At 30.7% G+C, this 60,948-nt stretch overlaps 1 protein-coding gene across 7 annotated transcripts; it reads left to right on the top strand.

The window, feature by feature from the left end:
• The first annotated feature begins 2,206 nt into the window (after positions 1-2,206).
• LOC142320461 (uncharacterized) lies at positions 2,207-27,946 on the top strand. 7 transcript variants are annotated; one of them, XM_075358260.1, is made up of 8 exons: positions 2,207-2,340; positions 9,235-9,381; positions 15,398-15,526; positions 16,507-16,620; positions 20,248-20,376; positions 23,603-23,710; positions 25,385-25,436; positions 27,460-27,937. In XM_075358260.1, exons 2-8 carry the CDS (start codon positions 9,238-9,240, stop codon positions 27,504-27,506), a joined length of 723 nt encoding a protein of 240 aa, XP_075214375.1. In that variant the 5' UTR covers positions 2,207-2,340; positions 9,235-9,237; the 3' UTR covers positions 27,507-27,937. The 7 variants fall into 7 exon arrangements, 6 of the variants coding, with proteins under 6 accessions (XP_075214375.1, XP_075214369.1, XP_075214371.1 ...); XR_012755396.1 differs by lacking the exon at positions 27,460-27,937 and having other exon boundaries at positions 23,603-23,810; positions 25,385-25,496; XM_075358254.1 differs by having other exon boundaries at positions 25,385-27,935.
• Positions 27,947-60,948: the final 33,002 nt, after the last annotated feature.

Genomic DNA, 60,948 nt, shown 5'->3' with positions numbered 1-60,948 from the left:
TATACCTTCCTTTATTTTAGCATCACTTATACTAGGGAATTTGTTTTTTTAGAAATTGAAACCCCCTGCACCATTATAATCCATTACTTTAACAACATTTTTGAATAAACGTAGCTGAATCTGTAGTGGCAGAAGATAAACTTTTTCTGGTTTTACTAATGTCTGACTAACAACAACATTCTTTTCTCCTACAGTCAGTACCTCTCTCTTTGCCACTGCTTTTTTATGTAATGGTTTTTCCTATTCCTGCTCTCCCACTCACACAAAAAAGCAACAGAACTTAGTGTATCCAAGTTCCAGTTCAAATAAAAGCGCTATTACTTTCAGATTTCCATAAATATTTCTCATACTAAATCTTGCTGAATACAAGTTTCATATTTTCATAAGACTCCTTCGTGTAAACAGCGTATGCTAGTAGTATTGACAGGTATTTATTTCCAATGTGAAGTAGAACAGTTTTAAACTAAGCTTTGACAAGTCAGTAAAAAGTTGCCATTCATCAGGATGGTTGTATGTCCCAAAGTTTCTTTGTTCTCAAAGAACTGAGACTCGACAAGATTATACTTCATTTACACTCTTACATATCATCCTCTGAAGTATTATCTGAATGGTAATTACCGGAGGCTAAACAGGAAAAAAGAAGACTATTTCCTTGCTCAATTCCTGTCGTGTCATGGCTGCTTCAGGCCATACCTGTAGCGCAGCGAGTACGATTTGTGGTTTTATTGTGGCACCTTCAATGGTGTTGAAAACGTGATCTTCGTGTACGTCACGTAGCCGAATCCAAGGGCAAGCTATCTGGCGGTAATGGACCCGCTATACACAAACAACATAATTGAATGCGATTTTCAAGTTAGTGAGAAGCATCAGAGTGTGTAAGGTGACTGAGGAATAGAATGGTGGCCAGCCTGCTGGAGTGGTGGGCATCCATCTGCGTCAGTTAAATTTGGTTAACCACGTTCCAGAGGCTAAACAGAAAAAGAGAGAGAGGTAGCTAGTAGTGCCCACCGGGTTGGCCTAGTTTAATTCTTCATCACAAATCATCTGATTTTGTCGAGAGTTCTAAGGTTCAAATCATAGTAAGTAACTGCCTTTACTAGGAATTGAACCTTAGAACTCTCGACTTCAAAATCAGGTGCTGTGTTTAATCGGCCACTTTTTTACACGTCCATTTCAATTGAGGAAATGGAATTCTATTATTTGTTTTTCAAACTACAGATAAGTTTGTTATATTTTTAATAATTCAAAAATTTTTTTTCATGTTTCGTTCATTTTTTTACTCATTTTCAATTTTTTTATTGTTTAAATCTGGTTATGGTTTTTTTTTTATTACTTTTCATTTGCTGTATTAAACAAACAATAGAATTTTGTCCTAATTTTTATCCCTTAATATTAATATTATTTAATAATAAATCCGATTGCTTGATATGTTCATGCATCCTCGGGCGTTCAAATAACGCGCCAAGAGTAGTGTGTGGCGCGTGACTACAATGGGCCTGTTTCGTTGAAGTTAGGCATCCTCACTTGCCTGTCGCGAGACACAAGTTGCTGGGCCGGCTCCTTCAGCTGAGTCCGCCGGCCAGGGTGATTGAAGCCCGGCGCGCTGGAGCTGGAGCGGGAAGGTAACGTCCACGTCCAGGGGCTACCTCGGCGGTCCGGCCAAACCTGCTGCTCCGGCGGGGATGTTGGCATCCGCCGATATTAAATTAGGCATGTGGCAACAACACTAAAAAAAGACAGCTAATATCTTATAAAATATTTGAAGTATATTTTTATACAAAATTATATATAATTTTGCTTCGGTTTGTCGTTACAGAATTATGTATTTTTAAATTGATATCATCTCCGACCGTCATGGACAAAAATCTATACAGAAATTAAAAATAATTACTAGTTTAATTTATTAATGAAAATGATTTTTTGATGTTTAACTATTACGCTTTTGTGTTGCATTATTTTTATGTTTAACAAAAAGAACATTATTATTATTAAATGCTGACCTATTATTATTATTGTTTTTTTTATAAATTAATAAATCTCAATCGCTTCTAAGAATTTTCTGAAAATTTCAGTAAATTTTTACTTTTATTTTAAACTTGTTTAACTGTTACGTGAATGAAAAATTACGAATTAAGTCTGTTGTGCAAATCATATGTATTTATATATTTTTTCCAACATTATAACGAGATATCGTATGTATTGAAGTGTACAATTGCGTGTGTTGGCATTATTTATCAATAATTCTTGGCCTGTTAGTGTGAAAGTGTTGTAAAGAAAAGATTTATATCCTAATTTCAGTATTACTTATTTATTGGTTTTCATTTTTGTTTATCTGACTAAGTAAGTAATTTTATACCATTCTTATATAAATTAATAAAATTTAAGTTGAGTTTTTGTATTGATGGATTGGTGGTGTGGGCTTTAACTTGGTGATAAAAATTCATTTGAGTGTGTCGTAAAATGGTTTTTTTAAGCAAAAATTCATATATCGTGGGCATATTATTATCATTATTAGTTATTTTGGCACACGAAGTTTGTTCCACCCTAATGGTTTTTAACGTATACGCCATTACTGACATGGTGTAAATGAAGGTTAGCGAGCATATGTTAAGTTTCGTTAAATTATATTTATAAAATAAAAAATTGTTATATCAGGTGATTAGTTTTGATTATTTAAGTAGTAAATAATTGCAATAATTACTGAATTTACTACTTAAATACTCAAAATATTAACAGTAATGACTGAAACGTAAGGGGTGGAACAAACTGCAAAAGTGCCGTAATTTTCTTTCTATTTATTGGAAATTATAATACTTACTTTCTTATCCGTTATTCCCCGATACTAATAAATAAAAAAAAAAACAGTTGATAGTTGACCAGTTTTGTAATAGACTGTTTAAGCTTTCCATTATATTACAATTAATGGAAAACAGATCTGTTTCATGATAACTCCTAGCAAACGTCAATGGTTTTTAGTATGTCAAGTAGAACTCGCTAAAATAAACTGAGGCAGGTTGCAAAGAACTATTGTGTCCCTGAACCAACCGTGAAAACCATCTTCACAATTAATTACATACACCTGCATAATAATTTCGCAAAACTGTCGATTCTATCAAAAAGTCTCAAAAATTAACATTTCACAAAAACAAAAATTATAAGTAATTTATGAAACAAATAGAACACGATTATTGTACGAAAATATTAATGCTCCTTAACTTTAAGCTCTCAGAAATCGATAATTAACATTGAATTTTCATACGCATGACTGTTTTCATACCTTTAAGCAGATGAGTCCTTTCGTAAATATATCGGTTGCCTGTTTTTCAGATTGAATGCTTCCATCTTTCTCGATCTTTCTCACATAATGGCATCTAGTTTTCTTTATTGTAGAACATCGCTTTATTTTTAAGTTTAATGGCAATCTGATTATCTATTAAGAGAGTTTGCTTTGGATTGACATTAAGTGTAACAACTTTCTTTTAGATGTCAAGCCAAACCAACTATTTGGTTGCCTCTATTGTACAAATATATGCAGCTTTCGTAGAAGAGAATGATATAAATTTCTGCAATTTACTTTTCCACACAACTGATCTACCATTGGATTTAAGGAGAGTTTCGCCAGTCTTCCTTCAAATGACTGTCACCAACATAATTGGCATCACTGTACACCTCAATTTGCCCACTGGCTTTTTTTATTATATGTAATGCCATTTTCAGGAATAGATTAGAAATATCTGAAATTTCTTTTTACCAAATTAAAATGGGCCTTTATTGGTTGAATCTTTGCTCCAGATGCAATATTGAAGGCAAAGCTTAAGTCTGTTGTTTTGCCTGATGCTAAATAATTTAAGCTTCCAACAATTTCCCTATCATGTTCACCGTTGGATATTAGAGGAGAGGTTCCAGGTTCCCAACCAAGTTCAGTTGGAAAGATTAAGATTTGCAGTCACTAAACCCATTTTTTTTGTAGAATTATCTTTGCATGTACTGACTGGTCCATCTATAAATTTTTCAGTGCCTGCATTATGGCAACGTGAGAAATACAGTTAAATGCATTTCTCATGTCTAGGGTAATGAGAGCACAAATACCCCGCCGACTGCCTCTCATAATTCTCCTAGCCACCGCTAGCACAACAGTATTGAGAGCAGACGTTCCCCTGCAAAAGCCGTACTAGCTTGAAGAGAGCCCACTCCCTCCTATACTATTGTGGTGCTGGAGCATGTGCTCCAGTACACAACACAGCAGTGGCCATTCTGTGTATCATAACCAGTGGCCGGTAAGAGGAAGGAAGCGCGGGAATCACAAATGATTCTGTTTTCTCTTTCAGCTACTGCAGATTGTTGTGGCGTATAAGATACTGTCATAAGAGTGTTAACACTTACATTATAATTTTTCCAAGCCTGATACAACTGTATCACAGTGCTATTAGATGGCCATTCACTTGATTTATGATCCTTTAACTTGCACTTACAACAGATAGGTCCCACTTAACAGTTTTTAGAGATTGCCTAATTTTCCACAAGAAAAACATTTCTTACCATTGTGATTAGCATTAGCATGACTTCCTTTGTAGAATTAGATCTTGAAGCACACTTCTTGGGTTGAGAATCGACCTTGAGTTAAAGATGTATCGTTCATTTTAACCTCAATTCATAGTTTAAAAGTCGTTCCTGCAATTTTAGACCATGTCTTTTGGCAAGTCATGCCATGTGATGTAAATGGGGAAAAATTCTTGAGGCTATATTTGTAAAAGCTCTGCACATGTCATTATGATGTATTGTTTTGCCTAAGAATGTCATTGCATTTGAAGTTCATCATATTTGGCTAGTGGAATGTCAGATTTTGTTTTAGTTTCAACCTTACTTCGTGGGCAGTGATGCAACTAGCTTCCCTAAAAAAATTTCTGTCTAGAAAAAGAATAATTCTTTTCTTGGTCTCTACATTTGCTATGTTACATTAACAAGTATCTTCTGATAATAAGCACTTCTTGTCTCAGGCCTTACAAAGGTTACATTAACAACTTGAAAAAATTATCTTTGCTTAAACATGTCTGCACAATAATATGCCTTATAAGGTTTTTAATTTTGTTTTTTCCAACTTCAACAAATATTCCACAGATTGCCAACTAGACCAAATCTGTTTATAATTATATTTAAATTTAAGTGTTGGAAATACTTATCTTTCCAATTGTATATTAGAAAACCCACGTGGTCTATTCTCCATATCTAATTTGTTAATGACCAAAAACTGCCCACTACTTACTATGTCCAGTAAAACTCACTAAAATAAACTGAGATTGGTTACAAAAAACTATTTGAACACTCAACAAAATAACAAAAAACACAGACAGAATAAAAACATCATAACTAACTAATACACGTCTACTAAATAATATCGCAAATTATCGATTCTATTAAAAAGCCTCGGAAAATAAATAGAATCTCACAAAAATTAGAATTAAAAATAATATTTGAAAGTGATGTTTATAAAATGTATGAACACTGTACATAAATATTAATACTCCTTTATAATTAGTTCTTCATGGTTATTAACTTTTAATATGTAACATAAAATTTGTTGTTAGAAATGAAGATGAATTGAATAAATATGTTATCACTAAAGTGAGTGCTACCATTTCCTGATGAATGCTAAGAGACTTAGGGTCACGTGGCCTTAATTAAAGTTTAATTATTTATTTATTAAATTAAACATTTTTATAAAATTATGTATACATGATTTTAAATGTATGACATGGTGGTAAGCAAGGTAATAATGTAAGGTAAGGTCATAATGTCGAACCAAGATATGAATAAACAAAGATGTACACACCAATATAATGAATCTGTTTCACAAACATGATAATAATATTATAAATAAAGGTTCCATAAATATGTTTATTGATACTCATATCTAAACAAGCTTGTGTTGTTCATTTTTTTGAATTCTGTTAAATCTGATTAATTATCATTTAGTATTTACCCCATTTTTGGTAAAAGATTTTGAACCTTTATTAGTGTGGACATGTTAAAAAATACATTTATGCTAAAATCACGCTCATTTTTTAACAAATTGTAATCGGTTGAAACTGACCTGTCTGCTAATATTTTATTGTATTCTGTTACAAGGTTTTTATCTTAATTTATATGATTAAATCGTTTATAACATTAGTTATACCGCATCTAAGTTGCTTCCGCATAATTTTGCTGTTTTATTTTTAATTATTAAAATTCGATGTAACTTACATTGACGGCAGAAGTTATTAGTTGTGCTCTGTTAAGCATCAGGCATATGCATAAAACTGACATCAGGGGAATGAGACTTTATCTTTTTTCAAAAGTCATTTAAATGTAATATTTATTAAAAGTGTAATAGAGATGCACATTTATACTGGTTTGAGCCACATGCGGCTCACACATGCCTCCCAATGTTCTTCAGTTTGTGGCATGAGATCGGTGTAAGCCTTAGAGGGGCCACATGATTAATTTCAATATTATTTACAAAGTATTCTTGTATAAAAAAAAGTTATATTTATAACTCTTAAAGAGTTTCTTTAAGATATGTACCTATTTACATATCTTAACTGCTGTTATTACTTACATCATACTGTGTTATAAAAAACTATTTACAGAAAACATATTACATCATTTACATTTAACATTGTCAATTCTGTTCATCATTCTGTTATTTCATTATCAATTTTGTTCTAATAATTAAATACAGAACATTTTTACTCAAAATCATGAACAACAAAGTTTCTATTGAAAGTTTTATAAGAAAACAAAATCAGTCAACAGCTGAAGCAATCGAGACAAAAGAAGGCATCACACACATAACTTTTTGTCGTTGCCCTTTTGGTAGTTTTTTCTGAGGTTCCTCTGTCTTCTGTCAGCTTCCTCATTTTGTAGCACCACTGCACCTCTGTCTTGCTGTTGACTTCTTACCTTCAATGTTGATCAGTCTATGTACTGTTGTAGTCTCTTTTGTAAATTCATCTTGACTGACTTCAGTTTATGCATCATTGTCAAACGTCTGTAAAAAAAGGTAAAATCAATTCTTCCCTAAATATTAGGATTTTCATTGGAAGTTTTTGTTGTTTGATAACAAGGTTGTATGAAAACCATTGACAATTGAAGTTCCAAACAGTATTTCAAAAATGATTTTGATACCACTTTATTGAATGTAGATGGCTGGTATATGCTCATTTGGTCAGATAAATCAATAAATTCTTTTGCAGAGTTGTAGTCTGTTACCACCTTGGGTTTCATGATGTCCTTCCCTCTCTTCTGTTTTGTTACCATTTCGTCTCTGTGTTTTGTTGAAATCATCAACACATTTCCGTTATTCTTCTATTTCAATATATATATATATATTTTTTTTTTTTTTACCTGAATATTGGGCTGTAACTACTTCACCTTTTTTCAGTTTGGTTTCTGTTAATTATGTTGTATTTCCTTTTTGATTAGCCATTAATGTACCAAAAAGATTTGTATAAAAATCATGTAACTGAGAAGCCAACAATACATTTGTATACCAATTTTCACAATAGTGTTCATCCAGCTTCAAGTAATGGTCCAGCAAGCTCCAACACATATTTTTCTGGAACCCCTTTGCCAGAAATTGGTTCTTTTCCAGCATATATCATGAGATTCCATGTGTAGCCACAGACAAGACATAATTTGAAGTTTCACCCCGTGCTGGTGTCTTTCTTTTGGGAGAGTATTGATGAAAGACAAGCTGTCCCCTGAAAAGAATTATTTTTCATCGATTCACATCTCTTCGTGGAGGATTGATTGCATTTTGAAACTTTGGGAGAAGCTAGTCGATGAGTTGTTGAACTTTGTACAGTTTCTTCATTGTATGGTGCATTTCCATTATTTGAAGCGTGGAACATTCTCAGAAGAATCTCAAAAATGTTGGCTTAGAATCTCAGTAAGTTAGCTTACTAACCCGGTTAGAATACAACAGATTTACTATATACTCTGCATTTTACCAAGACCCCATCCACAAAATTTTCCACAAATCTTTCTGTTTCATTTATATCAGGTGTATTCCATTTTTTCAATCTAGAGCTTTATTATAATTATCGATTGCTCCTTTTCTCCTTCGAAATTCAATCTTTTGTTATGCATAATGATTTGTCTCATTACCTTAAGAAATTGAAAATGCATGATCGATGATAAGTGCATAATACACTTCTTGGGGATTGGCATCTGTACCTTTGCTATTATTTTTCATCATTAACTAATAGTGCAAAGGCATTGGAATAAAATATCATGTATATCAAAGTTATTAGATTAAGTTAGATTAGATTCATTATCTCCTTCATTGTTATCACTGTATAATGCATTGTTGTAAACATTGGAGCATTGTAGGTTCAAACAGTGTACACTCTCAGTTTGATCTGGAATAAAAGAAATTCGAATATCGCTGCTGCTACTTACGCCAGCCGAATTACTGACAGAATCAGACATTCATAATTCTATCATAACTTTCCTCTGAATCGCTCTACAAACCTCTAATTTTTTGTCTTGTCATTTACAACTGGTTTGTCAAATTCTGATCTATATTGAGAGTTTTCATGAGAATCTGTGCCAAAATCAGCATTATTACTATAAATCATTTAAAAATAAATCAAAACACGAAAACGTTGTGCTGGAAAATACTAGAATTAGGTTAGGAATAAAATAACTTTTTTAGGCTTTGAATATAAATTTGTTAATTTACCAATAAACAATTACAACTTTCTAGTTTGTAGAGAATTTACTTCTGACGAAATGAATGTGAAATAACATTTATTAAAATTAAACAGAAATTTAGTTTAATAAAAAACAAAACACACAAACTGAATCTGGAGCTAAATGAAAACAAATAGAAAACTTAGCAGTGGCAGAAAATAATTGTTAAAAAATATATTTAAAGAATAAAAATCACATACATTACCACAAATCAAAGAATCAGTGAGCCAAGGGCCATTTCACATGGCCTCTTAGAGAGATTAATTTGAGCCATGTATATGGCATCATCTGTTAATATCATTGGTTTGTTCTTGTGTTCTTAAGTTTTTCATTGAGAAAGCTTGCATCAGCATCAAACATAACCTCACTTAAGCCACCATAAAACATAGACAAACAAAAATCATTAAGGAATTATTAGAGAGCTGTTTATGACAGGTGTAAAAGAGTCAAAGGTATTTTTATTATGGTTATTTATTTTAATTTTGTTTTTCTTTACAGATAATGAATGTGCCTGTAAATAATACTTTTACTAATGAAGCTGTGCTTCTTAATAAAAATATTAAATTAGTGACTGAACAGGATAATGCGGCACAAATGATATGGCTTCTGTTACCAGTGACTGAAACTAACACATCGCATGAGCATGTAAGCTCTTTTCTTTTTTTTTTATTTCTCTTCTGCATATCTTCTTTCCTGGTTTTCCAACAGTTCTTCATTCTTTTCTTTATTTTTCCCTTCTTTTTTCTAGCTTTCTGTGAAATCTTTACTGGTTTTCTGAACATTGTTCTGTATTGAAAAAATATTTTCATTTACAACCACTGAACTGTGTTGATTTCCATTCTTTTTTTCGTTAAATGTGGTTGAAAATCTGTTTTGTGAGACTGAAAAAATATTTGGCCCTCTTTTTTCTGATGAAATTGACCTTTTCTCGGTTTCATTGTATATGTAAATGTTTTTGTTACTTTGGTTCTAGAATCTTTCTCAAGTTTTTACTGTATTTTTCTATTTGATTTATTTTATCTGATTTCAAACTGAAGATGCGTCTGATGATGCAAACAGGTCCTCCGGTTTGATTAATGTATTTTAGTGTCTGATTTTGGCACCGAGATGTTCTTGTTGAAAATATCCTTTGTTGGTAGGCTAATTTTATTTTTCTCTTTCTTGCTTGATTGGCTTTTTTATCCAAATCAATAATTTGGATTATTTCTCCCATATATTTAAATTTGTTAACTTGATTGATTTTCCATATTTCGTTTTTAGGGACTCTAGAGAATCTTGGTTGGTCATGAATTCTGCATTTTTCAAAGAAATTTTTAACCTTATTTCCCTTGCAAATTATTTTAGTTGGTTTACTTGTTCTGCTGCCTTTTCAAGGTTCTGTAAGAAAATTGTAATATTTTCAGCAAAGGCTAAGCAGTTATTACAATTCCTTTCAGTTTCAGACTCAATTTTATTTAGTGGTGTGTTCCAACTTTTTTCATCTTATTTTCCCAATTTTAGTTCTAACTTTGTGATTGGAAGAGTCTGTTCAGTAATGTTAATTGCGTTGGGATCCACACCAAATTCTTCTAGGAACTTTGAATAAGGAAGTTCTGTAGATTGAGTTGTATACCTTTTTGAATCTACGAAGACAATTACTTAGTTTTATGGCTTGTAATTTTTCCCTTATTGTTTAAAGGTTCAAGATTTGCTCTACACATGATCTTACTTTTCTGAATCCTTCTTCATATTCTCCCAGTTGTTAAGTCTATATTAATTCAATTATATTTCGAAGTGCATTTCAAAGGATTTTATTTGTCACAGGTAAGAAGGAAATTCATTTGTTGTTGTTTACTTACGTTTCATCTTCTTATTTGTGTAGTTTATGTATTAATGCATTTTTCCAGTCTTGTGAGATTTTGTTCAGTTTTCTATATCTCTTCTAGCAAGTTCTTCAGTTTTCTCTTGTTTTTTTCATGATTCTTCCTGTAATTCTGCTGCAGTTAAGTTATCATCTGCTTCCTTATAATTTAATTTCTGGGTGATTTTGTCTATTTTCATTTAATTATGTATTTTGGGTTTTTCAGTTCATGTTGCTAGATTTTGGAATTGAAATATTACCTCAGGTTCTTGGTAGTTTAGTAATTTTTCAAAGTACTTGCTGGAAATTTGCAGTTGTCTTTGTTGTTATGGCCTAATTTTCTCTTTTTACCCTAAAGCAAAGGCTGGGTGATTGATATTTGGTAAGTGTGGTAAATTTTAATGTACTTATTTATTTAATTGAAATAGGCAGGCATGAAACCCATGAATACAATATCATATTAAAAAAAAAACATAAGTACTTAACAAAATTATCATTCATAAGTTAGAATAGCTCTTGATAAAGTATTAACTGTACTGTAAGTGTACTTTACATAGTAAAGGTATCTAGTAATAGATGATATATGAGATTTGATTGAACCAAGAAAATATTGAAAATTATGCCTAAGCAGTCTAGTCATTATTATATGTAAGTCAAAACTGAAATAATTTAGGATAGTCAAAATAACTACTAAAAATTTTATTAGCAAATATTAATCTGTCCTTGTCATAGGTGATTCAATTCTTGGTATTTTTAACAAATTAAAAATATTAATAAAGTTAATGATCGGTAAAGTGCATAGAATCACAGATTTTATAGGCTGCATATCTAAGAAAAATTCTCTGTGGTATTTCTAGTAATTTTAATTGCAAGTCGGCAAAAGGTCACTAGACAACAGAGCCATAATTTAGTACTACAGTATATAAAATGCATAACCAAAAAAATTCTCCCGGGTTAATATTTCTAAAATTTGTAGAGAATCTCTTAATTAAATTTACAATTTTTAGTGTCTTACAGTATAATCTTCGTATTGACTGAAGGATAACTTTGTATCAAAACCTACACCTAAGTCTTTAATAGAAGATAGCTTTTGTATTATTCAGTTACACAGTTATATCAACATTTGCAAACCTTCTAAATTGAGTATGAAATCAATTTTTTTTAAGTTGGAAGAAATAATATATAAGTTAATTTTTATACAAAGTTCAAGTCAACGAAGTAATTGAATATCAGCTAGATTTATAATAATAGGCTTAAACAATTTCATATCTGCAAAAAAAAAAAAAAAAAAATATGAGTGTGTGTAATGAAACTGATGTCATTTATAAATACTATGAAAATTGTAGAACCTAAATGTATGCCTTGTCTTAGGAAAAGAAGAGCATTTCAAGAATGATTGAAGAGCTTAGTTAAAAACTGTATAAAAAAGGCAGAGCATTTCTTCACTAAAAGAGGATGAATATATTCTGGGCCTGTCAAAGAATTATTAGATCAAATGGCCCCTTTCAACATCATTCTCAGTTAATGTTTAACTGCAGCAGTTAAATGTAATTTTAGTTAAGGAAAAATCATTGCTAGTATTCACTCCCAAATTTTTTTAGCAAAAACGTACAATACCAGTGCCCTTATTAGCATACTCATTTCAAAAAGCATACAAGGTAGATAGATCTATTGTTGTCATTATTATTAGCAAATTAAAAAAAATCTTTGGAATCATCAGATAAAGATTCCTAAACTTTAAAAATATAAATTTTCTATGTTTGAAAGTTTCTTAATAATTTTAATTAAGATTTAGCCCAAAACTAGTATTATTTAAACATACAGTGTTTCTTACGAGACAACCTATCTTTAGTTTCAATGATTATTTTTTTGGGGGGAAAACACATCATTGTAATCATGGAAACAATTTGAATAAGTTGACGATATTTTGAAAATAAAGTATTTAATATTAAGCTTTTAATTGAGTTTGGAAAGGTTTGAAAAGATCATTCAAAAACTACAGTCGCAGCTAGTAGTTGAGCATGTATCCTGTTTGTTGCTATTATGACCAGCGACATGCAGGCATGGTTAATATTGTCTTTCACACAGTTTTATCAGATACTTTATACTTTGTTAATATTATGAAGTATAATTTTTGCATTATTATTATACTGTTGGTGTTGTTATTTTCATTTATTTTTGCAACTATTCGCAATATTTCTATCAAAGACTTATCTGTATAAAAAGAACAACAGATTACATAAAGGTATTAAAAAATCATATCAGTTAACATTATACATTTATTTTAACTATGAAACTTAAAAAGTGTAAAAGCAGTTGCAAGCAACCATTTTTTCTGGAAACCACTACTGGATTTCAGCTTTCCTCCAGTTGTTGGTAGTAACTTTATTTACCGCAAACGGGTGATAAGTTGCGTTTCCATTCTTATTACACTTCCTTCTTGTAAATAATTAAAAAATTCATTTGTAAACCAATGTTTAAAACTGTCCCTATTCATTTCTGAATGATAATCTAAGAACAGGCTTTCAATTTACTGCTGTAAACCTTACGTTGTTTAAGAATCCTGTTTTAGCTGAACCTGCATGACATACTATTAGACTGCCTTTCTGATGAGCATTTTAGTTTTAATGTGTAATTTTCTTTGAATCTTTCCATATGCATTTATGAAAATGATTTTCATTAAGCCATGTCTTATCTATGTAAAATATATGATCATCAAATATATTTGATCATCACATGACACTTTTAATTTGTGAAATATATTTAAAATTCAATTCTTTTTAATGCAATATCTGGTTTTTCGATCAAGAAATGTTGACCATCTTCAGTTTTTTTTTTTAATAACAAAAACCAATTTTTTTCACAATACGGCGAACGGTCGTAGACGATAGATTTACATCCAGTTTTCCCGTACTTCCTCTTTGAAGTTCTTAATGGTAGGGATTTCATTCTGAATGGTAGGGGTAGTACTGGTATAAGATTGTGTGTGCACAATGCATGACTGTTGAAATATTCCAGTAACAGATTTGCATTCCGTGTCCTATTTTCCTTGGCATTTCAAACTGAATGCAACTGTCATTACAATAGCACTCCTACATATCCTTTGTAGTGACCTTCATCTAATGTTCATGTTTCGGTGATGGGTTCATGAACTTTATCAAAGTAAATTGCACTACGGAATTCAAAGTCTTATAGCTTTTGAAAAAATGTTTATTTATTGCAGATTGCTTTTTTCAAACCACTCTTAATTGTACAGCCTTGTTGACCAGTAAACAAAGGTGTCTCCATCTCATTCATATTACACTTAAGATAGTTACAGAGAAATTACAAAAAAATCTTTAACTTATTACCCAATAAAAAAATGCTTAACTTACTATTCTAAACTGTCTTTGACATAGGGCGATACTGTTAAATAAACTTGCTAAGAAACCAGCACGAACTGAACATATCAAAATAAAATATTCGTATGATTTATTAGATATCATAGCTAAGGGCTTAATGAACCCATCAGACTGAAGACTGGCATTGCAATTGATTTTTACTAATATACAATGACATAATATTAATATACTGTAATCAATATTGAGACTGTACTGCCTACTGAGAATGCTTCTTCAGCCCTTCACATATTTCCAATTTCCACAATTTTAAATCTATTATTATGATCCTCACCATAAAACAGGAATGTTTATTAATCCAACTCAACAAATAAAAATTCTACAAAATTAATGCCTGATATTAATGGAAATTTATTTTTTTTACACCTAATGTTAACCGAAATGTGATGTTTTTACCTGAAAACAACCTGTATGCTTAAATAGTAGTAGTTTTGGGCTAAATCTTAATTACAATTATTGAGAAACAATTGTTTAATCTAATTTTAAAAATAGAAGCTTTTTATTATTGGTTTGGATTTTATAGCAATTTAAAGTTCATGTTTTCAAAAAAAACTGCAAGAAATTCACCTTTCACACCCCTAATTTTCAAACGAATGACTAACTAAAATCGGCTGAATCCAGTTAGTGCAAAAATAATTGGAGTTTCTGATACCTTCATTTTTATTGTGTGATTTTTTTTTTAAACTAAGATGCAATAGTTTAAACACAAGCGCCATCTTTCATAGTGACCACTGTAATACATAGCTGCAACTCTTCAGCAAAGATTTTTATATCATGATCAATATAAAATTCTGGTGAGGCACGACATGTTTCATACGCTATAAAATTCCATTTCCATATTCAACACACAAGCTTTAAGCTTATGTGACAACAAAAAATAAATAGATATTTAGGGTCAAACTATCATTCATTAAATGTTGAATCTTACAGAATTTATATTTTTATAATCTGGTATGTATTCATTAGATATAAGATTAGAATTTAAAATCTTAGGTAACATTATCTTTAAAGGTAAATTATATTTGTCACAGAAATTTCACCATAAAAACAATATTAACACTAATGTTTGTAAGATTATAAAAACCGAATCGGTAGAATTACTGCAACAGTTGAAAAAATTATTTGATTGTAAAAGATTACAATATGTAGAAAAAATCTGTAAGGTGAGTGCATTTTTAACGTTTGAATTTGGATGATTAAATTTGGCCTAACAAACATTTTCTAGGTTTTCTTATACAAAGCCTGGGCCATTAAAGTCACCAAATAATAATAATAATAATTTGACTGTGGCTATATAGTTAATGTGCATGTGTGTGTGGAGGGGGGAAGTGAATTAGAGGTATAGTTTATTTTTATTTTATGAATTATACAAAAAATCATAAACATTTACTTTGTAGCATTCATTTTTTGTTCTGTGTTGCAGCAAGTAGATTTAGTACAACTGAAACAGGAACCGGTTGATACGATTAATGGTGATATTCCAAAAGATCCTTTAGCAATTGAAGAGACAAACTCAGTTAAATCAAAAACTGTAAAAGTTGAAAATGAAGTGGTAAGGGTGTTAGATTTTGCATACATTGGAACACCAATTATCTAGATGAACCTTTGCAAGGCCAGATCTGGATAACTGGAAAAGATAATTTAAAAAATTTAATAAATATATATATATAGTAAAATTAAAAATAAATTTTTAACATATGTACAATGTAAGAAAAAATTAATATGGTACAGTAATGTGGTGCAAAAAATGCAATGTGTAGAAATTTGCTTTTGTAATTACTTAAGGAAAGTCCTATATATATATATATATATATATATATATATATATATATATAGTATACTATAGCATATATAGTTTATCTATATATAGTTTTTTCTATATGAATTGCCAAAAAGGCAGTAAAAAAACCCCCATAAAATAAAGATAGAAAAAAGAATTCTTGTTGAAACAAAGATTTGAGTGTACAAGACTACACATTTATTTACATGTCATACATATCCTCATGTCATTGAGCCATGGTGGGGTAGCTTTATTGTTCACACTAGTTGAACAAATTGCAGTTATGTAAGAGACTAATATATATATATATATATATATATATATATTATGACCTATATATATATATATACAGGTCCATAACCTTCATAATATAATAACCTTTGATAACATCTGGATCCATTGTCTTCTTTCTTTCCATACTACTTCTACACAATCCAATTTGTGTTTAGTTGTCAAACCTAAAACATCTCGTTTATCTTGCCGCTTCAACAACATTTTTTCCACCTTATCACACTCTGCATGAATTTCATTGTTGTTTAATTTCTTTTGCAATTTATGTTTTGGAATACTATGCCTGTATTTTCTTACATTACCCGTAAGTCCGTATTTCATTCGCTCAAAGCCAAAGCAAGTTCAGAGGCAATAATAATAATCAGAATAAAAACAGTAACCTTTCTCTGACAGGTTATATTTATTAAATATTAGTTTGTTTTCACAGTTTATAAGGGTTTTTCTTTATCTTATTTTTAAAGGAATCTGAGAAAGTTTTACCGCAGCTTAATCTTAACATGAAAACCGATGAACTTGAAATAAATTATTTACACACTGTGAAGACAGAAGAAGAGGTAGAATTTTATCCAGATCATGTAATAAGTATTTATTATTATTGGATATTGTAACAAATATGATTGATTTGTCTCCTGTTAATTTTATTACTGTATTTCCTTGTTAATTAATGTATTTTTTTCATTTCTGTGAGTTCTGTTTTAAAAAGATTGTTTTTAATTTTATTTATTTCTATTTAATTAATACGGACGTATTAAGTTGTGTGTAAATGATAAATTGTTAATGCGTGAGGGCAAAAGTGTTGTTTTTAAACTTCAGTGATGTCTAAAATGTGTGTATTTTAACTTGTTGATAGAGTTCTCATTTTAATAAGCTCTGGGTAATCGGTTGTTAATTGAAATCATTTGTCATATTTGAATATTTATTAGGTTAGTAATTAAACCTTACCCGATACAGATTAAACAGTCATGACATATAATTTTATTAATGAAATAAAAATAAAATAAAATTTAATTCTGTATTTACATTAGGAAAATTAACACATTTTCATATTATTACAAAAGATATTTGAAGTTATTACCCTGCAGAAATGCTAAAGTAATCATACTGACAGTCATCTGATGCAAAATGTTATCAATGACTTCACTTTTTTTGTGAACGTTCACCTTCAGTTATTGTTAGTGCAATTTTAAAAATACGGTAGTGTAGAGGGTTTTATATTTGTACAGCATTATAACGTTATAAAAAATGTTCATTTAAAGGTTTTTTTAATTTCTGTATAAAAAACCCATGATCCTCTCTAACTTGGTTGCCTAAATAGGGATTAAGCACATGTTAGGTCTCGTATAAAATACCAAGCTGTCTAACCAGAATCTAGACCCTTCAGGGCTCAGATAAACCCAGGTGAATCTTAGCCTACCCCATGGCTGCAGATGTCGCTTCACTAGCCATTCCCAATTTACCTGGACTGGCACCCTGGACACCGCAAAGTTTGCTTAGGTTGCCATCCACTCAGACGGCTCCACCTTCTAGTCCTTCGCATTGTATGTTATCCTCATGGTTGTGAGAATAATACTGATAAATAATAATTATATTATTCTGGCTTTACAGAAACCTGAAAAAGAAACTAAATTACAAAATAAAGAATAATAAAAACTGTGGTAACTAAAGTACTCATACCTTTGATGACAAAAAATTCATAACATTTCTTTGCAATGGTAGCAGAAATATAGTAATGAAGTAAAAGGATTAATCTATATTTTCCTTAATGAATATCTTTAATCCACAACTTCACCCACCCTGGGAGCTACGGACTCTGTTGAAGGATTAAAACCTTCTCTGGGATAACACGAGTTTATCCTGCAAATTCGAAAATAATTGGTCATTTGGTTCTTGCATGATGCGTTTACAAACAAACAGACTATATATATATATATATATATATATATATATATATATATATATATACATTTCCAAATAATTATGATCTGGAGAGTGTACCTGATTCATGCAAAAGTTAGCTTTTAACCTACTAAAAAATACCCTGTTCGAATTTTGAAAATTTGACAATTGTTTGCAGAGATGTTACAAGAGCACCATTTGCACCTCCCAAAACAACGCCCTAGGGGCATCCCGATTGTTACCCGTTGATGTTAATGATTGGTCTAGTTTCCCATGAGGTGCACGTATATCTCACCACTCTAGCCTCATACGCAGTCTCCACAGGAAGCCTTATGTTAAACAGAAATCTTTTAAATTATTTAATATTACTCGTACTTGTAATATTATTCAATTGACTGATACGCATCATCAGCTCAAACAGTGATACAGACTCACAGTTCATTTATTCAATTCATTAAAGTTTATGCTTCAACTGGCAAATCTCCACTACTACATACATATATTTTTTTCTACATCAGAAAGATATCAAAAAACCTCAATATGCTGAGAAACACGGGTAAAAATATGGTTGCGATTGATAGAGTAGTTTTTCTGTTTATCCCTAACAAACAAAAGTGCTCTTCCTCTTTGTATAACAGTATTGATATAGATAGGAAGTGCTATCAACAAGTACTGCTTTGTTGAGGTGAATTAATTTGAAGTTCTTCCAAAAATCTTTTAATTTGAAAGTTGTTTAAAAAAAATTACAGATTGCTTGCATGATTATATAAATGTAAATGTAAATATATAAATAAAAAATATGAGTGGAAATCTCATACACAACCAAACAGCTGTTTTTAATGTGAATTGATTTTTTTAACAACTTTATGTTTTCATGCAGAACAAACATATTTTGCTGCTTTTGTAAAATTAGATGCTAATATTTTTATAATTAAACTATTAAAATCCCCCAATATCTTCATCGTTCGCATACCATCTAATTCATAAACTATATACAATGGTGACTTCACTTGTCATAAAGTACTTGTGTAGCTATTTATAATTATTATTGCTTTACATCTATTCTCAAACTTGAATATTTTCTGGATCTATGGAAAATAGCTGAAACCAACAGAACTAGGTAAATCACCTAATATAACATCATATCGGCCAATTAGCATGCGAGTTGTGTGGTGGTAACAGGCCCACTAGACACAAACAACATAGTGCTTGCTAGAGTAGTGAAGTAGACTATCATCATGAAGGCGATCATCTGTCCAGCTGGGTGGTTGTTTTTTTTTTCATGTTGCTGGATTTTGGAATCGAAATCTTTCCTCGAGTTCAAGGTAGTTTAATAATCTTTTGAAGTACTTCTATAATTTTTCAATTTTCTTTGGTGTTAAGGCCTAATTTTTTTCATTTTTATCCTCAAGCAAAGGGGTGGGTAATTTGTATTTTGAATCGTTGGATAAAGATTTCTCAACGAAACAGTATAATTAAAAAATAAATCTTTGTGACTAACAATATTACATATACTTTGTTCTTAAATAATTCTTAATTATAAGTAGATCTATATTGTTTTTGAATCTTTGGAAGTTTTTATTATTAATAATTGTGATAATAAGTTATCAGCTGTGATAACCACTTTGAAAATTAAGTTTTTTTATAAATATTTTTGGTACATGATAATCAACAATATTGTTAATACATAACTGCAATTCCTTAAAAAAATTTGTTTATCTGTGGTTAATATCTAATCCCTTTCAGGCATGGCATTTCTTTTATGCTATAAAATTCAGTTTCCATGTTCCATGTACAAACTTCAAGGTTACTAATATAAAAGAATAAGTATTATTTACAATCAAACTCTCATTTAGTGAATGTTACAAAATTAATATTTTTATTTCTGGTAAGATTTTATGAGGTATAAAATTAGAATTCAAAATCTTAGATAACGTTATCTCTAAGGTAAATGATATTTATCCTGATAAAAAAATTTCAGCATAAGCAATATTAACATTAATGCGAGTAAGATTAGAAAAAACAAAATCATGAGAATTTACCTCAAGAGTTTTAACAATTATTTGATTGTAAAAGATTACAATTTTTAAAGAATATGTAAGGTGAGTAGCAGTATTTTTTGATAACACGTAGCAAAACCTGGCATCTTAAAGTCACCTAATAATAATAGTAATAATGTAACTGTGGCTGCACTATTTATGTAAGTGTTAAGCGATTTAAAGATGCGATTTATTTTTATTTCATAAATTATACAAAGTCATAAACATATTTACTTTCAAGCATTCATATTTTGCTTTTTGTTACAGCAAGTAAATTTACTGCAGCTGGAAGAAGAACTGCTTGATGTTAGTAACGGTGATATTGACAAAGATCCTTTAGCGATTGAAGAGACTGACTTAGTTAAATCAGAAAATTTAAAAGTTGAAAATAAAGCGGTAAGAGTGTGAGATTTTGCGTACAGTGGAACACCAATTATCCAGATAGACCTGGCAAAGCCAAATGTGGATAATTGAAAAGAATAATTTTAAAAAGTTTTATCTTATAAACTGCACTTATAATTTTATATTTAATGGGTAAGACATAAGCAAAAAAAAAAATTAAATGGAAAAAGTAAACATATTTAAGATGAAATTTGAAAATGAAAATACAATGTTCAACGTAAGAAAAAAGATATATAGTAATATGATACAAAAAATAAGTATAAAAATTTAGTTTTATAATTAGTTCTACAAAGGCCAGTTATATATTTTTGCTAAAAAAGTATATATAAGTATATAATTGCAAAAAAGGCAGTTAAAAAATCCAGTATAAAAAATATTGATAAAAATAAGTGGTATTGAAGCAAGGATTTGTTTGAATACTAATTAATTTTTTTAAATAATGTACTAGTTTTTTTTTAAGTTCTTTGTCTGGATTTTAAGCAGTCCAGTTATCATCTGGAAAATTGGTGTCCCAGTGTATTATCTTTTCATTACTATTATTATTATCTAGTTTGTAAATTTTGGATTACATCCGATCCATTTCTAAACTCATATGTAGTATTGTTTCTGATTATTACCTTTTAGGAGAGCATGTGAACTTAACCATCATGGCTCTACTTCCTTCTCTTTTTAAAACCTCTTCATCTGTTCACTATATGTTTCTTCTTCCTCTCCTCAGTTCATCTTCTTTCTATTGTTTGTCGTTTTTGCTCTTGTTCAATTTTCCTATTTCTAATTTCATCCATAAATTTTCTTCTGTGCTTGATTTTTCTTCTGAGATTTGCAGTCGTTCCAGGTTGTCTTGTGTTTCTTTCATCCAAATGGACTTTAATTTACTTGGCTTGATGATGTTGAAAATTTTCTTAGAGAGTTTATCATATTCAGTCATCCTGCTTAAGTGTCATATGTGTTTTTGTTAAATGAATTGCAGAAAAGTCAGTTGAAAAACCCAGTAAAATAAAGATCAATAAAAAATTTCTTATTGAACCAAAGATTTATTTCAATAGTGTTCAAATTTTTCAAATAATGTATTGCTTTTTTTTAAGTTGCCTAGTCTGGATTCAATTAATCACCAACATACTTACCACTGTGCCAAATAACCTCAAATAACAAAAAAATAATCACCAAACATAATAACAGAACCCTAAAAACCTAATATGAAAATTTGACTTTCATGGGATGCTGCATTGTCAGTCTGTACAAAATCCTATAACAGAGCTAATCAAAACTAAGGAAGGCAAACTTAAGGGTAAATTTATAATTATAGTCATAACATTAATACTAAGATTATTTAACCTGTTTTTGTATTATTTAAGTTGTTACAAAATAGTGTTAACAACATAACAGATATAACAGTATTTTTTTACTCCAATTTATACCATATTGTAACAAGACCGGTATAGTGAGGCTGAGTAAAGGATTGCTACCGATTATAAAAGTAATGTTAAGTACAACTGCAGGAATCCAGAAAGGGACAAAAAGGTCGTAAGACAAAAACTTTTTGTAAAGTATGGTCGTTTAACAATTATCCTTTGTTATACTGCCTGTTAACATGCAGTGAACACCTGTTTTATGGTGAGAAGAGGCCAGGTTTGGAATTCATGGGAACAAAAGCCTTGAACGAACAAAAGTTTTCACACTATGAGTTGGGTCCAGTTTGGTAGGTAAAGAGGCTAGAAGTATAAATAGCTCAGTAAGACCGGCTAAAAGAGAGTTCTATTAGAACCAGTCTGCAAGGTGTTACGACGTCAGTCCCACAAGGGCAGTTCAGCAAGGAGAGGCTGTGAGTTGTGTGAGTTCGGTGGAGTTTTGCAAACCAGTCCAGCGAATGAGAGTCACAGGTGTGTCTGCGAGATGGGAGTGCAAGACGTCAGTCCAGCAAGGAGAGTCTTGAATCCAGTTCGATAAGACTAAGATGATGCCACGAGTAATTCCAGTAAACAAGAAATACTATCGGTGAGTTATAGTAAAACTATAAGTGTATAAGTGGAAGAAATAATGCGATAAACTTTAGGTAGATAGCAAGGGTATTTGCAAGTGAAATTTATAAGATCGTTTGTTAATATAAGACAAAGTGTTTAAAAAGGGTTAAAACTAGCAGTTTCTTTTGTTAATGAGTTGATTCTAGTTTTGTTTTTTCTACCTGGAATAAATTCCGAATGATTTTTTGAAATCTGTCCTATGTATATAATCTGTATTTACTATTGACACTTATGACTATTTGATGTGTAATATTTTGATTGTTATTCTTTGTTGATTACATTATTTATTTGGATTTGTTATTGACACGTACTATTATCATTTACTACTATTATCCTGATTATTATTGTGGTTGTAATTACTATATTAATAATTGTGTTCACTATTTGTTTTATTATTGTCACTTATTATTATTAATTTGTCTGGTTATAATTATGACATTTTAAACCAGTAAGTTGTAATTATATAAACATTCTAAATTGTCCACCTCTCAATATTCTGATCGAGCCACGAATCATGTGACAATATACTAAGCATAAAGGTGTACAACAATATAAATATTATTTATTTACATCATCTTCATATTCTTGTATCTTTTTCACATTACTAAATCTAGAATGTTGAATCTTAATGATGAGTATGGGCAGTCATTTGTTATAGTATTATTATGTTTAATTATTTTTATTCTTTTTCTAAGATAATAAATTTAAATTTTAATTCATCTCAGTCTTTAACAATATTTTTTTTGTTTATAAGAATTAATGAATTTTAGTAATTTGCTGTATGAATTGAAGAGAATTGTACTTGCCACCGCTTTTCTTTTGTAAAACAGAGCATTGAACATAGTGATATTTAAAAGTTGGCAGAACTACTTTTATATCAACCATTATTGTCTTTTCTTTCGAGTGGGAATGCGCTCAGCATTTGATCCATCCTATCAACTCTGTCCATAAATATATAATCATTGACAACGTTTGGAAGCATTACCTTCTTTCCTTTCCTTACTACTTCTATGCATTCTAATTTGTGTTTAGTTGTCTAACACAAGACATCTCATTTATCTTGACGCTTCACCGACATCATTTATGACACACTGAATTCAATTTCATTATTTAATTTTAAAGTAGGTTTATGTTGTTTTTGAAGCTTATGGAACTTTGTAATTGTGATAAAAGCATTTATGTTTTGCTTTTTGTTACAGCAAGAAGATTTACTACAACTGGAAGAGGAACTACTTGATATTAGTAATGGTGACATCGAAAAAGATATTTTAGCAATTGAAGAGACCAATTTAGTTGATAATGAAGTGGTAAGGGTATATTAGATTTTTCATACAGTGAAACACCAATTATACAGATGAATCTTTGCTAGGCCAAATCTGGATGATTGAAAAGGATAATTTAAAAAAGGTTTATAATATATACTGTACATATCATTCTAATGTTAAATGGGTAAGACACTAAGTAAAAAAATTAAAGTTAAAAAGTAAATGTATTTTAGTAAAATTAAGAAGAAATTTGGAACGTATGTACAATAAAAGAAAAAGAGATATAGTAATATGGTACAAAAAGTACATTATGTAGAAATTTGCTTGTATAATTAGTTTTACAGAAGTCTGTGTAAAAAGCTACCACATTTATTATTCAATAGCTATCAGTTCCATCATATTTCTGTTTGCCATTATCGGAGGGAACCTTTTTAAAATTATTTTCAAATGTTTTTGAAACATTTGAAATAACATTTTTGATTTTGAAACATTTGAAATGTAAAATTTACATTTTGAAAGGGGTGGAACTCGTCCTCTCCACTATACCTATTTCAATTCAAAAATCTTAAATGGCAATAGTAACATTTAATTACATTAATCGACAAACCGAAAAAAATAATGAATTTTGGTGAAAAGAAAATTAAAATCCACCCTCCCATTCGCTCAGTAGGTGTGAAAACCATTTAGGTTGTACTTTATTAAAATCCAGTCCAACAAACTAACTATAAAGTTATTGATATTACTTCTTAAACCATTTGGAATAATCATAATCTGTAGATTAAAACTTTGAAAATTATTTTTCAAATTACAAACACAAAATTTTGCTCTTAAGTATTCTCAAAATTTTTAGGAGTTGAAAACTTATTTTTTTTAAATGAAACAATGTAGGTTGTGATACCTCATTGGAAGCCCCTTTGCATGACAAGTAATTTTGTACAAATAAAATAAAAATTGGTTCACTGGTATTTATATTATGATTAAAAATGTGTTTTTTTTTTATGTTATGTTGAGATACAGTGTTACTGACCCAAAGCATTAGGTCTGAAGTCATCCATTCTTGTTAAAAATATGGGTTTTAGGTTTCTCCATTATTGATAAAACATACCAGTAATCACAGCATTAAAACAAAAGTTAAACATAAAAAAACCAATAATAAGGTACCTTATCTTTGCTAGTAACATGCTAAACAATCTATTACCAGATAAACTTAATAAATAATTAAAACTAATTCATAAATGAATAATAGTTAATCAAAAAATAATGTTTTAATTATTCTTTATTTAATTATATATATATATATATATTGCCTACAGCAATTTTTTGTTTTAAATTGTACAAATCTCAAACTTTTCTTTGTTACAACTTGTAATAAAATCCCAAACAAAAAAGTCCAAAAGACTGATGATATGTGGGAGATCTAGTTGGATATGCAGTTGGACCTCTCATCTGATCCAACATACAGGGAAGCCTTGTTCAAAAACATGGTAACATCTCAATAAAAATGTGTGAAGCACTATCTTGTTGGAAACTGTATCCTGCAGGAATCTGAGGAACTACAAAGTTTTCAAGCAGTTGAGGTACGTTTGCCTTCAAACAGTGGGCTCCATGAAAAAACAGACTGATGGTGCCATTTTTATTCCGTCATAATCGGACATTGATTTTTGATTTTTCTCTTTCATTTGCGATTGTAATTATTAGTTATTTTTAATTTTACAGGTTACTATCGATAAAGGAAACATCAAGGGAAGTACCAACATATCCAATGAATGTAAGTGTGCATATGGTGATGTAACGACAGAAGAAAATTTAGTGCAGAATTTAAGTAGTGAAAACATGTTATTTTTCCAGAAGGGAAAGAATTTGGTTTGTGAATATTGCGATGAAGGATTCCGATGTAAATGTTATTTAAAGAGACACATTAACTTTCATTGTAAAAACAAAAAAAATAATAGTAATTTTTGTGAAAAGTCTCTTATTCATGATAACGATTTAAAAACCCACCTTATGCATAATGAAGAGAAAAATTATATTTGTAACTTTTGTCAGAAATCTTTTAATCGGAGTTCTGCTTTAAAATTGCATTTAAATGTTCATACCAAGGAAAAAAATTATATTTGTAATTTTTGTCAAAAGTCATTTAATCATAAAAACAGTTTAAGGACACATATTAGTAGAACTCATGCAAAAGAGAATTATGTTTGTACTTTTTGCCAGAAAACCTTTTATCGGAGATCTACTTTAAGATCACATTTAAATACTCATACCAAGGAAAAAAATTATATTTGTAACTTTTGTCAAAAGTCATTTAATCGTAAAGACACTTTAGACGCGCATATTAATATTCATACAAAAGAGAAAAATTATGTTTGTACCTTTTGTCAGAAGATTTTTAATCAAAGTTCTGCTTTAAAATTACATTTAAATATTCATACCAAGGAAAAAAATTATATTTGTAACTTTTGTCAAAAATCCTTTCATAATAAAAACAGATACAAGGTTCATATTAATACTCATACAAGAGAGAAAAATTATGTTTGTACCTTTTGTCAGAAGACTTTTAATGAAAGTTATACTTTAAAATTACATTTAAATATTCATACCAAGGAAAAAAATTATATTTGTAACTTTTGTCAAAAGTCATTTAATCATAAAAACAGTTTTCGGACACATATGGATACTCATGATAAAGAAAAAAATTATGTTTGTACTGTTTGTCAGAAGACTTTTAATCGAAGATCTGCTTTAAAATTACATTTAAATATTCATACCAAGGAAAACAATTATATTTGTCATGTTTGTCAGAAGACTTATAGTCAAAGATATTCTTTAAAAGTACATTTAAATACTCATACTAAGGAAGAAAGTTTTATTTGTAACTTTTGTCAAAAGTCATTTAATCGTAAAAACAGTTTAAGGACACATATTAGTAGATCTCATGCAAAAGAGAAAAATTGTTTGTAACTTCTTCCAAAAAGTTTTTAATCATCTTTCTAATTTAAAGGTATATTAATTTGCAATCAAGGAGAAAAATTGTTTGTAATGTTTGTCAAACATCTTTAATGAGAGTTGTACTTTAAAAACAAATCTCAATAATATGAACCATTACGACCATTAAAAATCTTATGTTAAGAAATTTGATTAAGGAGAAAAAACGAAAAGCATTCTTTCAAGAGTACATAATTTATAAAACAAGTACAACAAAATTTATTTAATCTTTATAATTTAACATTATATTTTTCTTATTTTTTACCACCCAGGACATCCTGATTAAAACCCTAGACACTAGAACTCTCACCACAGAGGCCAGCCTTTGCTATAAAACTACTTACAGAGAAAAAAAAGTAGATTTATATATTACTCTAGTTTATATGCAGATGATGTTATGCAGATTGTTCAGCTCAGAACCATGCCAATCAGATAATTTGTGGTACTGACAAATTCATAAAGGTGGTCTAGACCACTTTTATGAATTTTTTAGTATTAAAAACAATACTAAAATTACGTTTTAAATATGTTATCAATGTTGACCTTAAAATCTTTATTAGTTTTTAATCTTTTACCAATATATATATATATATGTAAAAAAATGACTGCTTCTTTTGTATATCAACTTTAAAAATTGATTTTATTGTTATATCCCGGTTGTGAATAATTTTCCTTTTTTCTTTCACATTAACAAACATGATTCAAAATGTTTGATAACCTTGAAAATAAACAAAAATAACATTTTAAAATAAACGTCTCAAATCACAATAGTTCTTATTACATTCTCAAACATATTCTGTTTACAGTGGAAAAATATTTTAGAACGGATAGGAGCTGCAAACCTAAACAATAGACTTGATGCCAGGTCATTCACTCTGAAATTCTATCTGCATCTCTACTATAAGTTAACTTTAACAACGCAAATATGATTGATATTAGAAAATTTATCAAAATGTTTTTGAAGTGTAAAAGATTTCAGAATGATGTAATTTGATTTTATAATCTGTCTGTGAAAACTTTAACGTTCAGTTAAATATTAGTATTGTCAATTAATTTACAGGTTTACTTTCTATGTTATTTATTTTTTTAAATTTAATAAATAGTGTTCCACAGAAAATAGGTTGATTTTTATTTAAAACATACACCATTTTTTTGTAAAAACTAATTGTGATTTTTATTTTAGTGTGATCAGATGAAAATTTATTGTTTATCTTGTATTAGTTATAATGAATAAAACTAAATTAAAGCTCCCCACTTTGTCCAACCTAAATGGTGGGAGTGGTAGATATGTGTCTACATTCAGGTTTTAAGTTTGAATCGTGGTTTTGAATCTTTTAACACATTAAATAAATAAAATATGATTTATCACTATCTTTTTGTATTTAAAAAAGTTTTTTGATCAATGTGTTTTAAAAATGATGTGTAATCTTATCCTTTTCATTTAATATTTTTAGTGTGTCAACCGTTGGGATTTGAGTGTGGCGACCTATATAAAAAAATAGATAGTTTTGAGGTTGTATCATTTTTAAAAATGTCATTTTTCTATGTTTAATGGTCAAATAGTTATTTAAGTGTGTGTTTATACAGTGCCTATACTTCTTATTCTTTTATATGTCATTATTGTAATGACATAAAAGAATGCTTTATTTTCTTGTTTACGGAAAGTGTTAAAGATAATTTGTATCAGCATTTTTTTTTTGTTTTATGTTTTGACTCGTTTTCTTTCTTTTCTTCAGTCCATTTCTTTCCACAACCATCTTATTTTTCTATTTCTTAACTCATAATTGAAAATTAATATTCTAAGGACATCCTGATTTCTCATGGTTCCTACAGGCAAGAAAAGCCAGGAAATACAAATTTAGTTAGGAAATTTTAGGGAAAAAAAATCAGAAAAAACTTTTAAAAATTGCATTTTTGTTACCAAATATTATATTAGTTATTAAATCAGTATTTTTTAAGTAATGCCAAATTATATTTGATATACTTTCCCTTTATATATTTGATATACATGTCCTGTTCTCATTTACATTAACTCAATTATTCTTTTATAATAAAGTGAGGAATATTCCAAATTGCAGTTAATTTTTTCACTGGTGAAATTTTTAAAAAAATTTGCCATTGAAAAATTTAAAGTTGTTAACTGTTCTTGGAATTTATTTCAAACTACCGTGATTTTTTTGTTGTATTCTAGATAATTAATAATTACTTTTAAATGGTGTATAAAAAGACTTTAATGACAAGTGGGGTTAGATATAGACTTACACCCAGAATTCAGTCAGTCGAGAAGAGGTTCCTACCTCTTCTCACGCTGTTATCATACTTTTTGTTATTTGTGTAAAATAATTTTACACCGAGCAATATGGATCGAAAGGAAATGATTTCACATAGTTTACTTTGTGAAGTTTGCTGCTTTTCTTGATTAAGATAGCAACCATTGAAAAATCTTTTTATCTGGCGACAGTACTTCAACTCGGAAGACTAAAACTTTGATCTACAGTTGTGAGAACAGTGGTTGTGATATATATGTATATTCTTTGCCCGGACTCTCCCCCTCACCCCTTCTAATCAGAGTAATAGCATTTCAGCAGCAAATGATACATTTGAATCCTGCAAAATGACAATACAATTACTTCTTTTTGTTGTAATGATTATGTTTCTAAGGAGGAGATTATGTGAGTTCTCAATATTGTACAAAATAAGTTATACTTAAGTTTACGTGAAGATATTGGTGCAACTTTTAAAATTACTTTTCCTGATAGTTGTATAGTGTCAAAATTCCAGCTTGGAGCTATTAAATGCTCTTGTCATCAATTATGTTCCTGTAATGTACTTTGATGGCATTCTGCAAATACACTGGACTAATAATGACAAAATATTTTCAAGTAAATATTAGTAACGTTTGTTTTCTGTTCTAGTTTTCTTATCTGTATTACTTTTAGTTTTCCTTTAAGTTTTAATCATTATTTTCCTTATTAAATTGAAATCTATGTATCTTAATGTTTTTAAACAAACCAAGTTATGAAATATAGTTTTCTTTTTACTTGACAAAATAATGTAGGCTAGTTTTTGTGAAAAAGTTAAGCAATTCCTTGTGTGCCAGTTATTTTAAAATGTTTAAAAATGCTTTAGTTAGCTTTTATTTCTTATCTGTAACTTTTAGTTACCATGATGTTCATCAGCAAAAAACTTATTATAATTTTGTTATTTTTTGTTTTGTACTTTACAGTGTAAATTACTGAAACAATTTATCACAAAAATTAGCCCAATTTTAAATGTATATTGAAAAAATCATTAAAAAATGAATTTAATAATAGAATAAAAAGTGTGAGTTGGGCAGCTACGGGTACGGTAGAGACTGCAAACAAAAATATTTATGTACTTTGTGGAGTAAACAGCAATAGCATATCATTATGAGAGTCAGGAAATTTTAATGAATTGGTCAGTAAAGTCAGGAAAAACGAACCTTAAAATTCAGTGAAAATCCTGTTTATAAAAATTTCTTCAAGTCATACTTATTGGAGATCCTTTGTAATTGTTTCAATTTAATTTATTTTGATTTTTATTTCAGCAGAAATATGTTAATTTTTAAAGCTCAAAATAATAATATTTAAAAGTTGTTGCCATCAGTTTCATAGGTATATAATTTACAATACTAGGTACTATTGTTAACGAAAGGGAGGGCGGTGCACTCTATTTTTATTTGTGGATTTTCGCTTTCTGCTACAAAGTAAAAATAGCTGGTTTAACTGAGATTTAATTGATTTTAGTTAGGTTAGGTGAGGAAATATAACTGACAATTCAGAGTATTGAAGTTTGTATTGTATTACCATAACTTTTTTTCCCCACCATACTCCCCTCAGCAATACAATATAATTAAAGCTCAACCCAGGGAAGTGTCCCTTTACTCTAAGGGAGCCTTCTCGCTCACCAGCATTAAATCCAGCATGGCAGTTTGGCCACCCCGATCGGATCTTTGATCTTTATTTTGCCTGCCTCTAATCCCCGTGAGGGGGTAACCAGGTTCGACTATGTCGTTCCCGGGCTCTGCACGACGGCCGGGTCTCTGTCTTGATTTTATCTCTGACCTATGCTAGTCCTGGCGCCCACTGCTGCTCATCGGAACCGGCTCACCTAAGCATACTGGCACTCAGATGGGGCTGTCCACCCTTCCCTACACCAAAGTCTACGGCATCTCCCTTCAGCGCCCTTGCCGTGTAACACCTTCATAGCATACGTGTCAAGGGCCCTTCAGTTCTCTTCTGAGGACAGCATGAAGGACACCAGGTTTTCAGGTCTTAATCTGTCTAGGTCCGCCAAAGGTGCCATTGTGCACACATAAATATGGTGTGCTCCGCTGTGTCCTCTCTGTTGCAAAACATGCAGCACGGAGTGTCCCGTCTGCCAAATCGATTGAAGTAATGTTGAAACATTTCTTGGCCAGAGAGCAATTGTGACATATAAAAATCTATATCGCCATGTTTCCTTTTCGTCCATATGTCTAAGTCTGTGATTAATCTCCTTATCCAGGCTGCTTCATTTCCAGTCATCTATCTTTCATGCCATGTCTCCATTACATTAGCCTTGTCCTCACGCTTCCCCATACCATCGTAGCAAAGCTCTTGCACTCTAACTTGAAGGTCAATTGGCAAAGCTGATGCCAACATGCTCACTGCACTGTATGACATAGTTGTATAACACGCCGTAACACACCCAACAACGTTCACCTGTGGACTGTGTAAACATGCCCAGTTCCTCATGACTCTCATTGCTCCACTCCAAACCGAGGCAGCATACAATAACACTGAAATTATCATTGACATGATTAATCGGCGTTTGGAAGCCCTTGGAGCCGACTGAGTAGTGATCAACACATTCAGTGATTTCAAGATTTTTTAGGTCCTTGTACAACTGTCTACTATGTGTTGACTAAATTTACATGATTTGTTGATCTGTACCCCCCAGGTACATTATCATGTCTCTCGTAGCAACTGTCCACCTAGCATTAGGTTTATTCTACCCATCATTCTTCTGCCTGTTAGTGTAATGTAATTTATAATATGTATTAAATTTTATTACATATAAATTTTTTTTTTTTAAATGTTCATGTGTTACCAGTTTAATTGACTTTGTAGATGTGTTTCACTTAAATAAAAATACATCTTCATTAAAAAAATATTTTTGGATGTACTTTTTTTAATAAAGAATGCTGCTCTTAGTTTTTTAGCGAATAAAACATGTAATGACATAAGATATTTATTGAATAAGTTATTAAATTTATATTTGCATTTGTTAATATTGTTTAATGCAGGGAATCTACATTTGATCGCATTAATGTTTAATAAACAAACTTATTTTTGCAGCACCTTTTAAAACAATAAAAAAGTAATTACATTTGACTTTATCTGTTTTACTGATAATTTACATCCTTGGTTCAGAACATCAAGCATTTGTATCTAATTCAAAGAATTAGGGCTTGATACAGCTACCCTTTTTACTGGATTTCCATAACAGTCCTATGTTAAAGAACAATTGCCATGAGAGCTTGAGCGTTACAAATAATCCAGTCTACAATAATTACATTAACATTATTAAAAATATCAGCCATTAAAAAATACCAACACCTTACATTACAGTTATATTCAGCTTCTCGCATTCAGTCTATGAGAACCTATTTATTAAATATCTCTGCCATTACCATATATCTTGACTAAAGTTTATGTACTTTTCAAACTAGAGTAATTTTTAATAAAACTTTTAATTAATAATATAGTAGTAATCGATCTAAGAAATTGTGAGTAGTCCACGGTACGAAGTAGTAGAGGAGTTAGTTTTTGAGATAGTCATTAATAGGTTTTAGGCAGAGCTTACCAAAAAAATAAGAAAATGTTTCAGATCGTCGATGACAGAAAACATGTTCCTAATATGTTAGATTTTGTAGATTAATAATCGACAAAAATTTAAAGTATTATATATCATTATCGCACAATAAAATTGTTTTATAATGATAATGTAATACGGGAAAACATCTAATAAACTTAAATAATAAGTTAACTATAAGCTTATATAATATTACTTTTTTCCAGTAAGCTGGAGATGTAATAACAATTTTACAATATTGGTAAGTTAAAACAAATCTCACAAAAGCTTATTTGACATTTATAGTTTATTCTTGGTTTTAGGAGGAACCTTTAGTCTTCAGTGAAAAGGTGTTCTCGCAGGATGCACCATTCATTACATTTAAGCAATGGAAAAACTGCTAATGAAATAAATGCTGGTAGGTAGTATATATAATAAGCATAGGCTATTATCCAGATGGCAGGATAGATGGAGTGAGGAGGGACCTGCCAAGAGAACAAAAGAGCTGATCCCTGACCTGCAGGCCTGGCTTGGAAGGAGGCATGGTGAAATAGATTACTATTATACGGGCCATAAGATTGGGAAAAGACTAGAACCGGCCTGTATGTACTGTGGCCATGATGATGATGCTGACCACACGTTTACTGTTTGTAATAAACGGGCACAATATAGGTTAGATTCAGGAATTGCAGATATGAGGACTGGAGAAATAACTGCTGAAATGTTGCAAAGTGAAGAAAAATGGAGAAAAGTAGCCGACTTTATTAGAAAGGTGCTAAAAACAATGGACGCAGACGAAAGGCAACTGGGTTTTTAAAAATTAGAATAGGGAAGGGTGGATAGCCCCAGCGGTGAGAGTCGGCATGCTTAGGTGTGTCAACATCAATGATCCGCTGGGGACTAAAGGGGATAATAGGTACGTGACATTAAGAGAAAAGATGTGACACACGCTGCGGCTAGCCAAGGTATGGTGTGATGTCAAAAACACAAATAAAGAGCACTCAAAAGATCTGACCGGCGGGCCGACCTACCATGCCGGATATTAAGCTGGTAGGTGGGAAGGCCCGTTAGAGTAAAACAGACACTCCTCTGGGTGGCGAAATACCAACCAGTTGATCCGACCCAGGGGAGGAGTGAAAAAAAAAAGATACCATACCTAAAAGAAAAAATAAATCCTTATTAAAAAAATAATTTATTTAAGATATTAAAAATAATTTAATTAAGATTTTTTATCAATCCAGGCTGTCCCTGAGCCAGTCATATAATTTTTTTTCTTTTTTTCAAAACAAAAAAAAATAAATAAAATGTGAAATTTTATTTAGTCTCTTTGGTAAATCAATATGTTATCGTAGTAACCGATACATTTTCTTAAAATTACTAGTTTATTTTCCATAAATTGTCAGTTGGAAATTCAAGCAATGTCTTAAACAGTATTACCAACTTGATTGAGCTCCTACACATTTCACATTTAATTTTTTGTAACATTTTCTTCTAAGTTTTTGTCGGTTTTGTTGTTAATAAGAGTCAACATCATTTAAAATTTTATTTGTTTTCTGTTGACATTATTTATATCAATCTTCTAATTAAATTCTCTACAATCTTATGTTTAAAAAATGTATGATTTATTACCAATTTAACGTTGTTAAATTGGTAATTTTTACGTCAAACGTAAAAAAATGTTTTTTGACCCTATTTTTGGCATTTTACATGGATATCTATTTTTCGATTAAAAACCATAAGAAACAATTGAATTTGCCCCTTAATTGAACTTCCAGAATTTCAGAAAGCCTTAATTTACCTGGAGGAACTGAAACTCAGGTGAAATCTTTCACCTGTATAACTGGCTAACGAAGCGTTTTCGGGTATATGAACTTTTTTCTTATTTTTAGCCTCTAGAATGAGTTGTCAAAGTATTGCCTTATCCTCCTGAATCACTCTGTATTTATTGTATTTTTTAAAATTAAATGTAGCTTTATTTTTTTAATTACAAATAATCAAAAAACTTACTTAAATTTGCATCATGCATTCAGTTCTTCTGCAAGTTTGCTATCTTCATTGGAACAATCACTTACACTATAATTATCAAAGTCTACACGAAGCACATAACAGATTTTTCAGTCATTTTTTATATCGACAATTCAAGTTTCAAGTGGATCTAGATTTGCAATAACAATTACTGTCATTCTATACTTTTGAAGAAAATAGCCTTTAAAACTTACTTTTACAGTACTTAAATGTTAAATTTCCCAATGGCCTTTACTTTAGAGATATTCCTTGTAGTATATCCTTCACAGATATTGAAGATCGATTCTGTTTGGGTGATCACTGATGATTTTAAATGAGTGTGTTTACATGAACCCTTTGTCATGTTTAATTGTTAAGAAGTGGACATATTAAAATGATCCCTTCTGTAACAAGGGTAGCCACCAGGTACATCCCCATATTTGGGCTACTAACCCCGGATGTCCAACCCAGTATGCCAGTGGAACCAGCATGTCAAAGCAGAGACCAGAGAGCCCTATGAACCGACACAAATGGACACCTTATTACAAGCTTGCCATCGCAGGGAGCAGTGAGAAATGAATTGATCTCTGTTGTGTAACAGAGATCAATTCAAGCTGTAGTAGGTGTCTACTACAGCTTCAACCCTGGTCGCTATATCACCAGCACAAAAGATGATGTAAACCAGTTTCCAAAATCCGATCTGAAGTTGAAAGTAAGATCAGCATTATTAAAAAAGAACGATCACATTTTCGAGGAAAAGATTTGGAGTCCCGCTAGCCAGCTATATGTTTTGTACGTATAACTGTTATTGCCCCAGATGGTATATTCCAGATATGGAGATGATCTACCTCAGGGCATTCTTTTTATTATTTTTTTTTTATTTTAAGTGTAGAATTAACTACTGGTAATTTAAAGAGAATGAAAAGATGATTGTCATTCATCTGGTTGTCATTTTCTTTAAATTGCCCTTTAAAGAGCAATTTAAATGATTAGATGAATTGATTATCACAGATTTTACGTAGAACAAGTCAGATCACCTTAAGAATATTGGTTTCTAATGTATTTATTTTAACCTGATATTACAATCTTATTAAATTTTATCTATAATTTAATAATTCCAACAAAAAAAAAAAAATAATAAAGATCGTTGCTGCTCAATTTTTATAATCCTAAGTATAAATAAAATCTTAAGCGTAATACCATGAAGTTTTATTACATAAAAAAATAATAAAATAAAACAATGCAATATAACCTACTTTTGTTTCTGGTATTAGCTAAATGAATGAATTTTTCACTACTTTTCAAAATTCTTTAATTCTCTGAAACAGTTAATTTCATTATGATATCAGAGGGCGGGAGAGAGAGAAAAGTAAAATATCTTGATTTTTGTATCAATTGAATAAAACTGTCCATATATCAATATTTCAAGTGCAATTGGTTAATTTTTTTTTAAATTTTATTTCTGTGACATTTAATTATATAAACATAACAAATTCAGTTTGCCATGTGATAACAATTTTTATCTGAAATTTAAAGACAAGAAAAAACTTTTTTATTTGGTAAAATTGACAAAAGTAGGGATAAAGAGATACAACTCCACTAGGACCAGTATTATTAATTTATCATATAAAGCACAAAATAAACCTATAAAAACCATTTGTCCAAGTGTGCCTCCATAAAGTTCTCTTGCATGGACTTGATACAACTCGATCTTTGATGTGAACTGTTACTACATTAACTCACAAATTCAATAGTATGTAGTTATCTAACTAAATAGAAATAGCATACATCATTATTTTTATAGATCACCACAGGTGATCGATAAAAATATATCAAACTTGGTTTTAATTATTAAATAATTCATACTTAACACCTTTTATGTCTGAGATGCTAATTTATAAGACATGCCACTTGCACTGGAACTATCAGGTTGTGAAGTATGAATGTATGTACTAATTCTTTAATTAACTTTCATATTTAATTGAAAGTTATTTTTATAGAGATATCGAAGCTTTATTACATGTAGTCAAATCAAGCCTTGGTTCAGGAGTACTAGCGATGCCGGTTGCATTTAAAAATGTTGGCCTTCTGCAAGGGTTTTTGGGAACTATATTTGTCTGTTTACTTTGCACACGTATAAATTATCATTTTATCGTTCCCGATTCATTAAAACTTGGTTTAAACTTCATCCTTCATTTTCTATAAAAGTGTCTCTTCCATTCAAAATATGTGGTAGGGTTAATATCATAAAATAATTCAACAGTATGTTGAATATTTACAGTTTATACACAAATACAATATACAGCAATATATAGAACTGTGTAGAAAAGAAAGTAATTTACGAGCAATCTGGTAATAGCTGTAATTATTAAAGAGAATGAATTAATAATTATTTAATTAATTACTTCCTGGTACCATTGTTTTTATTATATGGAACACAGTTAATACAGTGAAACTCCGTACAAGAATAGCAATCACAGAGACAAAAAAATATTCCATCAAGTGAATCATTTCAATCTCTGGTGTAGGGCGATGCCGAACTCAATATAAATGTGTTCACATAATTATATAATGAATTTATTTTTAACGTTTCTTATTTGCGGTTAAAAAAATATTTTAGCTCAGCAAAGATAGAAAAACAGTAAAAATAAATAAAAAATGTTAATTTATTAACCCCTTCAGAATTATCAGTTTTAATTATTTTGAGAAAAGGTGAAACCACAAACAGATTAATTTAATTAATAACTTGAATTCTTGAAACAAGCAGACCCCTCTTTTTTGCTGGCCACAGGTCATAATTAGACGCGAGTGTTAATAAGTTGTTTTAAGTGGAGTTAAATAAAATTTAGTTATAATCATAAAATGTGTGTTGTGTGTTAATATATTTACTACAATTTTCACCTGTTAAAACTTATCCACAACTTAATTTACTGTTGTAGGAATAATACTTTAGTATCTATAATTCAGCCTACTTCATTTTAATTGTATATACGATTCATTATATCCCTTACAGAATTGAGGTAATGTGTATAACATATTGTTTCAATACAGAAAGACCTATGTTAATTTGTTGTTATACACTATCTAACCCGGTCTTTATCGTGGTTATAGCGCTTGTAACATAAGTTGCAAGAATGACAGATTACGGTTGTTTTCTCTGAGATAATGATTTCTATATAGCGTTAATTCCTGTGGTGGATAGATCAATAAATAGGGTTGTCTGTAGGGCTGAATATCATCTGCATTTTGGTAAGTTTAGCAGAATGATATGATAACAACATATTTGACCGATGAAGAAGACAACATGAAGTCTCTTCACTCATGATTTTAAAGGTAAGCCTTAATTGAATTATATTTTTTCTGAAATTTGGTAGATTATAAGTTACGCTAATAAAAGTATTATAATAATTTTTAAGTCAGTTTTACAGAATATTTTGTCTATTGAATTCAAATTGATCGCTCAATAAAAGGTGTTCGCTCATTAATACAATCAGCTGTCAAGTCAATTTTTTCAACAATAAATCTTGTACATGAGCAGCCATTAACCATTAAAGTTTGTTCAAGCAGATCGTGGTAATAATTAAGTTAAATATTATATTGTAGTATCTTTGTCTAGAAGTCTGGTTATATGTTATGCGTGAAGTGTTTTGTCAGTTTGAAACTGAAACAGTAGAAAGAGATTAATTCTTCTTTACTGCCTCCTATATTAAAAATTACATGTAGTTTTGGCATCAATTAAGACGTTGCAGTGGTATTTTTCTAATGCATGTAATCTTCGTGCATTACACTAAGATTGTGTCCATTTTTTTTCTTTTTCTAACGCTATTTGTCAGTCATTTATATAAATATATGTGTTAGTTATTAGTGTTAGGAGCTGTGCAAATGTCTATGTTGTTTAAGATCCAACTTCGTCGCTTCTAGTGACGGCTTAGTACCTCTACCATACAGAAAGGGAAACCAACAGAGAACATAGAATAAAATACCTTACCGTAAATATACAAATAGGACATACTTGACTCGTACCTTATCTTCCTTACATGTTTCATTTGCAAGTAATGAACAATTTCATATCGTATTTTATCCACAAATTTAATTTTTTTATTCGTAAATATTAATATTTTGATAAAAAGAAAAAATCATTTATGAATTAAATTTTGGCCGTCCAAGTTATATACATTATAAAAGTCTACTTTGACAAGCTATAAAAAAACATTATCGTTTAACACACACACACACACTTCATAGTGTGTGTGTGTGTGTGTTTTATTTAAATAAACTAATTAGTTTGCAAAATTTACGTTAATGCGACAAATTTATTTATATGATTACCATTGACGGTTCTTTAGTAATTTTATGTATATTTCATAAGAAAGTGACCTATTGTAATAGATACCATGATTTGACTTCGGGATTTCAAATCCCCCATACCACATAACCACATAAGTTCAAAATTTTACATGTATATTTATATATATACACGAGGAGTATATATTTCACTTTCTTGTGAACACGATAACTGCCGTAATTTTAAATTAATTTATGAAATATAATGAACCAAAATCTCGGTTGAGTTTGTTAAAAGGAAAAATCAAACCATGCGGTTAAAATGGGGGGGAGTTTCGAAAAAAAAAATATCTCTAAGTTTCTTATTAGCTAAAATATCGAATTCGTTTAAAGTCCTTACTATTGTTTTTGGATAAAGGTCTAAAACCTATCTAAATAAAGTTTTTTGATATCGCCAACCATTGGTTCAAGGGATGGAAAGAATGGGGTTTTGAAGACAAAGAAAAACATACCTTCCTTAATAGATACAGTATCGAATCTGTTTAGAATGGTTGTTAGTCCACCAAACAATACCTAAAACTTTTATCTGTAACAATTTTTGATATGATCAACCCTTGCTGCAAGGGATGACCAAAATTTTGCTGTAATTGTAAGAAGATTGGGCTTATAGTTTGCTAAACATGTGAAATTTTTTTTCACATGCAACCATTATCATATCGAGTAAATATGAAGTTTTTTTAACTTTAAGGGGGAAATCTTTTTTATCTCCTACTTGGAGATAAACTACTTTACTTATCTACCTCCACCTTCCGGCGTACCGAAAAGGATTTTTGTTTTTAACTTCCGATAGAAATGTATATACATACATATGATTTGGAAAATAACAATTTTTAATAAAGGGGAAAAAGTTTAGCCTGTTTTTAAAAAACCGTTGGGGTTCTCAGCTGGTTTTAACTCTATTTACAAAGAAATAAATATTTTATTTAATCGATACATTATACATATATATATATATATATATATATATATATATATATATATATATATATATATACACACACACACTATTATATAAAGAAAAAAAGTACTTATTGGGTTGGGATAAACATAAAAAACTACTCGATCAATCGTAACCAAATTTCTACTCATTTTTCTCGGATAACTGAGAAGTTGTTTAGATATATTTCATCTAGAAAATATATATATTATTTTCCCGTCTAGCACTGTAACAGAGCTACAGTTTTAAAAGTGAAAGTATTGTAATCTGTCCAATTTGGATATATGGGGTTTTCACAGGATCTTAACGGTTTGACACCTAAGGAACCCAAAAACCGGATGGAAATTTTCCGGATGTTCGTATGTAAGTTCGGTCTTGTACTCCTGATCATGGTCACTAATGACCATCATTAAATTTCTAAGAAAAAATTTACACTTCTGTAAAATAAACTAATATTTTATTTTTCAAAATTATTCATTTTATCTTTTTTCACAAATTAAAAAAAAATATATATGTTTTCTTATCACAATAAAGTATTTCAAAACATAATATTACTGCATTAATATTGTTGAGAGAAAGTATAACCTCAAAAAATCTTCAGCCGTAGGTTTCTAATTATGAACATATTTAATAACAAAGAGTCCTCACATCAGTCCAAACACAGACCACCCCAAGTGGTGATGGAATCAACAAGTTCTAGGATCAAAATTTACTTCAACATAAAAAAAAGAGATCATAAATAATGAAAAGCACATTCCTAATATTCCACAGGGGATACAAATTAATTATTTCAAAAAGATCATAGCATCACATTACAATTCATAAAAAAAAATATGTAATTTTTCATATTTAATAAAATTTGGTTAATGGAACAGTTAAATGAAAAAATAAGCGTAGAAAAATAATCTATTTTTTAAACTAAGAAAACACTTTTTAATATAAACAATACAATATACAAGAGTTACAAATTAGACATAGCTTATGAATTATACAAATACTTATTTAGAACTATAATTTTCTAATTTAAAACTGATGCAATGATTTTAGATGAAATAAGTTTTGTGATTTAATAATCGTTTGGAAAACTAAGTACTCCAGTTTAAGGAAACGATTAAAACATTGAAGAATATTAAAAATATATAAATGAGAGCAGAAGTGGCCGAGTAGAAATTTAACAATTACTATAAATTGTAGAAATATTAAAGACAGGGGAAAATCATTAAGTTTGCCATTAGAAGTCAAAAGTTGGTTCACGAAAGCTTTATGGTTCCCTAGGAAAACTTATCAATTTTGTCACTATTGAATCAAAAAAGAAGTTTTCATACTGAATGACCCAGCACTCAAGACAAATTCTGAACGAATTTATACCTAGACTATCTTTCACACAATTTGGCAAAAAATTAAAAAATCTCTGTTGTCATACAAGTGAAAAATAAAAAAAAGCACTCCTTCCAGGGTCTGAGAAGTACAAAATTGATTCGCCTATCTTGGTCAATTAGTCTATATTTAAGTCTCCACTCCTAAGAAAGAAAAGTTTAAGTACCTAAAACAAAGTATAAATTTCTCAAAGGAAGCAAGTTCAAGATACAAAAAAACAGGAATGAATATGCAGGTGTTCTACATATTACATGTATAAAATGTTTCAGGCCTATCATTATAGGTTGGATTTTATTAAAATACGCACCACGCCGACACTCAATTCCATATCTTTAAACGAGATTCAACCAAAGTCAAGTAAAGCATGTTTAAAACCCAAGTCGGGCAAAAATCCCGAAGATAATAACACTTTCTCACATAACATTTCAATCTTTAGATTAAAAATATGTTTTTCCCATGAAAGATTACAACCGATAGTTACCCCTACATATTTCATACTATCACTTATTTCATACTACCGCAACTACACTTAGCTATTCTAGAGCGGGAGATTATAATATCTAACATGCTAGTTGCTACTTTTCTCACCCTTTAACTGGAAGATTATGTATTTGGATTTATATACATTTAACGTAATTCTGTTTTTGGTTAACCACAACCTAGAGGTTTAGTCGGTAGTGCACAGAATACATACGCATTTTCTGAATCGGCTTGCGGAACCTGTTAGCGAGTCCGACATTGCTTCGGCACTCGTAAATGGGGTTTCTCCACCAAAAAAAAAATACATATATATATATACAAAAATTTTAATGTATACGTTCGTAATGCTAACAGCTGGTCAACAGTGAAAACTGTGTACATCGTTTGAATCTGTTGTCATAAATTATCGTACAGAAAAAGGAAATTTGTTAATCATATCGTAATGTAAAAATTTTGTTTCAATTTACTATGCCGATGTAATTTTTGTTCATGAATTTTGTAATGGAAATTCTGAAGCTGCTCGTTGTGAATATCAGGAGAAATTTTCTGGAAGGCGGATTCCAAATATGAAAAAATGTTCTTCGAACGAGAGGATCATTTAAAAAGAGATCGTTTTCTGTTGAACACAAAGTAAATCATCGTGTTAATGAGGAACATCATGTGATTCAGCATATTCAGCGTAGGCCAGGCACAAGTACACGGCGAATTTCATGTCGGACTGGTTTGTCAAAAAACAAAGTGTGGCGCAGCCTACAGGAAGAAAATCTTTATTTTTTCCGCCTGCAGAAGGTTCAAAATTTGCGACCGAAAGATTATCCCGGCGATTAAACTTGTTTCATCGCCTTCTAGATAACACTGAATATGGTAAATTTAATTTTATTTACTGAAGCCACTTTTACGAGAAACCGAATCATCAATTCTAAAAATGGTTATTTATGCGACGAAGACAATCGACATTGTACAATGGAACTTTTCAACATAGATTCATATTAATGTTCGGTGTGGTATTTATGACAAAATTCTGGGACCGTTTAATTTCAATGAAAACGTTAAGGCACATGCATACGTTCATTTCTTGAAAAATAATTTACAGGCTCTTCTGGAGCATGTACCTTTACAAAATAAATTGAATTTGTTTTCCAGCACGATAGTGCAACGCCACATTTTTCTTTAGTTGCTAGAAATCACTAATATGCTATTTTTGTGAACCGGATTCGACGTGGTGAACCGATCGATTGGCTACCAGGATCACCTTACTTAATGTTAGATTACTTCATTTGGGGCCATATGAAAACGATAGTAAACAGACAAAAAGTTAATACTAAAAAAGAGTTACTCATTAAAATACGAAATACACTGAATTTATATGAAAAGATCCTGAGATGATACGGAAAGCCACCGTAAATATTTTACGTCGGGCAGAGTGTTGTGTACATTGTGAAAGAGGGAATTTTGAACAATTAATGTAACTTTGTTATTCTTTCACCATTTATCATTTCATTTCATGTATTTTATTTTTTTACGTTTTACTATATCAAGAATAATGTTTATTAAATACAGGAAGAATAGTACGATTTTCATTCTGTTTTTTGTTTGTTCTGTTTCAACAAAAAACCGATTTTAAAAGCTTTTATTTACTTTTTATTGGTTGTGTTTAGTTTAATTTTAACAAATTATTTGTCATTTAACAAATCTATTCTACTACAAACCTAAAAAAAACTTATTTTTTGACACCGAATTTTGTGTTTTACGTCGGATATCTTAAAAGACAACTGTAGTTTACCAACTTTACTGTTTAATTTGGGTCCCAAAAATTACAGTAGGGTTGCTTTTTATTAGAAGAGCTGAATTCAGGTGAAATCTTTCGCTAGCCGTAATTCGAAAATAAAGCATTCCAGACCAATGTTTATTTGTACTTTTTTCATTATTTTAACTGTAGAACACATCCTGAAAGCATTTCCTTTTTGTCATAGGATATTCTGTATATAAAAGGAAACTGATATATAAAGAAAATTGATTTTGACCATCCAATCCCACCCACTATATGACTGAATGTAATATCTCAAATTGATTTTTTTTTTTTTTTAGCATCTACTGCTACGGTCATTAGCCTGATGGAAATTTGTAGTGTATGAAAAATGGCATGCCTGACCGGGATTCGAACCCAGATGTTTTCACACCTATGTTTATACACGTATGATTGTTTTCACCAGCAAAACTATTCTGAAATTTCACAGTTTCTTCATGGGACAATCTGTGTGTGTGTGTGTGTGCGTGTGTGCGTGCGTGCGTGCGCGCGCGCGCGCGCGTGTGTGTGTGTTAATTAAACATAAAACCATTACCATAAAACAAAAAAAAAATGAATCAGAATAACTGGAAGCAGGATAATAATCTAACACTTTATCACATTCAAGAATACGATACACGGTTTAACCGAATAAGTAATAAAATATCAATACAGATATTACTTTTTTTAGAATTATTGGATAATAACTTAATAAAATGTTTGCTTAAAAACACTATAGTCGAACGGTGCTTTTAAAATTCTATGCACCCAGAAACAAATACATAATTAGTTTTTACTAATTACCTTCTCCTTCGTCCTTCCAGCGTGTTTTTGGACAGATTTGGCAATCAAAGAGCATTTGCTTTCCGCCATCTTCTGATCGCTATTGAAAAAACGACTAAACCGCTTTCATATTTCAACTAGAAAAGGGAACGAACAAGGAACGTTCCGTACACACGCGGAGTAAAAACAAAACTACCTTCTACCAGTATGCCAGGATCAGCACTGCGAGAGCGACAGTGCTATCTCTGTCTTTCAGCCCCGTTTGCAGTTTCCTATGTGTTCATGTGCCCAACAGCCAAACACCAAGCCACTGGAACTGTGAAGCGCACAGTTCCATACAAAGATTTTTGTATCTTTTCATAAACTGGGGGATGGCTATTGACATTAAGCATAAGGATTATATACTGTACAAGTATAAAGAAATAATTAAAAGACTCATTATATTAAATGTTATCGATATATCAATGTTATAAATATATCATATGTTATATCATTGTTATAATATTGATATGTTATATCAATGTTATTAAATGTTATGATATATCAACTAGAAATAGGAGTGCTGCAGTTCCACAGTGCCTATACGCAAGCCTCCACTGCTGTGCTGCCATGGTACTCTTCAATCTAGAATAATTGTTGAGAGGTTATTGTTCCCCGTTTACGGAGAGGGCATACTACTCTTACACAGGATACCTAAATGAATCAGACCATATATATTGTACAAGTATAAAGAAAGAATTAAAGAAAAAAGGGTTCATTATATTAAATGTTATCGATAATATCAAGTGGAAATAGGGGGTGCTGCAGTTTCACGGTGCCTAAACGTGATCCGCCACTGATTATATTTGAATCAGATGATTAATGTATATAAATTTTAGAAGGTATTACATTAGTAATTGTTGAAATTAAAAATGGAATCTTGTTTTATAACATAAGATAAACCAATTTATCCTATGATATGTTACGTTTATTTGGTTCAAAGCAAAATAAGGTTCCTTTCCTAAGTCCAGTACTCGCTAGGGATATAACTATTCTATCACTTTTGTCCTAAAGAGAGGTTGTGTTATGTCCACCACTATTGCAATTATGTTTTGAATTAATGCAGTATCTAACCTAGCTGTTTATGTATATAATTAGTCATGAATAGAGGTCAAATTATGATGAATTTAGTTCTTCTCTGAACTGCTTAGGACAAAAGTAAGGTTATTACTATAGTCTTTAATTATTAAAATGTTAATGAGTAAACATTCTAACCTAACACGTCTTCAGGCTGATGACAAGCTTTTTAATCTATTAAAAGATTTGATCGACCTAAGTTTTAATTATTTAGTAGTAATATTAACATGAACTTTTGTAGACACAGAATATTTATATCATATCGATTTAATTTTCTTTTAACCGTAACCTTACATTTTCTTATTTGTATGTCTTACTACCAGGGTCTTAATTATATATAATTGAAATCATTTTTACAAAACTAATAATAAGGATAAATAAAATTAGTTAGAATTCGTAATCATATTAAGTTAATGCAAGGCATTATTCTAGGTTATGTTAGAAAATTAGTTTAGCTTTTCAAAAAAATTAGGTTACCATTAAAAAACAATAACACCTCATACATAGCTGTAAACCCTAGATGAGAGATAGTGTTCTCTTCTAATGAATTTAAAATGGAACTACATCAATTAAAGAACTACTTGATGCAAGAAAAAACAGCCCGAATCATGCAGTCAGTTAATTGGGCTTCAAGATCAAATAATGTATTAATCTTTCAGCAGTTGATTGGTTTTAGTTTACGTTTTATTGCAAAGACTAGGGAAAATTGGAAAAAAATTGGGAAAACAGCTGCATTTTCCTTTAGTGCATTCTTCTACTGATTAAGGTGATGAAGCGAAAAAGGTGTATGCATTTTTGAAGACAGATAATAGCGACTGCTTTACTGATTCTAAATCCTAATTCTTAATCTTTTTCTTGAATGAACTACTTTGTTGGTTTTAAAAGATTATTTACAAAGCTCAAATATGACACCCATAAACTTTAAACTTAACAGCATAGAAATTAAAGAATAGTTTTAGACAAAAAATTGACATTTAAACTGTATTAGCAGTGATTTCTACAAGGATGCAGGTGTACTTTTACACAAACATACTTAGAGTGCTATGGTAACAGATACTTGCATCATCTGATTCCATTGATTTCTCAGAAATTATCCAAAAGTTGATTTCCACAGACCATTACACAGAACAAACAATTTGGAACTGAGATAAGTGAAAAAATTTCAGTTTATAGAAATCAAAATGAAAATTTGATGAAATACCTTAGAAGAGATGGTTTAATTTGTTACTGCCATGATGTTAGGGGGGCTAATGTCTGAACTGGCCATTGAATATGTTATTCATGATTTGTATTTATTTATAGATTCATTAAAAAGAAGTTTAATGGCAGTGTTGTTGCATAACTTGAATAAGTTTTCTTTTGTACAGGTAGCACATGCTGTAGAAATGAAAGAAACATATGAAAGTATGTCAAAAAGTTTAAAAGCTATTAAGTATGATGAACACTCATGGTGAATCATTGCTGACCTGAAAGTGATAAGGCCTCATCTGAGTCTTTCTTTTTCTGTTTAGCCTTCAGAACCACTCTAGGGTATTACTTCAGAGGATGATATGTATGAATGTAAATGAAGTGTAATATTGTAGTCTCAGGTCAACCATTCGTCATTGCTGAAATTGAAACCCAGCCACCAAAGAACATCGGTAACAATGATTTAGTATTCAAATCTGTATAAAAGTAACCGCCTTTACAAGGATTTGAACCTAAGAACTCTTGATTTCAAAACTTCTTTTTTGTCTCCAGAGTGGCTTTACAAAATATATGTGTATCTTGTGTTTGCGTTATAGTTAGGCTACAGGTAAAAACTATGCAGTTAAAGACTGGCCAAAAAGAAAACGGTTACCTCAAGAAAGGAAAATATTGTCAATAGTCCCATTGTCGAAGCAGACCATATTATTTTACCACTTCTATACATAAAACTAGGCCTGATGAAGAATTTTGTAAAAGAATTAGATAAAGATGGAGACGGCTATAAATATTTAGCTGAGATTTTTTCACAGTTAGTGAAGCCAAATTAAAAGAGGGAATATTCATTGAGCCACAGATAAGAAAATTAATTCGTGAAAATATATTTGACAGCAAACTGAACCCTACCTAAAGAACTAGCAGCATGGAAGCCATTCAAAGATGTTGTTACTGGTTTTCTTGGTAACAAAAAAGCTGAAAACCGTAAGCTTATAAATGAACTCTGAGTGAACAAGATATATTGCAGATGGAATAATGTTATCCACATTATCATTATAATGTGGATGGGATGAATGTATGGGTAACCACTGCTGGATGATAAAAATAGAAGACTTCACTGAACACAAAAGGAAAATAAGAAAAAGAAATTAGATAAACGTAAATATCTTAAAATAAAGGTAGGAATTTTGACTGTTATTATTATTACTATTATTTTTGTATTTTAAGAAGTTCCTCAATAATTTAAAAAGTCATAACTAAAAATCTGAGGATGATGAAGAAAAACTTTCATTTTATCAGTAAAAAAAGAGAACATTCTAATTTTAAAAATGCAGGGCTACATTTCAGCTCTAGCTATAATTATTACTTATAAAAGAATGAAAAAAAAGTGTTAAGCTAAACTTATAATTTAGAAAAACATAAACTCCACAAATATATCAATATTTATCCTGTAGATAAACAATTACACTAAATTAAGTTTGTAAAATCATTAAATACAGAACTATTTCCTAATATGCAAAGGAAATTGTTATAATTTGTATAAAATGATTAAACTATTCTTATAATCTATAACACAGACAATCACAACAAAATTACTGCACGAAATCAAAGAAGTCTGTTTCAAACAGACGTTACATACTAATCACTTGACAATTCCAAGAAAAACAGTTAATAATAAATAAAACAGTAATTATTTAATACAATCTTATTTAAAACTATAAGTTTTTGAAATGTTGAAGTAAAATATTAAAAATAATGTATTCATTAAAAATTTGGTTTAGTTTGCAATTTTAAAAGTTTACAGTTATAAAATGTTCATTGCTGATTCTCATGGAAAAACAGACTTTAAATAAAAAATTAACTAGTACAATTTAGCCGAGTTCTATGTAGTATTATTTAAACCGATGAAACTTCATTACTTTTCAGAATACTGAACCCTTCAAATTCTTTTTCCTTGGAGAGAGCAAAACAATTAACATTCAAAACTTTTCTCAGTCAAATAAAGGAGACAATCAGGTGAAGAAAAAGAAGATTGTTGACATATGTGCTAAACTCTACCAGTTCTATTATTATATTTATTCTTACATTTTACATATTAGAAAAGTTTTGTTTTATATTGAAGTTAAATTTTTTAATTATTTTAAGACAAAACTAGAAGAAATGGAGGGAGATAAATAGATACCAGTCTACTGCGATTACCATATTCAAATACAACTGACAGTGTTAATAGAGAATTATACAAAGGATAACAGTTTATAATCGATGGCTTCCAAAGGGTTAATAACGAAGGACATAACTGTATATATTATAACATTTTTTGACCAAACTCTATATAACAAGATTTACAACACATAAACTGAGGTCACAAAGAAAAGATGAACAAATAACAGCAGGCTGTTGTCAGAATATTTCTGAATAAACAATTTTGTACATTTTAATTTAAAATTATTTCAGTATCTTACATCATAATATGTAGATAAACATATTATCTATAATTAAAAAAAACTCACAATTCTTTTAATGAAATAAATTGAAGCTATTCATCCGAAAATAGCTTTCTTTATCTTTGTCAAAAAACCTGTTTCCTGTTCATTGTCAGCTTCCGAGCCTGCCATTGGTTGTTCATTTAGAATTTTACTTCCTAGAACAAAGAAGAAAAAATCCCACCTTAGCTCTGTATCATTATTAGATTTCCAGTAACACCTCAAAACTTCTGTAATATTATTATTAAATTAATTTTTTTTTTTAGATCACTGCAAAGCAGTAACCCAATCATTACTAACAAAACAGATATACCAGAAAAATAATTTTACATAATAACAAGTTCCTTACAAAAATGAAACGATCAGAAAATATATTATCACCATTAAACCCACATTTACAAGGATGAATTAAATAGTCATATATTTTATAAATTAGATACATATTGCCAAAATACAGCTGTATAGAAAAATTTATCAACTGTAAACAAAATTAGAGCTATCTTCAAAGAAAAGCTATTACATGTCGGATTAAAAAATTTTATTTAATAAGCGAGCTGGATTTTATCGCACTCATAGAAATTGGGAATTAGTCATCTGAAATTTACATTACAGATGGACTGATATTTATTAGAAAGAAAGAAAGAGAATCATTCAAGAACAGTTTTACAAAAAAAAAAATGAAAATCTACTACTAATTAGACGGACATTTTAATTGCCAAACAATAATTTTCAGTACAAAAAATTAATTAAAACTAAATATAAATCTTAAAAAAAGATCTAAAAATAATTAAAGTAAAAAAAATCTCCTGGAATTTCTACCTATTTTTTTTTTCACAGAAAACCTAGAAGTAAAAGCTAAAAGTCAATTCCAGTATGCTAAAAGTCAATTCCAGTATTTTTTATAAGTTTGGTAGAGACAAATTTTTCACTCTCTTTGGCACTGCTCACATACTGGAAAACTATAAACCTTCCCTCTTATTAGGGAAGATTATGTAGGGGTTTTAAGTTGTATCTTGGATAAGCCAATACAGTCATATGTATAAGTACAATGATGTTTAAATGTGCTGCTGCTTGTCTTCACTGGTAAATACGTTAAATAAGTATAAATCAATTTTATTTAGAAAAGCACAAACGTTTTGTATAAATTGGTTTCAACAGTGTGTCAATACAGTGTTTAACAATTGTCATACAAGAATTTAACAATATTTTATTATGCATGTGTGTGTGTATACACACACACACATACTTAATTAGTGTATGTATGTGCGCGTGCGCACACACACACACACACACACACAATACAATACATAAACATACAATATAATAATATATACATATATGTTGTGTATTTTATTTAATTATATATATATATATTTATGTCTTTTATAAATCTGTAAGTCTTTACATGTTTATAGTATGTTTTTTTAAAATTACCTATAAATTAAATTTTGATAAAATAATATAAGATGAAGTGGTATTTCAAACTATCTTGATCCAATTAGAATTCTTTTAACACTAAAAATAGAAAAAACAAATCATTCTGTAATATGGCTGTCTGAAGACATCAATGTAAAATAAATTCTACAAAAAAAAATTATAAACGCAAGGAAATTATAAAACAATGGTCATGGTTCTGATTTTTTCCCCTGAAAATCAACATATTCCATTGAAATGTTCTTTATCATAACCTTAACAAGCTAATTTTTTTATAAGAAAAAGTTCTGATGAAAAGTGAGGGTATAGTAGACATTTGAAGAAATTTATATCGGTTAAATCATACAGCAATGAAAATTTCAGTAGGCAGAATGATCTTCCACACATAAATTAACCTATAATTTTGAACTAATCAGATTTTTCCATTTTTGCATTTACTATTAATTTGTTAAGGTAATAGAAATGAAGTATGTTTTTTTACAAGAACCGCTTTGATACAATAAACAAGCAAATTTTATTGAAAGAATTTATCCTTCAATTTAACCTGAAAGCCTGGATCTTAACCTACAATTCTACATAATCCCGACCTAGATTTAGGCACTTATAATATAGTGTGATTAGCTTCTGCAATCCAGCTTCATAGAAATCTGCTGCCTGAAAAGTTAACCATCGCTGAATGGCTGTTGTTCTTGATGTTGCTGTCACTGTTACCAAGGCAGAGACCACCAAGGTGATGCTTTAAATGCAGGAACAAGTGGTAGTCACTGGCTTAGTACTGTATGGTGGGAAATCAATTTGATTTGAAGCTATGTGTGAGAGGGGGGGATTACAAATCCCTCCTCCAACTTGAGGATGTGCTTTTTCTATTTGTGTCTATTTCATGTGATTAGAACATTGATGGCAGCCTCGCAATCCCCCCAAACCCTTCCAGGATAAACATATGTCTGGATGATTTTAAAATTAAAGATTTTTCAAAGAACAGTCTTCATTTCAGCTTCTAATTTCACGAAAGTGTTAACAAAAGGCGACTGCCACTCCCCAACACTCGTGAACATGATGTAAATAATACTCTAAGATCCAAACTTCTTTTTTCACCTCAAGAAGACAAATGAGAGCAACGAATGAGGTAGAAAAGCCCAGCAGTCGTCAGCCAGAAGAGAGAAGTGGCCTGCCCATGATGCCCATTTCAGGGCCACAGGACAATACAAGGTTTATGGTCTGTAATTTATTTACAGCTGGTTTATGGAAAGGCAGGCTTAAGAAGAAAAGAACAAAGAATGATAAGAGTCCCACCGACACGGGCTGGAGTTCGGCTGACCGAGCTCAGCTGAGATGTAGCAGCATGACAGCCAGAGGGAAGAAAGTCCTGTAACTTCACCTCACCAAACACCCAACATCCTTTCCAAAACTTACAATTTTGTACCGATCCGTACATGTGACTCCCTTTGGAGAGAGGAACGGATTGCTTCCTCCAAACACTAGGGCCCCGAAACGCATATTCCTGTTAGGCCGGAAGGTGCTAGCACTGAAAGGACTTCAAGGGAATGAAGTGGAATCACGCAGGGAGAACAAAGCTTATATGCACCTAGTCTCCCGTGATCAGCCCCGGTCAATTATCCTCACTGGTCTAAAGGACCAGAACACAAAGAACAATTCCATCCGTAAATAAAAACACAACAATCTATATAACTGCCACTAAATAAATAATGACCCACCCGATAAACGAATGACATCAGCAAGGGACATTTGTCCATGTTCTGCGATTTGCAGGAAGTTAATAAAATCTCCCGCCATCTTTCCATTCCGTTCCTTCTGTTTTGGATTGCATGACTCAGTTTAATCAGTCTCAAAATATGACTCATTATTTATCACTTCATCCCAAGGCAAAAAATCAACAACCAATGGCCCTTGTCTATCACAAAACACAGTGCACATGATTTTCAGGGCTGACATTGTTTGCTTGAATTTCACTTTCTTGGGCGATGTTGAGAGAATTAAGTTAAAGAAGTTTAAACTAGAATTCTATACAGAAGAATTGAGAGGAGAGTGGAAGAAGTGTTAGGAGAAGACCGATTTGGTTTCAGGAAAAGTATAGGGACAAAGGAAGCAATTTTAGGCCTCAGATTAATAGTAGAAGGAAGATTAAAGAAAAACAAACCGACATACTTGGCGTTTATAGATAACTTACACTGGAATAAAATGTTCAGCATTTTAAAAAAATTAGGGTTCAAATACAGAGATAGAAGAACAATTGCTAACATGTACAGGAACCAAACAGCAACAGTAACAATTGAAGAACATAAGAAAGAAGCTGTAATAAGAAAGGGAGTCCGACAAGGACGTTCTTTGTCACCGTTACTTTTTAATCTTTACATGGAACTAGCAGTTAATGATGTTAAAAACAATTTAGATTCGGAGCAACAGTACAAAGTGAAAAGATAAAGATGCTATGATTTGCCGATGATATAGTAATTCTAGCCGAGAGTAAAAAGGATTTAAAAGAAACAATGAACGGCATAGATGAAGTCCTACGCAAGAACTATCGCGTGAAAATAAACAAGATCAAAACAAAAGTAATGAAATGTAGTAGAAATAACAAAGATGGACCGCTGAATGTGAAAATAGGAGGAGAAAAGATTATGGAGGTAGAAGAATTTTGTTATTTGGGAAGTAGAATTACTAAAGATGGACGAAGCAGGAGCGATATAAAATGCCAAATAGCACAAGCTAAACGAGCCTTCAGTAAGAAATATAATTTGTTTACATCAAAAGTTAATTTAAATGTCAGGAAAAGATTTTTGAAAGTGTATGTTTGGAGTGTCGCTTTATATGGAAGTGAAACTTGGACGATCGGAGTATCTGAGAAGAAAAGATTAGAAGCTTTTGAAATGCGGTGCTATAGGAGAATGTTAAAAATCAGACGGGTGGATAAAGTGACAAATGAAGAGGTATTGCGGCAAATAGATGAAGAAAGAAGCGTTTGGAAAAATATAGTTAAAAGAAGAGACAGACTTATAGGCCACATACTAAGGCATCCTGGAATAGTCGCCTTAATATTGGAAGGACAGGTAGAAGGAAAAAATTGTGTAGGCAGGCCACGTTTGGAATATGTAAAACAAATTGTTGGGGATGTAGGATGTAGAGGGTATACTGAAATGAAACGACTAGCACTAGATAGGGAATCTTGGATAGCTGCATCAAACCAGTCAAAAGACTGATGAGAAAAAAAAAGGGAGATGTTGAGTGTCTCCATTTCATGGACTCAATTTTGATTCTTGTGTAATGTTAGAACCCATGTCTCGTCGCCAGTAGCAATTTGGCTTAAAAACAGATAGTTTTCATTTTTGTATTTTATGAGAAAATTCAAAGCACTGTCACCCCCTCTGTGCCATATTGTGTATGTACAGCCTTCTTTAAATGCCCTAACCCATTTTTCTCCATTCCATCAAACACAGCATTATCCCCATATACTTCACTAATCTGTCAATGAATTTTGGATGCTTTCATACCTCTTTGATTTAAGAAACAAATCACAAATGTATTTCACAATCAGTGGCATTGTCTATAATCATAGGCATTTTAGGAAACTAAAAAGACCAACAATCAAGTTATGGCATCTGTAGCAAGCCAATAGATGTAGTTGAATAACTACAGTGCTAATGCATGTAAAGGCAACAGCTGCATTGCAGCAAACATATATCAAAATGGTATGTACTTAAAAAAACAAAACTTACCTCATAAAATCATCAATTTCTGATTAAAAGTTAAAAAAAGGAGTTAATAGGTGTGCAATGATTCCTTGCATCGAATTAACTTGATAGCCAACACAACAAATTACCATACCAGAAAACTTTGTATACACTGGCCTAATATCTGAAATTTTGTAGACAAATGGGTTCAATGATTTATGGCCACTTCAAAATTTATTCTTACGAAAATAATTGTAATTTAACTTATATATGGCAAATTTTTCCAAATTCAGATGATACAAAAATCACTTGTGAGCAACATTTTTTTGAAAATCATAAAATAATTTATTTGAAACCAAAATTTGAATAATGTCCATAAAATAGTGAATAAACAAAAATTAGATAGTGGGAAACTTACTTTAGAAAAGATGAAATATAATAACATTCATCTTCCTCTACTACAGGTAAGAGAGATATTGCACTGTTTCCCAAAGAAAGTAGAAAATTGATTTGTAGTTGTATACTATTTGCACACTTTCTTAGACTATGATGCATTTCGTAAAGCATCAGAAGTGCAAATGAAACTAGAATGAGTTGGTTTTTCTGAGAATAATGATGTTCAACGTGCAGATAATCCTTCAGAAAGTCAGAAAAAATTGGAAGGATGAATATCAATGGCATTTCAGCCATCGGCAGCTTCTTCAATAAATGAAGTTAAAAATTCACAAACTAATCATCAATGGAGTTCTGAAAAGCCACCTGGTAGAGCTGAACTTAGTTTGAAACCAGGTTTCATGTTAATGCACAGTGTAGTACTACTGACGAAAAAAATTATTTGAAGTGTTCATATTTATAAATCCCTTATAGAAAGAAATGGAAAATAAATTTCTTACAAAATAACTTAACCATTTTTTTCTCTGAAATATTCGTCTACCTACAAGATACCAAATAATTTTTCAATATGATTGAGCACCCACACATCTTTAAGAGATTAGAAATAAACAATAAAGAGCTGAATTAATTAATTAGAAATGGTGGATCAATTAACTGGTCTTAAATGTTACCTGACCTACACCAGGATTTCTTGTGAGGTATATCAAAACTTCAAAAACAAACAAAAACATTAATACAAGCGAACGTGGTGATGATGTAATACAATATTGTATATCCGGATCTTGCAATTCCTGAGAGTCATAGTTTAAAATGTACACTATCAGCTTAAATACCCAGTCTAGCATGTACTGTACAGACTATAGTCTATTGAATGAGCAACATTTGATATAATTTTTTTTTACATTAATGCTTGCTATGTACATGAAGCAAGCAGTTAACTTATAACTGCACAAGGCAAACTAACTGCTCAGCACAAATCAATTTCTCATGAAATAAGGTTAATTTACATTTTCTGCTAATAGTTTGTGTAACAAAAATACTAAAATGACTAAGCTCAAACTATTATTATGTAACATGAAAATTAACATTTTTATAACAATAAATTTATTCCTTTCTCTGGTTAAGCTACACTGTGGTTATTAATCACCTCATACATAAATAATTCTCAAGCTTGTGTTAGCAAATATATTTCAGTATAATTAATAATTGTGTTTTTTTTCTCTTTTTTTGGCAGCTTAGAATAATTACAGTTAATATAGGTATTTAAATTTTATATACATTTTAAATTATTTTTAAAGTTCTTTAAGTTTATTTTATAAAAGTTAAAGCCAGATGCAAAATACTCCATATCCAAACTCTAAAATGATGGTGGAAATAGCAGGTTATGAAGACTTCTTCTCTACCACTTGAATCTGAAGCCCATGGAACTTGTACAGATGGATATGAAGAACTGGACTGCATATCATAATACAATATTGAAAATTTAAAAATGTAAAAAAGGGAAAAACTGAACAGGAATACAAAAAACTGAAGATCATAATAATGTTAGATTAATTCAAAATTGGAAAATGATACCAATGAAAGTGATATAATCTTCAGATGAAGACCAGTGTTTTGAAATGGCTAAACCATTATTTGATAATAAAAAATAATTAGTAAAAAATTACTACATTTAAGGATGAAAATAAGATTAAAAACTGTAGTGTAAACCATCATAAAATTAGATGTTACCAATGCAGCTTCATTTGTAGATCAGAGTTAGTTTTTAAATAAGTTGCAAAATTTTAAAACTGCATGTGCAGTTTTTAAATTTTGCAACTTCATATCCCCCCCCCACCGCACACACACACACACACACACACACACTAGAACTAATGATATAAAAAATAATATATATTTATATATTTATTGAAGTTAATTTAAGATTCATATTATTTCTCTGTTATGTTAAATTATATTTTAAATTCTATTAATATAAAACCACCTAGTACAGAATTTTAAGATAAGATATAACTTGCATTAATTTTATGAAGAAAGTACTTTTGCAAGATCCTGCAATATTTAGACACCAATAACATCGCAAACATTATTAAAACTTACAATAAATAAATTTAAACCAGAGTACAAACTAAAATATTATAAAAAAAATTAAGTAAATGATTATTGGAAATTTATAATTAAAGTATAATGACTGTGATGGAATATAGGAAAAACAAATAGATCCTTTAAAACTAGATTTCTTGAACATAATAGAAATGAAAAAAATAAAATAAATTATGTTTATCTAATACGGTAGACCATCTAATAAACAATAAACATTCTATTTCTGATATCAACACAAATTTAGATATTAAAAATTAATAAAGATGACATAAAATTAAGTATATCACGAAAATATTACGTAAGAGGTGCAGTTCAAAAGTAAGGGCCAATGAGTTATAAATAGCAACTGACAACACTGATTGGTTTGCGCATACAAAGTAGCTTTAAATGGTCTGTTGGATATATAACCACAACACTGCCTCAGTTCATTGTTGTTTGCCTTTGCGAGACAATGTATTAAAATGAATGTGATAACAAATCCTGCTGGTTGTGAAGTTTGATCAATCATTACAAGGGTCATTCAATAATTAAACAGACAAATATCTGTAAATGACAAAATAATGGTTTGCAGGCAAATAGCAAAAATGATTTATTACATAAATATAATTTTTTTGTCTACTTTTCCACATAATCCCCACCAACTTCTCTGGACTTGTCCCATCCTTCTATGAGTCTTATCCCCTCGATGAAGAATTCTTATCTTGATCTTGCAGCCAGTTTTGTATTTTTTCTTTATCTCTTCGTTGTTGTTGAACTGATACCACGCAAAGGTTCTTTCATCAGACCAAACAAAAAAAATCCTAAAAGACAAGGTCAGGGCTATAAGGAGGATGAGGTAGAAACTTCCAACCCACTTTGCTAATAGTTTTCAGTATCAGTTGTGTCATATGAGATAGAGCATTATCTAGAAGAAGCACGTCTTTCCTCTGTCATCCTGGACATTTCCTCTTCAATCATGGCTGAGTAGTACAGGCTGTGGTAGCGCGTTGCTCCTCCAAATAATCACAGAAAATCAGACCATAGGCACTCCTAAATATGGTTAATGTGACCTTACCAGCCGTGTTGTGTTTGGAATTTCTTACAGACAGGTGATGCTTTGATGCTTAGACTCCGGCTCAAAATAATATATCCAAGATTCATCACAGGTTAAAATCCTGTCCAAAAATGTGTCATCTCTCAGCTTTGTGATGAACGGTAAGCTCTCTGGGAACATACCTCGCACAAGTTTTATGGTAGTTCAGTTTGTTTTGAAAAATGGAATGAGTTGGGCCAACACCTGTGGGTAGGTGATTCAGTTCCTTTGACGACTATTAGTTTTCAGTCTTGCTTGAGACTAGAGATGTGTTTTGTTATTTTTAGTAATTGTTAAACCAATGGGAATGTTCGCATCGGTGGCATCCTAAGATGTTACATGCCGAGGTTTATAAGATGAAAACCCATCTGGTAAAACCCATCAGGGCTAGGTGCAGAGCGGGTGGTTGGAGGGTATCTTCCCCTAGGGGATCAAGATGTGCCAACACTTAACCAACATTTTTCAGCAATTTGTTCAACTGTAAGTTATCGGTCTTGGATACGTGAATCAATGCAAGAATCTAAAGCCGAGGTCGACACTGTTACTGGACAACGTGCTCATCAATCACTTTTAAAATTTTCCACCCATCCATAAAAACTCGCACGGTTCATGCAGCTGCTGCCGTATTGTTTGTTCATCTGAGAGAATATTTCAGACGGTTTTACACTTTCCGAAAGTAAAAATCGGATCACAGAAGGCTGTTCTTCAAAGTACTTTCTTCGAGCAGACAGGCCATCATAACTAAGACTTTAAAGGTTCTGTTAATGTAAATATTAATCAAACAGCTGACTAACACTCTTTGCAAGGCTGCCAACTAACAAAAGTTTCAATTGCCTGCTTTAAGCATTTCCTACACTAAAAATGTTTGTATGTTTAATTATTGAATGGCCCTTGCAGATTTTTAAATGCAAGAGAATATAATGCTGTTGAAATTGACCATAAATTGTGTGAAACATATGGGCTTACCGCAATGAATGAAGGAAAAGCAAGGTAATGGCGTCATGAGCTTAAGGAAGGCTCTTTTTATGTGTTAAAAACTTTTTCTCATTAATGTCAGCAGCACAAGACCATCTTTAATCATATGATACCCCACTTAGCAGTGAAATCAAACCAAAAAAACTCAATCTGTGTCAGTTAAACTTCCACAAATAAAACTACCCACATTCAGCAGAAATTATGATGAATGGGTGTCATTTCATGATATGTTTGTGTCATTCTTTCATTCTAAAGAAATGTCAGAAATTCATAAATTTCATTACCTCCAATGGTTCTTTAAAGGGTGAAGAAGCTAAAATTTTATCATCTTTAGAAAGTTCAATAAAAAATTATGGGGTTGTTTGAAAACTTTTACAGGCCAGATATGGCAATAAAAGGTTCTTAATTAATAAACATCTAACTGCACTATTCAACCTCTCTAAAAATGATAAGAGAAAATTTTTTGTCATTAAGAAAGCTTTTAGACAGTGCATTAGAACACATACGTGATCTAGCAGGATTAGGACATCCAACTCAGCAATGGGATACACTCTTTAATTCATGTAATTACCACCAAATTAGATTAGGCTACTTTACACGAATGGGAAAATTCCTTAGAAATAAATCAATTGCCAACAACAGAACAGAACAAATTTTGTTGGGGCCCAAAGAGAGCTGATTCAGCTAGCAGAATTATTCAGAACTAAAAATTTTCATATAAGTGTTGGAGAAGTTTCATCCATTGAAGGGATTCAAATGGCACTTTCAACCTCCCAGTGTTCCAAACTTTGGCAGACTCTGGGAATCATCAGTCAAACTTTTTAAGAGCCACATGAAAACTGTAATCAGTACTAACAATCTGACAATAGTTAGTTTACCACTCTACTGACTCAAATTGAGGCATGTGTAAATTCCTAATCCTTAATTCCAATATCGACGACCCTTCTGATCTTCTTCCTCTAACACCAGCACATTTCCTAATAGATGATATCTTTACCAGTTTTCCAGAACCAAATTTGCAACCCTTTCCTGTAAATATACTTAATCACCGGCAACAAATTCAGCAACAAATGCAGCACTTCTGGTCTCGTTGGTCCAATGAATACCTAACAATCTTCAGCAACAATCAACATGGAAAACTCTACTCCAGATCTGCAAGACAATTTGGTCATCATCAAAGAGGAAAACCTCCGTCCCTCCACTCTAATGGAAAATGGCTTGTGTCATCAATATACATCCTGGAAACTATGGAAAAGTGCATGTGGTGATACTTAAAACTTCGACCAGAACATTAAAAAATTAATTTCAAAAATATGTCCATTACCAAAATAATACATTCATTGTTACATAATTATATTCTTATCTTCCTTTGTTTTTTTTTTTTAATTTTATATATTTAAAACGTATATGCAGTCTCCTGTATTATTGACACTTATGTAATTCATTTTTTTTTTGAAGGTGTTCCTTCAAGGTGGGAGGGGCATGTTGGATATTTTTCTGTATGTGCAGGCATGTGATGCATGTCTGTGTTATGTAGTGGGGAGGAATTCTCCCACTTTCTTTTGTCATATGGTGTTGCTCACTCAGTTGGGTTCATGAAGTGGACATGATATCAGTCAGTTATGTTTTATCACAAGTTTTTCTTTTAGTGTACTGGTATTCAATTACGATCACTGTCAATCTAATACAATAAAGGTGTCATAATTTTTAGTTACAATCAAATTGTGTCATTTTATTGTACAGTCCACTTAACCATTTTATAATCAGCATCCAAAAATGAAGTGCTGAAAATTTCAGTGCAAAAGTGGGTACAATCTTAGTAGGAGGAATTTTATGCAGTGCGTTTGAAAAAGCTTGTTTCACGATATCAAACATATATGGGATTAAATTATGATTACGTAGAAAAATAAATATCTAAATATTTGAAATGATTAATAATCATTTTTTCAACTGTTCTCATTTTGCTACCGATTGGCCCTTACTTTTGAACTGCGCCTCGTATATAAATACAAACAAAATTTCAATTTGATAAACCATCAGACAGTGTCAAATTAAGGTAAGATATGTCTATTTCAATATTTTGTACTGTGGTTTATATATTAATAGAATTTAAAAAATAAATTAATATATATATATATATATATATATTAATTTTCATTCTTTTGATTAATGTTTCTATTATTTTTTGATATTATTGGTCACATGATGGAACCAGGCAACAAGAAATGCTAGTAGTGAGGAGGAAGAAAAGAGGTGAAGGAAAAACAAAAAATGAACCATT

The sequence above is a fragment of the Lycorma delicatula genome, chromosome 2 (genome assembly GCF_047948215.1).
Source record: "Lycorma delicatula isolate Av1 chromosome 2, ASM4794821v1, whole genome shotgun sequence".
Classification (NCBI taxonomy): Eukaryota; Metazoa; Arthropoda; class Insecta; order Hemiptera; family Fulgoridae; genus Lycorma; species Lycorma delicatula.
The sequence above is the reverse complement of the archived record's forward strand: the minus strand, read 5'-3'. Positions and strand labels throughout refer to the sequence as shown.

Coding starts and splice junctions, on each gene's coding strand:
- LOC142320461 (XM_075358254.1), top strand. CDS start 9,238: ATGAATGTGCCTGTAAATAATACTTTTACTAATGAAGCTGTGCTTCTT. Junction 16,621..20,247: donor TAGAATTTTATCCAGATCAT/GTAATAAGTATT, acceptor TTTTTGTTACAG/CAAGTAAATTTACTGCAGCT. Junction 23,711..25,384: donor ATTTAGTTGATAATGAAGTG/GTAAGGGTATAT, acceptor TTAATTTTACAG/GTTACTATCGATAAAGGAAA.